This window comes from Elephantulus edwardii, unplaced genomic scaffold, assembly GCF_000299155.1.
Source record: "Elephantulus edwardii isolate Elephantulus edwardi_28Jun2011 unplaced genomic scaffold, EleEdw1.0 scaffold00133, whole genome shotgun sequence".
Classification (NCBI taxonomy): Eukaryota; Metazoa; Chordata; class Mammalia; order Macroscelidea; family Macroscelididae; genus Elephantulus; species Elephantulus edwardii.
Window position 1 is genome coordinate 2271990 of NW_006399883.1, and position 72089 is coordinate 2344078.

The 72089-nt window shown below is 35.9% G+C and overlaps 2 protein-coding genes and 1 pseudogene across 2 annotated transcripts; all 3 read left to right on the top strand.

Moving 5' to 3' along the window:
- The first annotated feature begins 31043 nt into the window (after positions 1-31043).
- LOC102853230 lies at positions 31044-32185 on the top strand (annotated as a pseudogene).
- Positions 32186-45038: 12853 nt separating this feature from the next.
- Positions 45039-51001, top strand: LOC102865707 (putative olfactory receptor 14L1-like). The gene is made up of 2 exons (XM_006894000.1): positions 45039-45066; positions 50043-51001. The coding sequence occupies exons 1-2, from the start codon at positions 45039-45041 to the stop codon at positions 50999-51001; spliced, it is 987 nt and encodes a 328-aa protein (XP_006894062.1).
- Positions 51002-70063: 19062 nt separating this feature from the next.
- Positions 70064-70987, top strand: LOC102866111 (olfactory receptor 1044-like). Its single transcript, XM_006894001.1, has one exon. It carries the CDS (start codon positions 70064-70066, stop codon positions 70985-70987), a length of 924 nt encoding a protein of 307 aa, XP_006894063.1.
- The last annotated feature ends 1102 nt before the right edge of the window (positions 70988-72089 follow it).

A 72089-nucleotide genomic window follows, 5' to 3' on the forward strand; every position in this document is an offset into this window, starting at 1 on the left:
CGGTTTCAGTCAATTAGCTAAGTACCTGTCTTAAAAAGTTATTAGTGTGCCCTGAACTGCTCTGCTGCCTGAAGCACTAGACTAAGGCCTGCCCGACTAAATGTCCCAGCCCCTCAGCCTGGAGGCCTCACCCAAACTGCCAGAAAGCTGCAACCAGCCACCAGTATGATCCAGCCCCACCACCTGGAGGACCTGGCCATGCAGCATCACAGTGAGGATGTTCATGCTTGCCACCTAGAAGCCCAGCCTCACCACCTGCAGGACCTGGCTCTGCTGCTTGGATTCTCCACCACCTAGAGGATGACCCCCTGCTGCCCTCTGAACTGTACCAGAGACAGCAATATCATGGGTGAACCCATTTCCTCTCGCCTCCCAGGGTTTGAGCTGCCTTTAGCCCTGGGAAACTTGAATCCACCTAGCTTAGCTGCAGCAACTGCCTGGCAGAGAAGGCTATTTCATAGGGTATATATCTTACCAACTGAAGAAAGTTTTTCCTTGAGTTAAAAGTTTAGAGAAAAACTCAGGCAGGGTAGCTGCCCTGACTTCCTCTGGAACAGCTACTTCCTGAGCCAAGGTTCTCAGATGAAAAGTCTGCTAATGCCTCAGGCATGAAAAACTCTACCACAGCAATTTCACAGAAGAAGCAGACTACATCAGACCCTACACAAACCCAAAACAAGACATCACCCCAAAATGGGACCAGTATCAATGGATTTTCTAAAGCCATAAAGTTTGATGTAACTTTCTGATATAGTCTTCAAAAGAACAATGATTGAATATTTTCAATGGGTAAAAGGCAAACTGAAAGAATTATCGGACTATGCAAGCAAAACTCAAGAGAAACTTAAAAAAATCCAAAATAATACAGATAAAACAAATGAGGCATTAGAGGCATTGGATAAATAAACAAACAAAAACCCTCTACACAATCCAGAATATGAGGACCAATGTTTCTGATGCTGTCAACATGTTGTAGGGACATATGAATAGAGTTGAATAGATGGAACACAGAACCAGTGAAATAGAAAATAGAATTGTTACCACTGATCTACTAGAACACAAAGGAGAATTAAAAAGAAGGAAAAAGAAGAAAGCCTAAGAATAATGTGAGACAATAGCAAGGGGAATAACATATGCATAATTGGAACCCCAGAACAGGATGAAGCAGGTAAAGGCACTGAGAAAGTTGTGATAGAGTTACTATAAGTTAACTTTGCAGGCATAAGAATAAGGGTCTATATGTTCAAGAAGCTGAGTGAACAACACATAGAATAGTACCAAAAGAAAAACACCAGGGCATACCATAGTCCAATTTTCCAGAACCAATGATGAGAGAATTCTGAAAGCAGCTAGGGAGAAAAAAAAGAGTAACCTACAAGGGAGAGGAAATAAGATTAACTGCCAATTTCTCAGCAGAAACCAGGCAAGCAAAATGACAGTGGAATGACATATATCAAATACTCAAAGAATACAAATGTCAACTAAAAATACTGTACCCAGAAAAATGGTTCAACAAATATGAATGAGAGATCAAGATATTCTCAGAAAAACAGACCCTAAGGGAGTTTTTAAAAACAAAACCAGCATTACAGGAAACATTGAGAGACATCCTCCTTATAGAGGTGCCACAGATAGTAAGATGGATCTAAGTAACCAGCAACAACACCCAAAAGAATTCAACAAAATGATAGCAATAAAACCTTGTCTCTTAATAATCACATTGAGTGTAAAATATTTAAATGTACCACTGAAGAGAAAAACAATAGCAGATTGGATAAAAACCAACAAACCAACACTCAAACCCCAAAGCCATCAATATGCTGTCTACAAGAGACACCCCTGAAAAGAGAAGATAAGAAAAGACTAAGAATAAAATAGTGGAAAAAAATATAAGAACCAAATGGCAACCAGAAAAAAAAGCAAGAGTGTTGATATTAATCTCTAATAAAATATATTTCAGTGCAAAAACCGTCACAAAGAACAAGGAAGGTCACTATATAATGCTTAAAGTGTCAATAGAACAAGAGAACATAACAATAATAAATATCTATGCACCAAATGATAAAACTGCAAAATATGCAAAGCAGACATTAGAAAAACTGAAAAAAGAAATTGACAACACCACTATAGTAGTAGGATACTTCAATATAGCACTCTCAAGAAAAGGTAGAACTATCAGAAAGAAACTGAGCAAAGATACTGAAGAATTAAACCACACAATAAATCAATTTGATCTCATAGATATATGTAGGCTAATGCACCCACAAAGAGTGCAGTAAACTTTCTCCTCCAATGTGCATGGAACATTCTCCAGAATAGATCACATTCTCGGTCACAAGACAATCATCAATAAATTAAAAAACAGAGAACTAAGACAAAGAATCTTCCAGACCACAATACTACAAAATTAGGAATTAATAACAAGAGGATAAAAGAGAGGGAGGAAAAAAACCCTCATACATTTGGAAGCTGAACAACATCTTGCTTGAACATAAATTGGTAATAGAAAATTGAAATGAAAAAGTTTCTTGAAACAAATGACAGTGAAAATATGACTTAACAAAACCTCTGGGAAACAGCCAAAATACTTATTAGAAGTTCATTTATAGCAATATGCAAACATATCAAAAGGCAAGAAAAAATGATAATTAATTCTCCAACACAATATCTCCAACAAATTTAAAAAGAACAAGAAAAACATGACACCCTCAAAAAAACCCTGAAATTATAAAATTTAGGGTAAAAATAAATGAAATAGAAAACAGAAAAAGAAACCACCAATAAAACCAGGAGTTGTTTCATCGAAAAGGTGAATAAAATCAACAAACCACTAGCAAAATAATTAAGGAAACAAAAGAAAGAAAAGACACATATAATCTGAATAAGAGATGAAAGGGGCAATGTCACAACAGAACCAACAAAAATAAAAAGGTTAACAATGGATTATTATAAAAAAACTATACTCAAACATGAAAATAAATTATATTAGTTATAGAACAGAGGTCAGGTCTTTCATGCAAAGCTTACTCTGAGCCATATTTGACTTGATGACACTTAACCACTGATAAATGATAATAGTGCTGTTATATCTGGAGGAACACTCTTCCACTTTGTACATCACTCTTTGTCAATGTGCGGTATGAAGTAACCTAAGTTTGCTGTGATGTTGAATATTATGCCATTGGGGTATCAAATATCATAATGATTTCCCAATATGGACAGTGTTTGGTGGAACTCCCAATTGTAAAACAGGTTTGGAAGTAGGAATGGTATCCATTTCCTAAATCACATGCCTCTGGAAACTCTATGAACTTGGAGAAATGTTGATAGTTATGAAAAGGTATCAGGTATTTTGTTCATAGAGTTCCTATGGATCGTACTGGACAATCAACAACAAAAAGCAATCAACAACAAAAACATACTAAAACAAATACAAAAACCTAGAAGAAATGGACAAATATTTAGAAACTCACAACCTACCTAAACTGACAAAGATTGAAACTGCACAAGTGAACAGAACAATTACAAAAGAAGAAATTGAACGGGTGATAAAACAACTTCCAACAACAACAACAAAAAAGCCCTGGAATAGATGGTTTCAGAAGTAAATTTTATCAAACATCTGGAGAAGAACTGTCACCAATTCTACATAAGTACTTCGGGAAATAGAAAAAGATGAAATTCTCCCGGAATCTTTCTTTGAAGTAAACATATCTTGGATGCAAAACTCAGGTAAAAACATCATCAAAATAGAAAAACATAGGCCAATATCTCTCATAAAAATAGAAACAAAAGTTCTGAATAAAATCCCAACTAATAGAATCCAACAGTATATTAAAAAAAAAATCACAATGACCAGCGGGAATCATAACAAGTATTCAAGGATGGTTCAACATAAGAAAAACAATCAATGTAATTAATCAAATTAGCAAAGCAAAGAACAAGAACCACATGAACCTATCAACTGATGCAGAAAAGGCCTTTGACAAAATGCAACACCCTTTCTTGATTAAAACACTAAGCAAAATAGGAAGAGAGGGGATTTCCCTCAGCATAGTAAAAAGTATATATGCAAAACCAAGAGCCAACATCATTCTCATTGGAGAGAGATTAAAGGCATTCCCTTTGAGAACAGGAACTAAAGACTCAGTGAGAAAACGACTGGACATAGTCAACCAATTCAGGATAATGGCAGCAACATACAAGAGCAACATACAAAAAAAAAAAAAAAGGAGAAATCAGTTGGATTTCTCTACAGTGACAAGGAGAATACTATAAAAGAAAACAATACTCATCACAATAGTTAATCACAAGATTAAATACTTGGGAGTAAATCTAACCAGAAACACAAAAGCTCTACAAAACATTATTACAAGAAAAAAAAAAAAGAAGCCTGTTATTGGGAGTATCTTTATCAGTCAAAGTCCACTCAAAGGTAGTGAGTTTGCTGAAATTTTATTGAAATTAAGTTGGTATTGATTTTCATCTTCGTTGTTGCTCATTGAAAATGTTAAATGTAATCTCCAATATCATAATGAAAATATATGCAATACTAAAAACAATAGCATCCAATAAATAAATAAATATGATTCCCAGTGGGGTGTTGTTGGGGAGAGAGAGAGAGAGAGGGCTGGAGAAATGGAAGAATATACTAGGCTCTTGGATAAGAAGACTCAATATTGTGAAAATGACAATTCTACCAAAGACAATCAATGCAATCCCCATAAAAAAACATAAATTCCATTCTTCAACAAGATGGAAAAGGTAATTTCCAATTCCATCTGGAATGGAAAGAGACCCAGAATAAGCAAACCACTCCTGAAAAACAGAAACAAGGTAGGAGACATCTTACTACTTGATCTCAGACCCTAGTGCACAGCCATTTTGATCAAGAAAGTGTGGTACTGGTACAGCAATAGATACATAGGTCAATGGAATAGAATTGAGAACCTGGGAATAAGCTCATCTACCTATTGTCAACTGAATTTTGACAAGGAGATAAAATCAGTTAAGTGGGGAAATGAAAGTCTCTTTAACAAATGGTTTTGTTAAAATCGGAAACTATCCATACAAAATTCAAGCAAGACCCACATCTCATACCATACGCAAAAATGGACTCAAAGTAGAGCAAGAAGCTAGGAGTCAAACCAAGGAGTATAAACTTCATCAAAGAAAACCTTGGAAGAACTCTAGAATCCCTTATCCAAAACATGAACAGTCTCTCAAACATCCTGAAAAACAACCAGAATAGAATAGAATAGATGAATGGGATCTTCTAAGAGTCAAATTCCTATGCACATCAAAAAAACTTATCCAACACACTTTAAAGGAAAGCCACAGATTGGGGGAAAATATTTGGTAATGATATGTCTGATAGGAACTTACATCTAAAATTTATAGAATACCGCAGCACCTCAACAAAATAAAGGTAAACCAGCCAAGTAAAAAATGGGCACAGAATGGAAACCCAAAATCTCTGTAAATGTTCATTAAAATTAATAAAATTTAGTAAAAAAACTTAAATTAAAAAAATGGGCACAGGACACTTTACCAAAGAAGACATTCAGATGGCAAACAAACTCGTGAAGAAATGTTCAAAATCCCTAGCATTAAGAGAGATGAAATTTTCAAAACAATTATGAGATGTCATTTTGCAACAGTAATAAAAGCAAAGTTCTCCAGAGCAGCAACAACAAATGTTGGCAAGATTATGGAGAAATCGGAGTTGGTGGGAGTGTAAAATGGTGCAACCACTCTGGAAGACAGTATAGTGCTGTCTCAAAAAGTTGGAGATAAAAATATCATTTGACCCAATAATTCCACTACTGGGAATACACCCTAAAGAAACCAGAACAGATATAAACCAAACAGATATACGCACACCGATATTTATTGCTGCATTGTTCATAATAGCAAAAAAAAAAAAAATGGAAGCAACCCAAGTGCCCATCAACAAATGAAGGGCTAGAGAAGATGTGGTATATTCACACAATGTAATAGTATGCAGCCCTGAAAAACAAGGAACTCAGAAAATATTTTACAATATGGGTTACCTTGGAAGACACTATGCTGAGTGAAATATAATGCCACTGTTATGAAACAGGACTGACACTGAGGTTCAGGGGAAACTAAGAAAAGAGGGCATAAATAATGAACATTGCTTTGAAACATATGAGGTAGAGAACTGTCTAAAAGTAATATATGATTAGGTATTATTTGCATGACACCTGTCCAGAATAAGAGGTGCATAACAAAGTGGACTGGAGAGTGGGCAGACTGGGGAAGGGGAAAATTGTGCCACAATAAAATAATTTTTTTAGAGAGAAAAGTGAGCTGAGTGGGGTAAGGGCAGTTAGGGAGGAAAATGCCCAACAATGACTCAATGGAAGTAAAAGTTTTCTGTAAACTTTCATTAAAATATCAATTTTAAAAAAACAATGACATAAAGAGGGCAGGGGAGAAGAGGCCATGGTATGAGGGATATCATTAATGATGTCAAATGTGTATTTGCTGAAAGCAGAGAATATCAGAAGACTGTCTACTTGTGTTTTATTGACTATGCAAATCATAACAAATTACGGCTATTATAAAGATGAATAGCAATATCAAAACACTTAATTTTGCTTATATGAAACCTATTCATAGACTAAGAAGCTATTGCCTGAACAGAGCAAAGGTATACCACATTTTTTGTTCTTTTTGCTTTTGTTTTTTAAAAAGATATGTGTTAGGGTTGAATCCTTTCTCCATACCAATTCAACATGTATGCTGAGCAAATAATTCAAGAAGCTAAGCTTTATAAAGGTGAATATGGCATCAGGATTGGAGGAAAAATTGTCAACAACCTTCATTATGCAGATGATCTAACCTTGCTTGTTAATAATGAGGAGTACTTGAATTTCTTGTTATAGAAGATCAAAGATTCCTGTCTTCATTATAGATTACATCTCAACATAGGAGACAAACATTCTCATCACTGGACCAATAGACAACATCATAAAAGATGAACATTAAATTTGTCAACTATCTCATCTTACTTGGTTTCACAATCAATATTCTTCATACCTCCAGTCCAGAGAGATCAATAGATGTATCACATTAGAATTTATTTTTTTTGAGTGCTGAATTTTTGCCCCAGTTTTTATCAGCGTGATTCACTGGACTGAGTGAAGCAGAACCCCAGGCCATACTCTACACACATATTTGCTAAATAAATTTGAAAAAACAACAACAAAAAACTAGAAAACATAAAAATTTAGTTTCCTTTTTTATTCACCGTTTATTCATTCCTTTTTTATAAGAAGATCTTGTAGTAGGCTTTCCTAATCTTGAAGGAATGCCTTTTGTATAATTCAATTTCAGCTTAACATCAATCAGAGTTATTCTAATCTGAAAAAAAGAAAATGAAACGTCATATGAAATAGAATATAAGAATTATGTTAATTATGTTTTCTAGATTTAAAAAGTAATAACTAATAAGTAAATGGAAACTTTTTGAAAATATTTGCTATGCTTCATTTTATTATGTAAAACTATTATAATTCAGATATACTGTAAAAGTCTTTTCAAGGACATCTTCTAAATCTCAAAAGTGTGCCTGTTCAACTAGTATTGAATTTTCTTTGTTAAATTGATAAATCCAAGATTAGAATTAGCATAAATTCAGATTTACTTAACTACTATAGATGATTTTATTTTTTCCCTTCCTAATTTAGAAATACAGTAAATGAAATACAGTGTGAAATGCTGCACACAATCTGCCACTCATCAGAAAAGAGCCATAAAATTTTAAGTCAACAAAACATTTCACTAGCTTAGGGTTGGCTTGCCTCATTTTGTGGAAATGTCCTTTGTGTAATAAAATATTTAGTTTAACATCATTGGGATTTATCCTAATTAGGGAAAAAAGAAACTTCCTTTTAAGAATTAGGCCCATTCTCTATTTTCTAACATCTAAGGCTCATTGTCAAAATTGGCTCAGGAGATCTATTTCATTGTTTACAAACTTCATAAACAAATTACAGGATATCTTGGGAATAGAGTTGTCTGGGAAGGGACAGATTCCCAAGAAACATGAGATTATTGAAAAGAGAAGCCACTTTTACTGAGAGTCAAACATCAACCTAAAATGTTGAATTTCTTAAAATTTGAAAATAGAACAGTTTGCCTTTGGGTCAGAGATTGGCTATGCCGATTCGAGAGCAAGCACGATTTAGAGTTCTCAGTATTGGGCTCTGCAAAGTTGTGGTCAGCTGTGCAAGGCCTTTTCAGTCCCCACAGCTGTGGGAAGACAGTGTCTTCCAGTTTTTTAGAAGACTACCCTACATGCTCACAAGGCTAAGACCCAGAAAACAGGTAAGGCTGCAGCAGACAAGCCTGTGTTATTCCAGCACAAAAATAAATGTTCAGTAAGTTATAAAGTCAAATGTCGTTAACTTTTCCTATTTTGAATTTGATGTTTGGTGACTACATGATTCCATAAATACAATCATTTCAAGAGATCAATCATTTGGAAAACAAGTTTAGACTTGTGAAAATACTATATCTGTATTGATGCAATATAAAAATATTTTACTTTGCAAATTGGCTTAATTATAGACTTATGGTCATTGAAAAATTATCAAGGAGAAGTTAAAAAGGCCATTTGATTTCCTCCAGGTAATAAAGATTAAAATCATATTCATTTATCTATTTATTTTCGCATAGTGATTATATTTATTTTCATATAATTTCAACCAAAACTGTGGACTTGCACTTGGATTTGTGTTTTGCTTGCTTGTCCTTCCACTGATAAATGGGACCAATCTAACCTTTGACCTGGAGCTCTGGTGGTGTAGTGGTTAAGGAGCCTCAATGCCAACCTAAACGTACACTGTTTGAATCTCCCAGTTACTCTACAAATGAAAGATGGACGACCTCCTTTTTTGTTATTAACTGCCTCTAAAAGCCTGATAGAGTGTCAGCTGTAAGTCAGTTGTACATAACATCAACAACAGTTTGGGGGCATTTTTTTTTTAGTATTAGCTTTCAGTTTTTCAGTAATATTTCAAGAGCTGAATAAACAATGAAGAGCAATTTCCTTCCCTCTGCATTGGAGTGTGTGTTGTACAGAAGAATTTAGGGCTTAAGGCAGCTACCAAACTAATAAGAACATCCTGTGAATTTACTGAATAATGATGTCACATTGTTTTACTTTCATTGTTATCTATCAAATTAAATCTTAAATTTCTTTGTTTTATTTCCTTTATTTTTCCATTGTAAATGTATTCTTGTGCTAATATTATTAAACAATGTGAGATAAAACTTTTGAATATTCTATGATTAATGAAATCCACAATCATGTCTGAATAAATTTCTGTGGAATACATAGGAATCTATGTCTTTTAATTGTTTATTCATTGGTTTCAAGTTTGTGCATTGGACTAAACCAATATACATAGAACTGTTTCATTTGAACTAATGGCATAAACTCTAGAAATGGTAGTGAAGTAGTTAGTGAAAACCTTGTGTCAGTAAAGGCATAGCCAAAAAATTTTGAGCAAAATCTGGAAATGAGAAATAAATTTGTGGAAATATTTGTAGATAACATACCTTGATATGAAGATGTTACATATCAAGGTGGATTAGTTCTGGGCTGCTTTAAAAAAAAATCAGGGAAACCAGAGTTTGGGAAGCAAAACAGACAAGGAAGAAAGGAGAGAAAGGTTAGAAAAGCATTTGAAAGAAAGATCAAGTTGGGTGATTTAAATCTTCAGAATTTGGGTGATTCATTTGTAAAATGGAGACTGCTTTTCACTTTAAACATAAGAGTGACATAGCATGTCTTAAATTTTCATCCTGGATTCTTTATTGCTTACCAACAAAGAGAAGACAGGCCTTTCATAATAGAAGTAAGAACACTTTTGCAGGGAGTTAACACTGTTTTGGTAATGAATACTGAGTAGATTCAGAATATATTTGTTTTGTTTTGTTTTTGTTGAGTATCATTGAATAGGATCCAACTGGCACAAGAGGAGATTGTCTCCTTTCCTAAGGAACATCTGGTGGATTTGAACCACGCTTTAGGGATTGCAGTGCAGCTTCTTGCTACTAGGCCACCAGAGCTCCTGAATATATTTTTCAGGAAGGTTCAGCTAGGTTAACTAAAAGATCAATGTGGAGTTGAGTTAAGTTCAAAGTTTGTGGCCAGAGCATGGATTAGAATGAGTGATTCCATATGATATGATATGATATGATATGATATGATATGATATGATAAAGATAACTCAAGAATGTTATCTTGTGAGGAAAATTGAATTGTAGAAACTTTTAGGGGGAATGTTAACTTGCAGATTCTTACTAAATATATGAGCATGTTGCATAGTGTGGTCTGTAATTTTCTATGCTGATGGCTTATAATCAAGTTTGATCAAAGCAGTTGGGGAAATTGACAGCCAAGTAATGATATATAAGGTTAAGCAAATGGATGGAAATAAAAAGAATGTGAAGATAGATGAATGCTAAATTCTGCATTCAAGTTAGAGCATGTGGATATGAAAGTAAAAGCAATTAATAAAATGCAAAAGACCAGAGATGAGGGAGAATTCAGAGAGTACATAGCCATGAATAACAAGTAATGGAAGTCTGTCCAAAAAGAGGGAGCAATCACTTGTAGAGTGTTGCTGAAAGACAGAGACAATCAGAACTAGAGAGTGAATTATTGATTTAATAATATGGAAACCATGATGACAGGGCAGAAGTAAGGGAATCTCTTCATTTCAATAGATTCAAACAAATGGGGAAAATAAGGGCACCTGGGATTAAAAAGAAAATAACTTCATGTAGTAGCAGAAGTTTGTAAAGATGACTCCTTCCTTCTAGTGCAAGAAATTTTTGGAAACCAAGAGAGCATGAAGGTATTTTCTTACTTGTTTGGTAATTTTAAAGAGAAGAAAAAACCAGCATGTGCACATGCTGGGGAAATGATTCAGCAGAAAGGGATGTCTTATCAGAAGCATAAGAACGCAGAACAGGAACACCTACAATATTCCCCAGCACTTAAGAAGAGTATGGCAACCAGTACGCACTGGAGGCACTTACTTCTGTTTATTCAGAAACAAAATATTTTTGCAAATTGCTGTTAAGTGGGCTTTGTTTTATGAGGACCTTAAAAATAAAAGGAAGAACTCTGGAGAGGGATGGCCAGTCTTCTCCCATGCAATTAACTGCCTTTGAAAACCTCCTGGAGGGTCAGCTATGGGTTAGTCCAGCCTCTATAGTACACAACAACAACAACAACAACAAATAAAAAAGATAGTGGAGTTTTGGTGGCTTCATGGTAAAAAATTCTGCTGCTTATGCAAAAGCTTGTAGTTTTAATCTATCAGCTGGTCCATTACGAGAAAGATGGGCAATCTCCACCCCAGCAATTTACTGCCTCTGAAAACTGCTGGAGGGCCAGTGATGGGTCAGTTCTGACTCAATGGTACACAAAAGAACAACCAAAAGACAGCTTGTTCTGGACAATTTGAATCCACCAGCCACTCCAAGGGAGAATGATGAGCAATCTCCTCCAGTTGAGATTTACACTTTTAGAAACATGATGGAAGATCTCATCAAATAAATATTGAATCATTGGAAGTGAGTTTACTGGGTTTGATATATTGTAGAATAAAGTATCACTCAATACTACACCATGATCTTCAAGATCTTGGTATGTTTGAGTCCATGATGTAGCTATTATAGCCATCTCAAAGTGGTTTTTTGTTTAGTTTTTTTTTTTTTTTTTTAGTTTCATTTATAGTGTATTGCACCAAGGTTCACTCAACAAACCTTTACAAAACTAAAAAGATGTCATATCCCATGCATTTCCCATTACCTTGTTGATGTAAGAAAGCCATTTACTGCTGTTACAAGATGTGGAAGCAAAGAAGAAACACCTCCCTCTACCTAGGTCAAGGGCAGAAGTTACAAACTTAAAAACAAAAAAACAAACCAAAAACAAACAAACCTGGAATCTCAGGTTTCTGCCTTTATTTCTTTCCTGTTAATCTCAAACATATAAGTATTGCCACTCTTTGACTCTCATGATGAAATAATAACACAAGTGTGTTCAAACCCCTGGATTTATAACTTCACTTACACTGTTTATAATGTTTTGTTGTAACTGGAGGAAGGAAGAAAAATCCTTGTATTTACCTGAGTTACATTTTTTGCAAATCCTCCACTTTACAAAGTAACCTGCATAGAAATAGTGGTTCTAGAATAAGGGATTTGATGACCTGAGGTTTAATGAACCTCTCATTGGAGGAATGAGCGTTTTCAGCAAAATAGATCATTTGAGCATACAAAAAGACAAAGACGTGCTAGAAGTTAGAAAAATAGAGCATTGTATGTGAAATAGTGATTAAAAAGAAAGAAAAATTGAATAAAAGTGAGAATTGGAGAATGATTACATTAAAGGACAATCTTGAATTTATTAAGCCTGAGTCTTTAAGTCTTAGATAGCTTTTCAACTGGATGTATCTACACATACATGACAGGTAGAATGTAGACCTTTTCCAAAACTATATTCAAATGTTGTGTTAAATGAAAGCAAAAGAGGGATAATATGTTGAATTTATATATAATCGAGAGATTAAAGATGTGGGTCATGGTCTCTATCTGGCTAATGAATAACTTCAATAATTTCTTTAGAGGGACGGGTTAATGAAAGATGTTTTTCTCTTTTTTCTCTTTCACATATACTGCCCACCCCCGCACACACACACCCCATACACATTCTCTGTCTCTTACACAAACATACTAATACAGATTGATGAATGAATGAATGAATGAATGAATGCACTATACATGTTTAAGATGCTAATAAGACGTATGTTTTTGTTCTTTTTCAGAAAATGCATATTTGTAAGAAAAGTGCAGTCAATATTTATTATTTTCCAAATTTCTATTCCTAGTCCACCTGTTGTTGTTAGGTGCCATCAAGTTGACTATGACTCATAGTAACTCTGTGAACAACAGATTCAAACCTTCCCCTACCCTGCTTTAAGTTTACAATTTCCAGTATGATTGTTACAGTCACTGTGTCAATCCATATTTAACTTTAAAAAAATTTTATACTTATTTGCATAAATATTTATATACATTGTGTATTGTTCATTCACATTGCGTTTCACACATTCCTTCTTTGACATTGTGTTTCAAATGATCACTCATATACTTTATGCTTTATAAAAATAATCACTATTTATCTATACTTCCTATCATCTTATCTTTTGAGGTCCTATGGATCTTTCCTAATTCCTTCACCTTCCTCTCCCAGCCACCAAACTTACTTATTCCAGTTATTTCCTCCCTTCCACATGCTATACCCCCTCCATTCTCCTCTTCTCCTTTTGAAACATCTTACTAGCTATTGAGTCAATTACTCATACTGAGGTCTGCCTTTCTTTCTTTGACACCCACCCAACTTTCCCAGCATGGTGTCATTTTCCGAAGACTGGTCTCTCTTCACAGCATGGCCAAATTATGTGAGATGAAATGTCAACACCCTTGCCTCTAGGTAGGTTGGTTATAATTTTGACAGTCTCTGGGACGTTCGGTATTGTTTTCCAACATAATTAAAAGGTATCAATTCTTCTTCATTCTTATTAAATGTCCAATTCTTGATGCAATGGAAGATACAATTACTTAGGTAAGGGGCATCATAGTCTCTAAAGTGACATTCTTGCCTTTTGGAATGACAACATTTGCACTTTAGGGAGATCCTTAACAGCAGATTTGTCAATACAAAATGTCTTTTGTCTTCTTGACTGCTACTATCATGGGTGTTGATTGTGGATTCAAGTAAAATAAAATCATTGGCAACTTCTGACTTTTCTACATCTATCTTGATATGCTCTGTTGGTTCAGTGAAGAAGATTTTTTTTTCTATGTTGACATGTAATACATATTTAAAGGCTGTAGTCTTTGATCTTCTGCAGAGCTTCAAGTTTTCTCAATTTATGTGAACTAGGTGTGTTACCTGCATAATGCAGTTGTTGATTTGTCAGCCTCTAAATTTGATACCACATTCATCTTTGTAAGTCTATCTTCTCAAATTATTTTCTAGCTTACTTTTTCTGATTTTAAACCATACAATCTTCCTTTGTTTCATTTGGACAAATGCTTCTTAATTTGGTATAGGTTTTGCTTGAGCACAATCAGGTACTCTGGGATTCCCACTTGTCTCAATGTTCATAATTCGTTATGATCCACATAGTCAAATATCTTTGCATAGTAAATAAAGCACAAGTAAACATTTTTCTGGCATTCTCTGCTTTCAACTAAGATCTGACATTGCTAATGATATTCCTACTTTTACAACTTCTTTTGAGTCCAGAATGAGTTTCTAGAGGTTTCTCTTTTATGTAATGTTCCAGCCATTTAAAAGTAATATTCAACATTATTTTAATTGCATGTGATATTAATGATATTATTAGGTAATTTCCACACTCTTCTGGGTCACCTTTATTTTGGAATAAGACCAAATATGTATGTGTCTCTTCCATTCATTTGGTCAGGTAGCTGACTTCAAGTTCTTGTCATAGGCTAGTTAGCACACTGGGGCTGCATTTATTTAGAGAAACATGTCAGTTAGTATTCCAAAAATTCTTGGAACTTTATTTTTGCTATTGTCTTAAGTACAGCTTGAAACATTTCCCATTGGTTTTCAATCATACATAACTTCCAAGTTAATTCTTTTTGAGACAATGACTTTAATCTTCTTCTCATGTTTCCTATGTCATTAATGGCATCGTACATAGAATCGTTCAGTAATGCAATTCAAGAATTTAATTTATCTCCAATTCTTTTAGCTTGAGAAATTTTGAGCAGATTTTTCTCCTTTACTTTTGGTTTTCTAATTCTTGCTCTTTACAGATTTCATTCTAATACTTAGCTTTGTGTTCTCAACCTGCCATTTGAATCCTGACAACTCTCTAGCCTCTGATTTTCTTTTTTATTTTATCCTCTTGACATTCTTGTGGAAGATTCTGAGTCTTTTTTGACATCCATTTTGGTCTTTTCTTTTTCCCCTCACTCTATAATAACCTTTTGCTTTCTTCATAGATGAGATCTTTTATATCATTCCTCACCTCAACACCTCCTCATTCATTAGTATTCAATTCAGTGGTAAGAAGCCTTGCTGCCAAATCAAAGGCACAGCGTTGAAATCCACTGTTTTGTGGGAGAGTATGTGCAATCTCCTCCAATAGGGTTTATCACCTCTGAAAACCCACTGAAGGATCGTCTATGAGTTTGTTTTGACTTGATGGTACAAAACATAGCAGCAACATTCTTGATACAGTTTTAACTTTAGATGCTATAAACTTAAGGCCACACTTTAATTCTTCTGAACTTGTTATCATTTTCTTTCACATCTCTTTGACTTTGCATACGAGTAATTTTTGATCTGTTCTACAATCAATCACTGCCCTAGTTTTAAGTGCTGATAACAAGCCTCTCCTTCATCTCATTCCACAGATGCAGTCAATCGGCTTCTTGAATAGTATATTAGATGATAATCATATGTATAATTTACCACTTATGGTGTTTGTTGTTTTTTTAAAACATATATTGGCCTGCATACAATTAATTGTTATACATTGTGTTTCATTCATGTACATTGTGTTTTGTACACTCATTAATATATACTGTGTCTTATATAATTAATTACTATTGTTCTATGCCTTTTATGACCCTGTCTTTTGAAGTTCCTGTTGCATCTTTCCTTATTTATACCACCCACAAGCAAGATGATGGTGAAGATTATCCAGAAACTACTGGAACATTATGTCATCAGAGAATTGCCAGATGTGCAGGCTAGGTTTAGAAGAGGATGGGGCACTTGATATATCACAGTCAATGTTAGATGGATTTTGGCTTAAAGCAGATATCAGAGGAATGTCTATCTGTGTTTCAATGACTATGCAAAGGCATTTGAGTGTATGGATAATAGGGAATCTTAATGGCAGAGTGCCTAATGTATCTAACTGTATGGATCACAACAAACTGTGGCTAACCTTGCGAAGAATGGGAATCCCATTCTCCTGCTCATGCAAAACCTATACTTAGACAAGGAAGTAGTTAGTAGTCAAAACAGAGCTGGGAGACACTGTATGGTTCCAGATCGGAAAAGGTATTTGTTAGTGATGCAGCCTATCTCCACGCCTTTTCAATCTATATGCAGATTAGATCATTTGAGAGCTGGACTTTATGAGGAGGAATGTGGCATCAGAATTGAAGGAAGATTCATTAGCAACCTGTGTTATGCAGATGATACAGCCTTGTTCACTGAAACTGAAGAGGACATGGGGCATTTGCTGCAGAAGGTCAAGGCCTGTAGTCTTCAATATGGATTGAAACTCGACATCTAAAAAACAAAGATTTTTATCACTGGAACCATTGGCAATTTCAGAATGGACAGAGAAGAAATTGAATTATTTAATAACTTTAGCTTGCTTAGTTCCACAAAAGACTAATTTTTTTGAAAAGTCTGCCATCAGGGACCTCTCTAGAGTACTGAAGAACAATGATGCCAGTCTGAAAACTAAGGTGCCATGGTCTTCACAATTACTTGTTATGCATCAGAGAGCTGGAGGAAGAAGGACTGATGTCTTTGAGTTGTGGTGCTGGAATGGAGTGTTGAACATACCGTGGACTGCCCGCAAAACAAATAGGTCTGTCCTGGAGAGGGTGAAAACAGGCTGCTCCCTAGAGGTAAAGATTTTGAAGCTCTGTCTCATATACTTTGGGCACATAACCAGGAGAGACAAGTCCCTGGAAAGAGACAGGAATACCCTGGATGAGACGGACTGAGTTAGTGACAGGAGCAGTGAGATTAGGTCTTTTGGAGATAATGAGATTGGCTCAGGATAGAGCAGGTTTCAAAGTTAATGTACACAGGATTGCTGTGAGTCTCAACTGGATAGAATGTAAAAACAACAAAAATACCTACTTATTAACCTCTGTTATCCTAGTGCATTTAAAAAACTTAATTTTTTAAAAAAAGTGTTTGCAATTAATAAATCATTGGTAATACTAAAGTCTATCATGTAATCTTCAACTTCATTTCTGTCACCGAGGTCATATTTTCCAATTACCAGCCCTTCTTTGTTTTTCAACTTTTTAATTCTAATCACCAGTTATTAACACTTGATTGCATCTTCAATAAATTTCAGATTGCAAAATTGGTAGAAGCCTTCAGTTTCTTCATCTGTGCATTTAGTGGTTGGTGTGTATATTTGAAGAATAGTTAGTTACAATGACAGGTCCTCCTTGTATGTATTTGGATAGTAGCCTATCACTCACAGCATTGCAGTTCAGGATAGACTTGGAAATGTTTTCTGACTATGAATGAAACACTATATACTTCAATTTGTCATTCCTGGTAAAATGGATGGCGTGATTATTGTTACTGGTGTTAGGTGCCATTGAGTCAGATACAACTCGTAGCATTCCTATGAACAAAAGATATGAATCCTGTCTGTTCTTGGGCCATCCTCATACTTCCTGACACACAAAAGCCCATTGCAGAAATTATTGTGTCAATCCAGCTGGTTGAGAATCTTCTCCTTTGTGACTGACCATCCATTCTTCCATGCATCCTGTTCCTCTCCAAGGAATAGCTAACTCCTCCTAGCAACATGCTTAAAGTATGTGAGACAAAGTCTCATCATTCTTGCCTCCAAAGAGCACCCCAGCTGAACCCTCTACAAGATACATCTGTTTGTTCTCTTGACTACCCCATAGGATGTTAATTGCTCTTCTCCAATACCACAGCTCAAAGGCATCAATTCTTCTTCGGTCATCCATATTCATTTTTCAGCTATCATATGCATAGCAAGTGATCAGAAAGATTATGACCTGAATCAGACACGCCTTAGTCCTCAAACTGACATCATTACTTTTCAATAAATTGGAGAGGTATATATCTGCAGATTTACCCAGTGCAATGTGTCTCCTTATTTCCTAACTGCTGATAACAAAGGTATTAATTGTGGATCCAAGTAAGATGAAGCAGTTGGCAGTTGCAATCTCCTCTCCATTCATTATGATGCTGCCTATGGATCCAATGGTAAGAATTTGTGTGTGTGTGTGTTGTTTTTTTTTTTTTTACATTGAGATGTAATCCATACAGAAGGCTGCATTCCTTGATCTTCTGCAACAAGTATTTCAAGTCCTCCTCACTTTGAGCAAGCAAGGTTGTGTCTGTGCATAACACAGGTTATTAATAAGTTTCCCTCCATTCCTGATGCCACATTCCTCTCAGATAATTTGCTCAACATATGGACTGAATAGGGATGGAGCTAGAAAACAATCCTGATGCACAGGTCTTCTCAATTTTAAACCATACTCCTGTTCCCCTGCTCCATTTACAGAATAGTCTTCTGATCCACGAATAGGTTCCTTCTCATCAGCTCTATTTAGTGCTCTGGGATTCCCGTTCCTCTCAATGTCAGCCACAGCTTGTTATGAGCCAGAGTCAAATGCATTTGCATAGTCAATAAAGCACAAGTACACATTCTTCTGGTATTCCTTACTTTTAGCTAGGAACCATCTGGCATCAGCAATGATATCCCTTATGCCACGGCCTCTTCTAAATCCTGCTTGAACTTCTGGCATTTTCCTAGTGATTGTTTCTGGAGATTATATATATTATACAGACTCAGAGTAACCAATACATTTCTATTTCAGCTCACTAAGGCCTAAGATGTTGGTCTTTTATGTTTCTTTTAATTTTTGGCAATTTCCAATTTTCCTAGATTTATACTTTGTACATTCTTCTACGTTCCAATTATTAATAGATGCTTGCAACTGTTTCTCCTTATTTATGAGTGGCTAGCAGCAGAGGGGCTCTACTTCTAGTACTATATCTAACAATGTTCCTCTGTTATTCATTTGATTTTTGAAACCTCGCTACTTCAGAAATGGATATTCAGTCCTGTTTCTTAGTTTGGCTCACTCTGGAAACTCTGTTTTAGCTATTCACTGAAGATGCTAGTTTTTCTATTATTAAAGAGCATAGATATCTTTATTGCTAAAGTAAAATGTGGCTGTTTTGGTTGTTTATTCAATATTCATGGGAATATAGCAAAATTTACCCATCACAAATCATGACAACCCTTGGATGGAATACCTTATATTTCATTTTATATGTGTTTACTTTGGGTTTTGATCTTTTTTATAAGTTTTGCTATTGTAAGTTTGTGCCTTTAAAAAATTAGAATAGTCTTATTTATCTATGTTGTTATAATCTAGATTTTTCACCCCCTAGGCTTTATAGAACAGACTTTTCTATATTCACTCTATTTTCTTCTAGGATAGAGTATCTACATTCAGTTTTACAATATTTTTTATAAAAGAAAGATGAAATTAAGTTCTCAAATGTCTCTTTAAAAACCTTCATATAAACTTTAATTCCAGAAAAATAATCTCTGAAGTTCCAAATTATTTAAAATAAGAAGTTAAAGATTTATTACTTGTTACAATCTTTTAAACTGTACTTTTTATAAAATATTTTTCTCCCACAGGCAATGGAGCCCCAGAATTCATCTATAGTCACTGAATTTCAACTGCTAGGATTCCAGAATCTTCTAGAGTGGCAGACTCTACTCTTCGTTGTATTCTTGATTATTTACTTTCTTACGATTGTGGGGAATGTTGTCATCATCACAGTAGTAAGCCAAGACCAGCGATTGCACCTGCCTATGTATACATTCCTTAAGCACCTCTCTTTTTTGGAGATCTGGTATACCTCCACTATTGTGCCACTTCTTCTAGCCAATTTACTATCCTGGGGTCAAGTCATATCCTTTTCTGCTTGTATGACCCAGATGTATTTCTTTGTTTTCTTTGGGGCTACTGAATGCTTCCTTCTAGCTATGATGGCCTATGACCGCTATCTAGCCATCTGTAGCCCACTCCATTACTCTTTCTTGATGAGTACTGAGATTTGTGCCAAGTTGGTGGCCATATCCTGGTTTACAGGTGTTGGCACAGGCTTTTTGCCTTCTTTGATGATTTCCAAGTTACACTTCTGTGGACCCAATCAGATTAATCATTTCTTTTGTGATCTCCCTCCACTTATGCAACTGTCATGTTCCAGCACTTATATTACTGAACTGGTAATTTTCATCTTGTCAATTGCTGTGTTGTGCATTTGTTTTTTCCTTACTCTTGTATCCTATGTTTTTATTGTGTCTTCCATATTGAGAATTCCTTCAGCCTCTGGCCGAGTGAAGACTTTTTCCACATGTGGATCCCATCTGGCTGTTGTGACTATCTATTATGGGACCATGATTTCAATGTATGTCCGTCCAAATGCTCACTTGTCACCAGAAATCAACAAAATCATTTCTGTATTCTACACTGTTGTCACTCCACTACTTAACCCTGTTATCTACAGTTTGAGGAACAAAGACTTCAAAGAAGCTGTTAGAAAAGTAATGAGAAGAAAATGTGGCATATATGGAGTACGAGTGAAAGGAAGTATCTTTATTAGGTAAGGAACAATTGCACAGAAGTCATGGTCGATGAAGCACTGCAACAGTGAAAAGCAGATTGTGAACTTTCAAACTTGAATCCAATACTACCTTAATTTCCAAAAGTCACTAGGAAAATGCTTTCTCATGATTCCTTGCCAATAACCAGTCAGAAATAGACATTTTCTTTATAAAATCATTTTGTGGCCAATTAAATGTTTAAAGAAATTTTGATTGTGCAGTGTCAGTGTTTAAAACTTACTTACATATAATTTACAGGTTCTACCACAGAATTCTCTTTGTTTTTGCACAAGGCAGAATAGAAGTATATACATGTAAGTACACACCTTTAAGCAGCTTTAGAAAACCCAAGTCCTGGTGCCATTGGTGCTCATTATATGCCTGTAGAATTAATGAATGGATTAAGAAAATAAAAAGAAAAGCAATTATTTAAAGTGTGTGTTACCAAATTTGACCCAGTGCTGAGAAATAATAAAGATTTTTGAAGTTCCAAGCGTTTACTTTAATAAGTTATTGTTTTTTAATGTTTTGTTATTTGATTAGGAAGGAAGAAGTAATTAAGATGAAAAGAAAAGCTAATGAATTATTTATTATTCAATTGGGAAATAATTTCTTTCATATAAAATGTTCTATATGAATCCTGGGAGCCAAAGAATACAAATTAAAACACTGAAATAGCATTCTTTTAAGTCAGATTAATATTTATAAGATTTCTAATAATTCTGTTAAATATTTTACCGATTAATCTTATAAATGATTCTCATGTCCTGGTATGTGTTTAGCCCTGTGCTACAATCTACGTTACTCTAGTCTGCATAGATAATATATTTCAATGTAGCCATATGGTAATAGTTCTGTAAATCTAGAAAATGATGAAATAGGAAATGAAATATCAAGTAGATTTATTATTTCTACTGGTGATGACTTTTTTAAAAAAAAAGTAAAATAATAACTGAACCATAGAAACAAAATGGTGAAAGCTAATTCCATGTGAAAAATTAGAAAAATTCTCTTTGTTTAAATAACATTTCAAGTTATACACCAAGGATGAAGATGATTAGAATAGAATGAATTCTATTTATCCTAGGCCAAAATTTTTTTCATGGTTGTCAGGATAGAACCATAAGGATCAAGATGATTGGAAGAAGGAGGTAAAAGGCAAACAAATGGCAGGTCTACTACACATAGTTCTTTAAAAACAACTATGGATTGAGCTGTGTCACTCCCAAACCAGATATTGATGTTCTAAACCTGTGGATTTAGTCTTGTTTGCAAATAAGGTGATTTCTTATGGTAATTAGAACCTCTGGAGAAGAGAGTGTGACTTTTCAGATATGAAAAGATTTTATTGAGCACTCAGAAAAGTGAGCACAAACAGGTAGACACCTACAAAATGGGGGGAATTACAATGGCATACTAGACCAAGAACAAGCCTGAAAACATACAGAAAAGTCCACACCTGAACAACAGAAAAAGGTAAGAAGGTAAGTAATCCAACTTAAAAAAAACTATCAAAGGATATGAATAGACCCTTTAACAAAGAAGACATTCAGGTGACCAACAAACACCTAAATAAATACTTGTTATTATTAGTAATTAGATACAGATTAAAACAACAATCTCCTAGCAATAATATAAAAATTCAATAGGACAGAAAACTACAATCCTGATGACCCTATGGAGAGATTGGAAATCTCACATACTGATGATGGAACTGTACAATGATGCCACCACCATGGGAATTATAGAATGGTGCATTGTTAAAAAGTTGATGTAGAAACACCATTTGACCCAGTAATTGCATGACTAGATGTGTTGGGTGTGTGCACCATGTGCCATCAAGTGAAATCACCTCACAGTTGACCTCCACAGTGGGTTTTTAGAAGTTGTAAATCACACAAGAAGAGATCATGGGTCTTTCTCCAGTGAAGCAACTGAGGGATTCAAACCATGTGTCTTCAGGTTGGCCGTACAACTTCTTTCTCATTAGGACATCAGAACTTTAAAAAGAGATGAATAAGAAAAAGATAAATGCACATTTGTATTTATTACAGCATTATTCATAATAATAAGAGAAGAACAATCTGTTTATCAAATGATGAAAGGATAAACAAATTCTAGTACATACGGACAACAGAATATTAGACAGTGTTAAAGTATAATGAACCCTGAAAACAGTTTATAGCATAACTGAAACTGAATGAAGTTAAATTGAATTAAATAAGTTGGTAAGAAAAGGACAAATATTTTACAAACCCAGTATTAAAACATTTTAAGGGAATATTTCTCATAAAAGGAGCAAAGATAATGTGGGGATGATCAAGTCTGACTTCTACTAACTCTGCAAAGGTGAACTTCTCCCATCAGCAACATTCACAGTATAAAATTCTTCCCCTCAAGGTCAGACATGGCCCTCAACTCTGCTGCACCTACTTCTACTAATAACTGGATCCAGAATTAGCTATAAATAATTACATGACTTTACAAGACCTTGTTTAGCTCATGATTGTGATGATCCTTAAGGAAACAAGCTGAGGATAGGGAGGTAATAGGATATCACACATAACACTCTGGTGGCCTAGTGGTAAGAAGCTACACCACAATCCTAAGGCATATGGTAAAAATCCACCAGCTGCACTCTGGAGAAATATGGACAATCTCTTCCCATGATGTGATTAACTGCCTCTGAAAATTTGCTGGAAGGTCACCTATGGATCAGTTCTGACTTGACAGTACACAACAACAATAACAAGCTAGGTTAACAGCAAGACACAATTTCTCAATTAGTTCAGACAGCTTCTCCATCAACAGCAACCTCTGGAATAAGAATCTCTGTCCTTGAAGGAAACTCTACTAATCTTTAATAGTTGCAAGTAATGGACAAGGAGAAAGAGTACAAATCACTAACTAAATAATAAATAGTAATTTTCCTGAAGGGAAAAGTAATAGTATACTAAGAGAATGATCAGTATAATATGATTAAAGATAGAATTTGTGTATGTTTTTGTTGTTAGTTGCTATCAAGTCAATATACTCTTATAGAAAATTAAGAGAAGGCTTATACACAGAAATACTCTTTGATAGTTTTTTTAAGGATGAGAGGAGAGAAGAATACAAACCACTAACTAGATGATAATTAAAACCTACCCACCAACCTAGTACCCTCAAATCAGTTCTGACTCACGGTGATCATACATCAAATTAGAGAGGCTATAAATCTTTGCAGAAGGATCTTGGTCATCTCTTTCTCAAAAAAGTGACGATAAATTAAAACTTCTAGCCTTTTGGTTAGTAGGCTAATACTTTATTGGAAACACTAAACATATTAGTTTGGGTGAAAGGAAAGGTCATATGCAATAAGATTTGATAAACAAAACATAACTTAAAAAATAAAAGCCTGATGTACCACATGAATTAGTTACACCACATGAGTTACAAACAACAAAATGTAAATAATTGTATATGTAATATACAATGCTGTAGAATTCAAAATAGATGTTGTGTTAGTAGTTTACACATTATGATGTTTCTAACCATTGCCTTTGACTTTAACCGTGTGGGTGGGTGATGGTTGTTGTTACTGTGTGTACCACTGAGTGGAACTATACACATGGGAGGCATTTGTGGTCCTTTAATAAGATTGGATAGCTTGTAAATAAGAAAAGTAATACTTATGGGTGGAAACTATCTAGACAATTGACCATTACCGGGGCGGGGGGGGGGGGGGGGGGGGGCGAGTCGGGTCTGGGGTGAGCAATGCAGTACCTGAAGATGGGGGTCACAGGTTGGTCAATTTAGCCTCCAGCTAGGCTTAAACTGAGCATGCTCAGAAACAGACAATGGGAATCTCACTATCATCAAGAAGAAAGAAGCAGAAAGTGTGATATATACCTTTGTCCCCGTGTTTTCTGTGTGTAATGGAGATGACTGAGACTTGGAGCAAGACATTCAGCTTAGACAGCAGCAGCGTCAGCAGCAGTAGAGGTTGGGGAGAACCAGAGACTACTCTGGTGAGACAGAGCTGAGTTAGATTCACTCTATGATGAACTTTGGCCTTTGATTAATGATGACATTTAAGAGGAATACATTGACATATAATTGGCACGATTAACAGAGTCTTGTAACACTTATGCAGGGCAGAGAACTAAACTACAAAATCAGGGAGTGACTCTTGAAAAAATGCTGCGTTGATTGAAGAGTCATATTCTGAATGTTTCTGACTTTAACTTGTTAGTTCTCTCATAAACCCCGCAGTAGTGAGTATTATCTCTGAGTTGTGTGTAGTAATTAAAATTTATTATCAATCCTAGTAGCAGAGTAGTGAGGGTCATGAAAGGGATGGTTGGTGTTGAAATTGAAATTGATAGACGAATGTGTAGACATGTGTGGGAATATCTGAACACATCAGCTTTATGCATTGACATTGTCTATCACCATGTAAAGTTAATGTTAAAGTTAATGGAGGATATTTTCTGCTATCAGCATAGTCATACACTGTTGCCTTAATCATTAATTTTTGAGGATACACAAAGGTAGATCAGGTAAGAGAAATAGGTATAGATAGACGAATGAGACTAAACTCACAACCATATGTAAGTTTTGCAGACATCATTTCTACATAAATTTATTTGTTGTTCTTGTTACGTGCCATGGAGTTCCCAATGACTCATAGCGACCTTATGCACAATAGCTCTGAACCCTGTCCCATCTTAAGCCAATCTGACTGTCTCCAACACACCTGATTCTATTGTCCCAGTCACTGTCAGTCCATATCATACAGGGTCTTCTTCTCCTGCATTGTCCCTCAACTTTTCCATGCATTATATCCCTCTCCAAGACTAGTCCTTACTGACAACATGCCCAAAGTATGTTATATGAATCTTCAAAATCCTTGCCTCCAGAGAGTAACTTAGTTTCACTCTCTAGAATTCACTTGGCAGTCCATGGTATGTTCAACTCTCTTCTCCAGCACTACAACTCAAAGGCATTAATTCTTTTGTCATGCTTATACAGTATACATTCCCATTTCTTTGATGCATAACAAGAATTTGTGAAGACTATGGCTTGGATCAGGCACACCTTTGTCTCTGAACTTACATCTTTGTACGTTAGCATTCTAAATAGGTCCTTGACAGCAGACTTTCCTAATCCAATTTGTCTTTTGATTTCTTGGCTACTGGTTCCACGAGTGTTGATAGTGGACCTGAACAAGCTGAAATTGTTGACAATCTCAATATCGTCTCCATATATCACAGTGTTGCTAATTGACTCAGTGGTGAGAATCTTTGTTTTCTTTGTGTTGAGCTCTAATCTATATTGAAAACTGTAAACCTTGGCTTTCTAAATCTGCAGGTCCTCCTAAGCTTCAGTGAGCAAGGTTGTGTTATCTGTATAACACACAAATTGTTGATGAGTCTTCCTCCAATTCGGATACCACAGTCTACCTCTTAAATCCAGCCTTCTGAATGTTCTATTCCTCATATAGATTGAAGAGGTATGGAGATAGAATGCATCCCTGATTCACTGCTTTCCTAATTTTGACCCTTACAGTGTTTCTTTGTTCTGTTCTGATGATTGCTGCCTGGTCCAAGTACAGGTTTTGCATGATTACAATCAGGAATTTGGGGATTCCCTTTCTTCACAAGGTTAGCCTCAACTTGTAATCCACATGGTCAAATGCCTTTGTGTAGTCAATGAAGCACAGGTAGACATTCTTCTGGTACTCCCTGCTTTCCGTCAGAATTCACCCAACAGTGGTATATTCACATACATAGCTAAACAAATGGGACAAAATTACATAAACTTATTTATAATTATAAGCTATAAGAGAATGTATTACAAGGCCTGGAGTCTTATGATCATAGCCTTGGGGTATATACAGGTCAATTGGCACAATGTAGTCCACAAAGACAGTGTTCTCCATCTGATTGTGGTGGTGATGAGTAGTGACTAGGATTATCTATAGTGCAACTGTTTGTCTCTCTTGTTGATAGTACAGAAGAATAAAGAAAGGAAAAGTTTTTGGAAACAATTAGTCCAGAGGCTAATGATTCATGAAAATCTCGATTACCAGCATTGAATCTATGGCCTACACAATGTTCTCTACTCTTCATTGGAATTTCAAAGGTCTTTTGTTTCAGCCAATGTGTCTTCTTAGCCTATATTAATTTGGATATAAGGGCAAACACACAGACTGATTGTACCAAAGAAAACTGGTCGATATGGGATCATTTTAGAAACACTATGGATCCTATGAACCATATGATAAAGAACTAAGGATAATAAGGAAGTTCAAGCATCATTTAAGGCACTGACAAAAAATAAGCCCCAAGGAATTGATGGATTATCAACTGACATGTTTCAACAAACAGATACAGCACTAGACATAATCACCAGACAAAAATTTAGAAGACAGCTACTTGACAACTGATTGGAAGAGATCCATATTTGTTGTTCCTATCCCCCTAAAGAATGATACAACAGAACATGGAAAACAATATCACTATTATCACATGCAACCAAAATCTTGCTAAAGACTGCTTAAAAATATCTATAACAGTATATCAAAAGAGAACTTTTTAGAAATTAGAACTGGATTTAGAAGAGGCGGTGACACCAAGGATATCATTGCTGATGTCAGATGGATCTTGGTTGAAGTAGAGAATATGAGAAAGATGGATGTCTATCTGTGTCTTATTGACTATGTAAAGTCATTTGACTTTACACAACAAATGTAAATCATAATAAATTATGACTAATATTGAGAAGAGAGGATATCTCAGAAAACAAAATTTTGCTCATGCAAAGCATTTACCTAGACCAAGAAAGGAACACTGCTTAGCTTAAATTGGGGGGAAAGGATGTTCATTAGGATTATATTCATTCTTCATAACTTTACAATCTGTATGCTTAGCAAATCATTTGAGAAAAAGACTGTATGATCATGAAGAATGTAGAGTCAGTACTGAAGAAGAGTTATCAACAATCCACTTTATGCAAATGGCACAACCTTGCTTGCAGAAAGTGAAGACAACTTAAAATGTCTTCTGCAAAGATTTAACTATAGCCTTCAACATAAAAAATCTTTACTAATGGGCCAATAGAGTTGAAATTGTCAATGATTTAATATTACTTAAATCCACAGTCAACATCCTTGATACCAGCAGTGAAGAAATCAAAAGACATGTGGCAGCGGGGAAATCTACTGTCAAGGACCTCTCCAAAGTGCTAAGAAACAATGGTGTTGGTTTAAATACTAAGGTTCATCACATTCAAAGCATAGTATTTTCAATTCTGTGCTATGTATCAGAGATCTGGACAATGAATAAAGATGACAGGAGAAAAAAAATCAATGCATTTGAGTTATGTGTAGGAGAAGAGTACTGAATATCTCAATAGCTGCCAAAAGAAAAATCAATGTATCTTGGAGAAACTACAAAGTGCTCCTTTGAGGCCAGGATGGTGAAGCTTTGTCTCACACACTTTGGGTATTTTGTTAGGAGGGGTCATTCCTTGGAAAAGGACACCGTGCTTGAAAAAGCAGCCTAAGAGAAAAAGACCCTTAACAAAGCGAATTGACAGCAATTGTTACAGTGGGTTAAGTATTTTAGAGATGATAAGGACAACACAGGATAAGGCAAGGTTCAGATTTACTGCCTCTGAAAACACGCCGGAGGGTCAGCTATGGATTGGTTCCTACTCAACAGTACACAACAACAACATCAAACATTTAAGTGATTTGTGAACTAACAACGTATTCTTTTCTATTTATTATTCTTCTTAACCACCGAAAGTTGGAAGTAACCTATCTTCCTTTTAGAGCTTTAACATAATTTTATTATAAATTTTGTATTCCTGGATTTCTTGGTAGATATTAAAAAGTTTATGCTGAGTGAAATATCTCAGTCACAAAAAGAAAAATACTTCATGGTGCCACTGCTGTAAGAGGACTGATTGGGTTGGGGGGAGACTAAGAAAGATGGGATAAATAATGTGCACTGCATTGAAACAGATGAGGGAGAAAACTGTTTAAAAGGGGTATGTGATTAGGTATTTTTGTCATGACAGGAGTCCAGAACAAGGACTGCATAGTGGAGTGGACCTGGGGGGAGGGATTGTAAAACAATGAAAAAATTTTTCTTTTACTTTTCAAAGAAAAGAGTGCACTGGGGGGAGGGGTGAACAGGGAGAAAATTGTGACAATGAATGAATGAAAATCCAAAGTCACTGTAAATTTTCATTAAAATTAATAATAATAATAAATTAAAAAAATTCTACTTTCTGATCTTTTGCTTTGCTTTCTGTTGTTCTAATTGTCTCTATATTAAAATTATTCTTGTATATTTCCATAATAGCTTGCCTCCAGAAACCCTGTGAACCCTGAGAAAGGATGAAAGCCATGCAAGTGTTAAAGACTTTTGTTCATAGGGTTGCTATGAGTCGCCCACAACTTGAAGGCTCTTAACAACATAGAGAGAGATCAGTTGGCCTAGTGGACAGAAAACGATGCTACCAAGACAAAGGTGGGTGATGATAATCTGCAGGCCTCAGGCCTGTTTTTAATCGATTTTAGTCAAACATTCTTCTAGGTCGTATAGCTCCAGTGTGTCTATTTGCTGTACAGAGGTAACTTCTTGTTGCTGTGAAGCTAAACACTGTGACACTGATGTGTCAAATGCATTAATGGTTACCCATGGCAGACAGTGTTTGGTGGAGCTGCCTGATTAAAACAAGCTTGTAAGCAAGAGTGGCATCCACTTCCATAATAGTTTGCCTCCAGAAACCCTGTGAACCTGGAGAAAGGATGAAAGCGACACAAGTGTTGAAGACTTTCATTCATAGGGTTGCTATGAGTCGCCTATGACTCGACAGCACTTAATAACAATAACAACATTAAATCTTATATTAATTTATGTTTTTCTGGTATAAACCTAGATGAAAACCATGTGTCATAGGGGCTAGGAAATGCAGTTAAACATAAATTGGGGGAAAAATAATCATACAATTGAAGGCAGAAATCATGTATTATAATTTCTAAATGAGCATTCAAGTAATAAAAAAGTTAATGAAATAGTTTTATATTGACAAATAACTGATGGATTAGCAATACAGTAAGAAATGTTTAAAGACAAATATATAGTAAAGACAGTAAGAGAATATATTACTTCTTATAACTTTGAGAACAAATTTATTTGAAAAGCATACAGTGCATAATTCTATGCCACAAATTTGTAAATTTATATGACTTAAAAAGATATCTTAAATAATATAACTTGGTAAAAATATTTATAAACAATTTTAAAAAATCTGAATAGTAATATTGTCAGTGAGAGAAAATAAATTAGTTATTAAATTAATCTCATGAAGAAATATGAAGTATTTTAAGTTTTCTTAATGAATTTTACTAACTGATGAAGGAACACATAATTTCAATTTTATAAAATCATCTTTGTAAGATACTATATTTCATGGGAAGATCTAGAAAGCATTATGCTTACTGAACCAATTCAGTCTCATGGAAAAATATTGTATAAAACCCATTATTAAAAAGAAATAATAATTACTAAGAGGTGGGTAAAAGTTCAAAAGGGGAAGGTGGAAGGGACATGGGGATGGAGGGTAGGAAGGAGAGGCAATCACTAGGGTAACAGAGTTTTGTGAGTGGAGGTAGTGATGGTGAAGGAATTAGGAAAGGTACAATGAGGACCTGAAAAGACAGAGTAATAGTAGTCATAGATCAATGGTGATTAATTTTATAAAACACAAAATACATGAGTAATCATTTCAAATGCAGTATGAATGCAGGAAACGTATGAAAATACAATGTAAATGAATGATACACAATGTATACAAATTTTGTTTGTAAACCAATATAAAATAAAGTGGAGGGACCTCTCCAGGGTACTGAAGAGCAATGGTGTCTCTCTGGAGACTAAGGTGCTTCTGATACAGGCTATGGTCTTTGCAATCACTTGTTATGAATCAGAGAGATGGACAATGACTAGGGATGATAGAAGGAGAACTGATGCCTTTGAGCTGTGGTGCTGGAGAAGAGTATTGAGGGTACCATGGACTGCCAAGAAAACAAACAGATTTATCCTGGAGAGGGTTAAAGCAGGCTGCTCCTTGGAGGCAAGAATTCTGGAGCTTCATCTGGCATACTTTGGGCATGTTGTAAGGAGGGAGAGGTCCTTGGAGAAGGACATCATGCTTGGGAGGGTGGAGGGACAGCACAGGAGTGGAAGACCCTCTATGAGGTGGATTGATTCAGAGACTGGGGTAATCAGGATGGGTGTGTCAGGGGCAGTGCAATTGGCACAGGATAGAGCAGGGTTTAGGGCTGTTGTACATAGGGTCACTATGAGGCACAAGCGACTCCACTGCACATAACAACAACAACAACAACATAAAGTGGAGAGAAAAGAACAAAATAAATAATGAATTCCCCATTCTAGTATAACTTTCATATAAGAAGCAAGTAATGAGAACAACCAGTCAGGAAAGGCAAGAAGTGGCAAGATGGTGTTGGAAAGAACTATGGTTTATGTGGATAACAGTGAGTATACGTGGAAGGGGACTTCCTGCCCAATCGGCTACAGGCCCAACAGGATGCTGTTAACATAGTTTGCTACTCCAAGACGCACAGCAACCCTGAGAACAATGTGGGCCTCATCACATTGGCCAATGAATGTGAAGTGCTTACCACACTTACTCCCGACACTGGCCACATTCTTTCTAAGCTCCACACTGTCTAAGCCAAGGGCAAGATAACCTGCACTGGCATCCACGTGGCCCATTTGGCTCTGAAGCACCGGCAGGGCAAGAATCACAAGATACACATCATTGCCTTCATGGGAAGCCCTGAGGAAGACAACCAGAAGGATCTGGTGAAACTGACCATATGACCATACGCCTTAAGAAGGAGCAAGTAGATGTTGACATTATCAATTTTGGGGAAGAGGAAGTGAACACAGAAAAACTAACAACCTTTGTAAACACACTGAATGGTAAAGATGGAACTGGTTCTCACCTGGTGACAGTGCCTCCTGAGCCCAGCCTGGCTGATGCCCTCATCAGTTCTTCAATTCTGGCTGGGGAAGGTGGAGCCACGCTTGGTCTTGGTGCCAGTGACTTTGAGTTTGGAGTGGATCCCAGTGTCGATCCTGAGCTAGCCCTTACTCTTCGTGTTTCCATGGAAGAGCAGCGGCAGCTGCAGCCTCCTCTGCTGAAGCTGGGATTGCTGCAACTGGGACTGAAGGTGAAAGAGGTGGAATCTCGAGTCCTGGGACTGCAGATTCAGATGATGCCCTGATGAAGATGACCATCAGCCAGCAAGAGTTTGGTCGTGCTGGACTCCCTGACCTAAGCAGTATGAGTGAGGAAGAGCAGGCTGCGTATGCCATGCAGACGTCCCTACAGGGAGCAGAATTTGGCCAGGGAGAATCATGTGACATTGATGCCACCCCAGCCATACGTCTGAGCCAGCCAAGGAGGAGGATGATTATGATGTGATGCAAGACCCCGAGTTCCTTCAGAGTGTCTTGGAGAACCTTCCGAGTGTGGAACCCAACAATGAGGCCATTCGAAATGCCATGGTCTCCCTGGCCTCCCAGGGCACCAAGGAAGGAAAAAAGGACAAGAAGGAAAAGGACAAGAAATGAGACTGGAGGGAGACGGTAGCTGATCCAGAAGCTTATGGGATGTATAGGATGGAGTAGGGCAGGGCTGATACACTGTCTGTAACCATTACAGCCTAAATAAAATTTGCCAACTTTTATTTAAAAAAAAAGAAGCAAGTATTTACACAAGATTACAAAAGTATTAAATAAAAAATGTATACTTATGAATCCTTAATTCTATTTAAAAAAAAAGAAGCAAGTATTTACACAAGATTACAAAAGTATTAAATAAAAAATGTATACTTATGAATCCTTAATTCTATGTTATATAAAATTTTAACTGAATTAATAGCATAGAATAATAATTTAGAAGTAAATTATAATTATGAGCTCTTGTTGTTGTTGTTATGTGCCATCAAGTTACCTGTGACTCAAAAAAAAAATAAAAAAAATTAAAAAAAAAAAAGTTACCTGTGACTCATAGCGACCCTGTGTATAACAGCTCTAGACCCTGCTCTATCTATCCCTTACTAATCTTATAGTTTCTGACACGCCTATCCCCATTTCCCCAGTCACTGAATCAATCCATCTCATCAAGGATCTTCCTCTCCTGCACCGACTCTCCATCCTGCCAAGCATGATATCCCTCTCGAAAGATTGGTCCCTCCTTACAACATGTCCAAAGTATGTCAGATGAAGCTTCAGAATCCTTGACTCCAAGGAGCAGCCCGGTTTAACCCTCTGCAGGATGAACATGATCATTCTCTTAGCAGTCCAGAGGTAGATATAGCAAATGTATTGATCTAGGATAATCCTTGTCTTGACAACTCTCAATAATATAAGATTAGAAGAATACCACTTTAACTCAATAAAAAAATTAATATTTTAAGTTATTGCTTACAGAAAATGTCAAGGAGGCATAAAAGAAATAGAGGGAAGAGTAAGAGTAAAGCAAAGAAGGAAACAGTCATTATCTGGTGATGATGATATCTAGGTACAAAAAAATAGCTGTTATATAAATTAATGAAATGTTGTTGTTCTTGTTGTTATGTGCCGTTGAGTCACTGCGACTCATAGCAACCCTATGTACAACAGCCCTAAACCCTCTATCCTGTGCCAACCTCACCATCTCCGACACTCTTACTCCCACCACACCAGTCACAGAAACGATCTATCACATCGAGGGTCTTCCTCTCCTGCGCTGTTACTCCACCCTCCCAAACATGTTGTCCCTCTCCAAGGACTAGTCCTTCCTTGCAACAGGCCCAAAGTATGTCAGAAGAAGCTTCAGAATCCTTGACTCCAAGGAGCAGCCTGACTTCATTCTATTTAGGAAAAATCTGTTTGTTCTCCTAGCAGTCTATGGTATATTCAACACTCTTCTCCAGCACCAAAGCTCAAAGGTATAAATTCTCTTTCTAGCATCCCTACTCACTGTCCAACTCTCTGATGCATAGCACGCAATTGAGAAGATTATAGCCTGGATAGGGTGCACCTTAGTCTCCAGCCTCATATTATTGCTTTTTAGTACTGTGGAGAGGTCCTGACAGCTGACTTTCCCAATGCAATTCATCTCTTGCTTTCCTGGCTGCTGGTACCATGAGTGCTGGCTGTGGAGCCACGCAAACTGAAACTGTTAACTATCTCAATCTCTTTACCATCCATGCTGATGCTGCCAATAGGTCCAGTAGTGCAAATCTTTGTTTCCTTGGTGTTGAGCTTCAGTCCGTATTGAAGGCTGTAGTCCTTGACCCTCTGCAGCAAGCGCTTCAGATTATTTTCAGCAAGCAGGGTTGTGTCATCTGCAGGTTGCTGATGAATATTCAACCAATACTGATGCCATATTTCTCCTTGCACAGCCCAACATCCTGGATGATCTGTTCTGCATACATATTGAAAAGATTTGGAGACAGAATACATCCCTGGATGACCCCCTTCCTGATTTTGAACAGTGTACCTAATGTCTCCTTGCCCTGTTCTGAAGACTGCTTACTGGACCAAGTATAAGTTTCACATAAGCATAATCAAATGTTCTGAGATTTCATTGTTCTCAGAGTCAGCCATAGCTTGCTGTGATCCACATAGTCAAAAGCCTTTGCATAGTAAATGAAGCACAGATAGACATTCCTCTGGTACTCTCTGTTTTCTGCCAAGATACATATAACATTAGCTATAACATCCCTAGTAACACGACCTTTTCTATATCCAGCCTGCACATCTGACAGTTCTCTGTTGACATATTGCTCCAATCATTTTTGGATAATTTCAGCAGAATCTTGCTTGCATATGAAATTAATGATATTTTTTGATAATTTTCCAACTCTGTCGGGACACCTTTTTTTGAAATGGCAACAAATATGGATTTCTTCCAGTCTGTTGACCAGCTTCTGCCCTCCAGATTCTTGGCACAACTTAGCACATCTAGGGCAGTGCCTGTTTGTTGGTATATGCTGTTGTTGTTGTTGTTATGTGCCGTCGAGTCGCTTGCGACTCATAGCGACCCTATGTACAACAGCCCTAAACCTTTCTCTATCCTGTGCCAATCTCACTGCTTCTGACACATTCATCCCGATTACCCCAGTCACACAAACAAATTCAAGGCATGAGTGACAATAATTAAGGATGCTTTGGGTAGAATGTTAAATGATCCAAGAAGCGTTAAAAGAAGATGGAAAGAGTACACAGAGTCACTGTATCAGAAGGAATTGGCTGACATAGAAGAATTCCAGCAAGAGCCTGTGCTGTTGAAGGAGGAAGTTCTAGTTGCTCTGAAAGAATTGGCAAAAAAACAAGGCTCCAGGAGTTAATGGCATACCAACTGATATATTTCAACTGATATATACCAGTGTTGGTATATATCTGTTATTTCAACCAGTGTTGGTATATATCAGTTGAAATTTTCTGTTCAGCTCTTTGATTTCTTCCTTTAGCTTTGGCTTCTCGGCGCTCTAATGCAATATTCAGAGTCTCATCTGACATCCATCTTGGTCTTTTCTTCCTCCTCATCCTTTGTAATGATCTTTTTCATTCTTAATGGACAATATTCTCGCTCCTCACTTCCCCCCCCATACCCCCCTCCCGCTGTTGCAACTCAGTTTGTGTAATGACAGTGAGTGCCTGATGCTGGAAAAGCAGGAAAGGGCGGCCTGGTGGAAGCGGGTCAGCGCTGAACGCCCATGGACAATATTCTTGATATTCTCCCACAGCTCATTTGGTCTACGCTCATTCATGGCCAAGGCCTCAAACCTGTTCTGTTCCTGAGATGGTTTTGTAATTCGAGTGGGACTGATTTCAGGTCAAATTTTGATTCTCGTAGATTTGATTTCGTTTTCTTAAACTTTAGCTTGAAGTTAAATATGAGAAGTTGGTAGTCTGTCCCATGTTTTTCATAGCTGATATTGAGCTTCTCCAGTAAGTCTTTCCACAAATGTAATCGATTTGATTCCTATGCATACCACCAGGTTAAATCCATTGTGCATAGCCTGCATTTGTGTTTCTTCTAAAAGATATTTGCAGTGAATAAATCTTTGAACGTGAAGAATTCTATAATTCTATCTCCAGCCTCATTTCTGTCACCAAGTTCATGTTTTCCAGGTATTGATCTTTCTTCCTTGTTCCCGACTTTTGTATTTCAGTTGCCCATTATTATCAACCCTTGACCAAGTGACAACACTATTCCAATGGTCCACTAGACAATACACTGATAGATAGGGAAATGATTGAACTGTCAACAACTTCATCTTAAATAGATCCACAATCAATATACTTGAACCCAAGAGTCAAAAGATCAGAAGACATATTGCACTGAGGAAATCTGCTGTTAGGAACTTCTCCAAATTATTAGATAAGTTTGAGGATTAAAGTTTGCATGATTTAGGCCATTGTTCTTTCAATTACTTGCTATGCTTCTGAGAGCTGGACAATGAATAAGAACGACAGAAGAATAATTCATGCTTTTGAGTTGTCATTTTAGAGAATAGTACTGAATATCCCATGGATTGCCAAGAGAACAAACAGATCACCAAGAAAAGAGATTCAACAGAAAGGGGGAATTTTCAAATTATATCATTTAATATCATATACAAGCAAACTATTGCTGAAGATTATCCAAAAATGACTGGAGCAGTACATTGAAAGAGATTTGTCAGAAGTTTAAATTGGTTTAGAAGAGGCCATGGCACCACGTATGCCATTATTGATGTGAGATGGCTGAAAGCAGAAAATACCAGAACAATGTGTATCTGTGTCTTATTGACTATGCAAACATATTTTACTGTGTGGATCACAACATACTGTAAGTAACACTGTTTTGTTGATTGTTGTCTAGTCAAGCATGACTCATAGTGACTCTATAAACAAAAGACCTGAAGCTTTTCAATAACTATCATCCTTTGTCAAAGTTCATATGTTTTCCAGAGGCATGTTTTTTTTAGGAAATGGATGCCACTCAGAACATTTAATTGTGTTCATATGAAATCTATACTTATACCAAGAAGCTGCTGTCAGAACAGAACAAGGAAATAATACATGTTTTAAAATCAAGAATTATACGCATCAGGATTTTATACTTTCTCCATTGTTGTTGTTATGTGTCATTGAGCCTCCTGTAACTCACAGTGACCCTTTGCACAATAGCTCTGGATCCTGCCCTATCTTGAGTCAATCTCATGGTCTCTGACTCACTTATCACAATTACCCTAGTTACTGTGTTAATTCATCTCATCCAGGGTTGTCTTCTTTTTCACTGTCCTTCCAAACACTACTTCCTTCTCCAAGGACCATTCCCTTCTGGTAATATGTCCAAAGTATGTGATGCAGAGCTTTAAAATCAGCTTGTTAGGTGGACCTTGGTGTATTCAATTTTATTCTCCAGCACCACCCTCAAAGGATCCATCTGACATACTTTGGGCACGTCATGTTTGGAGAGTGGAGGGACAGTAGTGCAGGAGAAGAAGACTGAAGGAAATGGATTGACTCAGTGACTGTGGTAATGGGGATGGGTAATGTCAGAGATGATAAGGTTGGCTCAGGATAGATCAGGGTTCAGAGTTATTTGTACATAGTGCTGCTATGAGTCACAGTTGACTTGGCAACACCTAACAACAATAGTCATATTCCCAAAGTGTGTGAGATGAAGCTTTGCCATCTTTGTCTCCAAAGAACACTCTGGCCACACCTTCTTTAAGATACATATGTTTATTCTTTTGGCAGTCCATGAGGTTTTTAGTAATCTTCTCCAGCACCACAATTCAAAAACATAAGTTTTTCTTCTGTCAGCTTTATTCATTGTCCAGCTTTCTGTAGCACAACAGGTGACTGGAAAGATCATTTGTCTGAATTAAGTGGACTTTTATCCTCAAACTAACACTAGTGTTTCTCAGTAATTTGGAAACGTTCCTGACTCTAGACATTGTCAGTGCAATTCATTTCATGTGTATTGATTGTGAGTCCAATGAACATAAGGTCATTGACACTGTCAAATTTTTCTCCACTTATCGTGAGGTTTCCTATCATTACAGTGGTGAGAGTTTTTATTTACTTGACATTGAAATGCAGAATATATTGAAGGCTGCACTGTTAAGTTCTCACTTTTAGCAAGCAAACTTGTGAGATACGTTATTCATGAGTCTTCCTCCAATCCAGATGACACATTTTTCTTCCAAGAGTCCACATTCTAATAAAATTTGCTCAGCATATAAATTTAAATAGGTATGGAGAGAAGATATCAACTTTATGCACATCCTTCCTAATTTTAAACCATGTAGAAATCATTTTAAACCATTTAAAATCCTTGCTCTGTTTACACAACAGCTTTTTGGTTTAGGTATAATGAGTATAAGTTTTCTGGAATTCCCATCCTTCTCAGTGTTAGCCATAATTTGTCAAGATTCACATAGTCAAATCCATTTGCATAGTCAATAAAACATGACTAGATATTCTTCTGGTAGTTTTTTGCTTTCATCTAGGATCCATACAATAAACAAAAGATAAATTATAATTTGAGATAATTATCCCGCAGGCTGGTCTCTATGAGGAGAAACGTGGGGTCAAGACTGATGGAAGATCTATCAACAATCTGCGTTATGCAGATGACACAACCCTGCTTGCTGAAACTGAGGAGGACCTGAAGCATTTGCTACAGAGGGTCCTTCAGTATGGATTGAGACTCAATGTCAAGAAGACAAAAATTCTCACCATTACCAATTGGCAGCATCAGTATGGATGGTTAAAAGATTTAGATTGTTCACAGTTTAGTCTGCTTGGCTCCACAGTCAACACTCTTAGCACCAGTAGCCAAGAAATTAAAAGATGTATTGCCATGGGAAAGTCTGCTGTTAGGGACCTTTCCAAAGTCCTGAAGAGCAATGGTGTCTTTCTGGAGACTAAGGTGTGTCTGATACAGGCCATGGTCTTTGTAATCACTTGTTATGCGTCAGAGAGTTGGACAATGACTAGGAAGGATAGAAGGAGAATTGATGCCTTTGAGCTGTGGTACTGGAGAAGAGTGTTGAGGGTACCGTGGACTGCTAGGTAAACAGATTCATCCTGGAAAAGGTAAAACTGGGCGACTCTTTGCAGGCAAGGACTCTGAGGCTCCGTCTAACATACTTTGGACATGTTTTAAGGAAGGACCGGTCCTTGGAGAGGGAGATCATGCTTGGGAGGGTGGAGGGACAGCACAGGAGGGAAAGGCCCCCCATGAGGTGGATTGATTCAGTGACTGGGGTAATCAGGATGGGAGCGTCAGAGACAGTGCGATTGATACAGGACAGAGCAGAGTTTAGGGTTGTTGTACATAGGGTTGCTATGAGTTGCAAGTGACTTGACAGTACATAACAACAACAACATATTGACAACAAAAAACTAAGATTCTCACCACTAGGTCAATTGGCAGCATCAGTATGGATGGTGAAGAGATTGAGATAGTTAACATTTTAGTTTACTTGGTTCCACAGTCAACACTCTTGGTTACAGCAGCCAGGAAATCAAGAGATGAATTGCATTGGGAAAGTCAGCTGTGAGGGGCCTCTTAAGAGTACTGAAGAGCAATGACATCAGGCTAGAGACTGAGGTGCGCCTGATCTAAGCTATAGTCTTTACAATTATGTGCTATGCATGGGAGAGTTGGACAGTGGATAGGGATGATAGAAAGAAAATTGATGGTGCTGGAGAAGAGTTTTGAGTATACCATGGACTGCTAGAAGAACAAACGGGTCTGTCCTGGAGAAGGTGAAGCCGGAATGCTCCTTAGAGTCAAGGATCCTGAAGCTTCATCTGACTTACTCTGGGCATGTTGCAAGGAGGGACTGGTCCTTGGAGAGGGACATCATCTTTGGCAGAGTGGAGGGGTGGTGCAGGAGAGGAAGACCTTCGATGAGATGGATCGATTCTGTGACTGGAGGGGTGGGAATAAGTGTGTTTGAAACGGTGAGGTTGGCACAGGATAGAACGGCATTTAGGGCTCTTGTACATAGGGTTGCTATGAGTCACAAGCAGCTCAATGGCACATAAAAACAAAAACAACATATTGACCACCTGTATCAATGACAATGATTTGGCACTCATAACATATATATAACTCACTTATATTAGTTACAAAATTTAATGAAGAATATTTAGATAGCAGGACTCTACAATAATGAAAAGAATCAGAAAGGAGTTAATAGAAATGTTGCTGAGTGAGGTTTACAATATTTAAATACATAGGCCATGTTATCAACGTTTATATTTATTAGCAAAAAAATACAGTGAAAGGTCTTAAATACAAAACCAAAGTGCTAAATTATGCATTTTTTAAATTGTGCATTTTAAAAGTGTACCCTTCATATATTACATGGACTTAATACAAGAATTTAATCATGATGGGAGACTATTAGAAAAAGTTAGATTAGGAATCTATTCCCAAGATATATAGTTGGATTTATGGCTGTTTTCCAAATATTTTGATTAGAGGTTGCCTTTTTAATTTTTAACACTAGTATTTTGCCTAATTGAACCTCTAGGTGTGTGGAAAATTATACTAGCCAGTTAACTCCTTTTAAAATTTTTATCCTATATATAAAAATATTAATACTATTCTTATCCACTGGGATTAATAAAAGTCGTACATCACTTGTTATCTTCAGAGGAAATATTTCAAATAAAAAGACTCTTTCAGTTAGAGGTCTCAGAAATATGAAGTTTCTTTCACTGTATTTTCCTTTTTCGTCACTGTTTTATTACAAAATGCTTAATCATGACCAAGTTGACACCATATGGGATACCCAGAAAATTAATTTTCCCTTATCCAGAGGAAGATAAAGATATTTAAACTTCTAATTTAAGAATTTCATCTCTATTGTGAGGTCAAGGTAATACAAAATAGTGATATATTATTTTCAAGAAAATTGAAGGTTCTTCTCAGGGAAAAAAAAGAGGAATTTTGAAAGAGTCAAGTTGTTAATGGCCAAGTTCAGCAAAAATCAGCACATGCCATGCAGTAAGTTCTAATAAAGTAGTGTACTATCAATTTGAATAAAATAAAACTATAAGAATTTTATTTTCTTTTTCTGTTAAAAGATTACATTTATGAAATGCTATATTATAGTTGACAAAGTTTAAAGGCAAAGAATCAAAACTTTTAAATATTGCACTAACTTATTTCATTATATTAGTAATGGGCTTAGAATTAGGAAATGAGAAAATATATATTGGTATGGCACAAGAAAGAGAGGGCCGGTGTCCAAGAATAAAATTATAAGTATATAGTAGCATTGTTGTTGTTGTTGTTAAGTGCCATCGACTCGCAGGCGACTCATAACGACCCTATAAAGCAGAGTCCTCGACGCTTGGGTGCCTTTCATCCTCTCTCCAGGTTCATAGCGTTTCCAGAGGCAAGCTATTATGGAAGTGGATTAGATGTGGGTTTTTTCGTTTTTTTGTTTTGTATTGTTTTGTTTTGTTTTCAATGGTGAAAATGACAAGACGTGTGTGGGTATGCTTTGTGTGTAAAAGATATTCTGTATATTTTTTACATATGTATATATACTTATTTTTTAAAAAGTGATAGCCATGTAGGCAATTCCAGTGTCCTCCGATCTTACATGATAGTATTCATATTAAGATCCTTAATGTTGATTATCAGAAATTGAATAGATGTAGGATCCAGCTAAGAATTCTAACACATACACCCCTCCATATAGTTAGTGATACTTTGAGTAGTTCTTAAAAGGCTCCTATAAGTGAGTTAATTCTTCTACACAGTCAGAATTTTTTCCTTCTACTTTTTCTTATGCAGTTTTTCTAAATAACAAAGTAGTAAAAGTTATTCCTTAATTAATGTGTGTTTCTGGGAGTTGTTGTTGCTGTTGATATGTGCGATGGGAAAGTTTCTGGGAGTACTTTATTAAAATGAATTGACAATGCTGTGCATCAAAGCTCATCAGACATAAGCTATGGAATATTGCTTCATGTGAACATAATGTAAAAGGTCCTTTGGAAATAGAGTAAGATAGCCTTCATCTGCCAGATCTCAAGGACAAAAGTATGACCTGCAATAGCTCGCTTTACACTTCACCCTAGGCCAACAAGGTTGGATGAAATGCTATTTGAATTTCTATCTGAATGCTATTTAATGCAATGTGAATTCTAGATTCACACCAGTACCTTAAAATAGAGTTAAGCCACCTTTGTCAGTTTTTCCTTTTTACATACACATTGAGTGCTCCTGTTTAGACTTTCATGTAGAATAAAAAGACTATAGTGTAGAAATTCATTTCTATTCATTAAACACAAATACATAGTTATTAGACTTAAAAAAAAAAAAGACATTTTAAACATTATGTGTTGTTGCATTTCTTTGACCAGCAGAAAAGTGCCTGGGGACTGCACAAACTGCTTAAGACTTTAGTTGTGCTCTAAGGGGAGAGAGGACCTTATGGCTGAGTGTCCTCCGGAGCTATAGTCCTCTTAGCTTTTATTTTAGACTCTTACAAGTGTAACCACATGTTGACCATAGAGTAACAAGATAAACTTTGCTCACTGTTTCTTATTTGCTGACCTGTCCCATCTATCAGATCTCATCCATATCAGCATTTTGAGATAGCAAGAGAATGTTTTTTCCACCAAACACACAGATGATAAGTCAGCATGTTGCATTTAGTCATTAATGCATATCTTTGTTCTATTGAACAATTCTGTGTTTACTTAGGACTGTTTTCCTTGTATTACCACAATATGCACTTAACAGTCTTCTCTTTAAATGAGTTTTTTTTTTTTATTAAATTCTCCCGATCCAGATAACCTTAGATCCTGTTAGTTTATGCTCTACACCTCCCCTTTTAGTTGTTCTTGTATGGATTCTTCTAGACACATTAGATAAGATGAATGTTTTTCACACTTTTTATGTAGGTGTTTCAGGGAGGTTCTGGTTTCCCAAGCCATAGAATTAAAAGCAGACCATACAAATACATAATTCCAAACAAAGTCCATAAGTCCATACTTTATTTCCTATTCCAGCTATATAGGTAGCAGGATTTAAAAATGGAAAAGAATTTTGCAAACCTTCTGTTGACAAATTGTTTGCATTTAGACATGCAATTCTTTTGTTGATGAAGTAACTTGACCTTCTAGATATCCAATTATTTTGAGAACTATTATAAGTAAGAGGAGTTATAAAAATATGTTACCAATCACATTTCAAATAACCACCTATTATTAAAGCCTGTTGTTCTCCAAGCTACATTGTAGCAGTCTCTAAAGATTAAAAGCAGTTTAGAATTTTTTGATCAATATTAATTTCTTTAAACATGGTTTGTGTAATATTAGCCATAACATGCTCTGTTACTTGAGGAGTATGTATAAAGTTTGTTAAAGACACTCCTGTAACCATGGCAGTAGCTAAAATAACAATGGTAGATATAAGAAAAGCAATAAGAGTAAACAAAAATCTTTTAATCAGTAGTCTTTCTAAAGGCTTCTTTTAAATTATGTAACCCAGAAGGTTCCTGCCAGGGTCGAGCAAGGTTAAAAGGAACCCAGTCTTCTGACACTCTTCTTAGAAGCATAATAGTATTAACATTTTGTTGGATTATAGTTTGATAAGTAATGAAAGTAATTTATCAACTAATATACAGTAACTGTATAGCTGGTATTCTCCTTTTCAATAGTTAGAGATGCAGAAGATATTAATAAGACAAAGGGATGTGGAATGAACACCATGACTTCTTGAGAATTAATTTGTGTAAGACTTAAATTCTAAAATTATGATGACTACAATTACCATGAGATAAATTTCTCTGAAAGAAAGAAAATTCTAATCTTCATAAATCCATATGTCAGGGATTATATACGTTTTTATACTTTATTTCTAAAACAGTTCTGCACCACTCCAAATATGGACCTATGGGACGGAGACTTAAAAGGAATATTATGATTGATTATTGAGAACACAAAGTTCTGTTGGGTGGCCAGTTCACTAACTCAAAAGTTTGTAGTGTAATTTTCACATGTGGGCACTTTCATTTTATAAGGGATTCATTTAAAAGAATTTTGATAATCTTTCCAATTTTCTTTGATGTCACATTTAGGGATATTGAGAACTTGTGAGTTAAATTCAGATCCATTTACTCCAGGGCCACTAGTAAAAATAAGATTGTTCACATGGTAAACAGTTTATGGCTGATAATATAAATAGTCTTGAATTTTAAATTGTACACAGAGGAACTTTATTCTAGCATGATAATACACACATGGACAGTATTAGGACAAAAAAGTGTATGATTTTTAAATTGGATCCATACTGTGTGATTTTCTAGAGGTTCTCTTGGAGGGATCCAGACTCTTCCTGTCCATGCAGTGTTATTAGTGTTAAAGTGAGATCTGAATACCACCAGAAGACAGGCTTAAATAAAAGTGGGGAAATAATATTAGTCCAATCCAATATTCATCAGTTAGTGGTAGAAATAAGGATATAATCATAAAAACACCAACCTGCACTTTCAGAGAACCTGCACTTTTGACAGGCAAAAAATTATTCCCAGGATTAGGAGGGATTCTAGCTCTTTTTATGAATGGATTATTTGACATCTCAAGTTTTTAACTAGTCCTAAGGAGGAGATTCTGCCAAATTGGTATGCCTGATCCTTGGAATGGTATAGAGTTCATTCATGGAAACCACATCCGAGAAGCCAGATGAAGACAATGAAGCTTGTCCTTCATGAGATCTTTCTACCTCATGTGAATCTTGTTCCTTTTGGTTGACAGCTCCTGTGTGGGTGAGATCACAACCAAACCCTCAATCCAAAGTCACTAATTGAAAGCGATCATCCCATTAAGCACTATCAAGCAAATGGTTTTATCCAAACTCTTTTGCATCCCATGCCCATAGGTGGGTCACTATCATGACTCTGAGCATGTTTTCCCTTTTTTATTAAGATTTTTTTAAAAAAATGACATTAAAACGTGTTTTGTTTAACCTATCTTTAATATCCCATCTTCTCCCTTTTTTGTTTTATATTTTTATAATTTTTATGTTAGCATTCTATAAATGCTGGTTTTGTGGGATCAAAAGGAATTCCAGTAACATGCTATGTGTTCTCTGCACAGAATTGTTTAAAATGTAGTGAAAATAGAGCAAGGGCTCATTGACTGTTTTAATTTGTTGTGGACATTCCATGTCTGCAAATGCTTCTAGTAAGTGAGAAATAACATTTTGAGTAATAGTATGCTTCTTATCCTAAAGCAGTGGCATGCATAAAACCCGAAAATAACTTCACAGAAACAAGAATATATTTCAGTTTACCAAATTCAGATATATGAATAATATCCATTTGCCAAATTGGATTAGGTTCTAACCCTCAAGATTTACTCTAGAAAATAGAAAGATACCTTGAAATGATTGATAGGCGAAACAAGTATGGAAATATTGACGAGCTTGCTTCAAGGTAACAGAAAAGATAGAGCATATTTATGAAAGTATTGATGAGAGGCTAAAGCAGGTCAAATATCAACAGGAAAAGCTACTGTTTGATAAACATGTTCATTTCTTTCTGTAAGAGGACCTGGTAGTTGAGAGTAAGAGAGAATATGAGTAAAATAAATAGGGTGGCATAATTTATTTAATAATTGCTGAACCAAAATGAATTGATGTAATAACAATTGATTAGGAATATCTTTGATATACACAGTTTCAATATTTTGCAAGGAATAAATCACATAGTTTGAATCTGCTCTAAGATTAAGAAATGAATTAGGAAGTTTGTAAAGTTCAAAAAAGAGCGCCTAATTCAGCTTGTTCTGTGAAAGTAAAATTTGCTTTAGATCTGGAACATTATTTATTTATTTTTTTATGTAATGCCTTACCAGTACATACAGAATTGTCTAGAAATACAGTAAGGGCATATGTAAGTGGTCGATTTTTAAGCTAAAAAGGGGGGCTTTTGAACCAAGAATTGAAGAAGTTTGTCAGAAGGCAGGGAAAATCTTACTTCTCTCTCTCTCTGTATATACACACACACACACTAAATTTAGTTTCTAGGATACTTTTTGTTAGAAAATAAAATTAAAATCTTCATTTTTAAGAGTTAAACAAATATAATGAGGATCTCTGGTTGTTTGTTGTTGAAAACATATATGCCTATTTTCTAGGTAATTGTATTAATTTTATAGGGTGATTGAAAGTTTTCTTATATGTATATTCTAGAAACATCTATTCAATTATTTTTAGAATTAGATTTACTTTCCCTATGAGTCCTGTTGGGCTATGTGGTGTGTTAATGACAAAATAACCAGTAAGGACCTATACTACAATTAAAGAAAAATGTTTTCCTTGAAGGACAGTATTTATATATTCTATCTCTTTAAGAGCATCAGTTGTTAGATACTGAAGGAGAGTTAAATTAGGGATTCCCTTTTAGGAGATTAAATAGGCATGCTAATCTATATGTAGGAATTCCTATAACCAATTAATATTTCCCAAAAGATTTTGTAACTCATTTAAAGTCATAGATTCATGAAATCTCAAAGTTATTTTTTGAGGTCTGATAGCATGCTCAAAGACATGGAATCCTCAATACTTCCAAGGGAGATGTATTTGCACCTTTTCTTCTGCAATTAACAATTGCTTAGTACTGTTTAAACCATGAGAAGACAGAGACTAAACTTGGACATTATCAGGTGCAGCTAAAAGAATATAATTCATATGATGATACATTTTACATGGGAGAAAGCCTGACAACTTTAAACTTGATTATTAAATATTGACACATTTCAGGACTGTTAATCATACTGGAATACAATACTTTGCACTGATACTTTCTTACTGACTGGTTATTATTTAAAATCAGAATAGAAAAAAACAAATTTATCTGAGAAGCTAGTAGTAGCAAAATAGTCTTTAAAATCAATAATGATTATAGGCTACGATTCAGGCATCATAAGAGGGGAAAGAACACTTTCTTGTATGGGTCCCGTGGGTTGAATTATGGCATTAATTAAATCATGCACAAAGCTTCATTTTCCTGATTTTTTTAAGTAATGGTGAAAATAGGAAAGTTTCATGCACTGGTGGAAGGTTCAATGTGACCATGTCTAAATGATCTTTTACTAACCTTCAAAGCTGCTTTTAGCATCTCATCTTAAATAGGCCACACTTTACCCACACAGGTTTGCATGATAGAGTTAGAAGAATTATTTATGAGAGGACAACTGGTAAACTCAGATGATGGTGGAGGAGGACTGTCTTCCTTGGCCTCTTTTTCTTCTGCTGAAGGAGGTTGCACTGCTTGTCTCTTTGTTAACAGGTAGAGGACGTGAAGCAGTTTTGACAAGACTTCAAGTGGTTATGACACTAATAAGATCACTTCTTTCCTTTTAAAAATATCTTTTTTCCTGAAGTTCTACATTTCAGGTTCCTCTATCTGCAAACCAGGGTCAATGGTTGCAAACATTAACCAGTAGATCTTGAAGCACTTTAGGTTCTCCCTTGCAAGGGACAGCCTTTAAGACTTGTTGAAGGATCTTAAAATGTGTTCTCTGGTTTTAACTCACCTCTAGTCTTATCTTTAAAAATCCTTTCTGAATAATTACCTCCATGTAGCTGTGCTTGCTGACACTGTTTCTTACTGTGATGAAGTAGTCCAGATTGTTTCACTTTTTATTCCATATGGTTCTGATCACTCTTTCTCACGTATCAGATTTAGGTCACCAGTATGTAAAAATACTCTGCAAAGTCTCAATGAGATAATGCCTTCTTTATCAGCTTTCCTGAGAAACTTCATGAAAATTAACTTGGTTTGGCTTTCTATCACTGGTTGCTGACATTAGTCCATATGATTTTCCAATAAACCTAGTTGTGTTTGTTTTTCAGAAACAGCCAGGCAACACTAAACCATGTGTAAATGGTTGAGTGGCCAGATGGGGGTGAAATGGGTCATGTAGGTTATGGGGTGCAATAATAGTTGGAAATGAGACATCAAAGTGTTTCATCCATTATATCAAGTGGAAGCATGAACAAAAAATATGTTCCAATCCACCAAGGCATCTAGAAGGTAGTGAGAGCCAGCTTCAGAAACTGTTCCTTGTGGTGCCCCTCAAGTATTATTTGGGAGCTCTGGCAGTCTGGTGGTAAGGGTGTTGAGCTGCCAAGCCAAGGAACAAGGTTCAAATCCACTAGCTGCTTTGAGGAAAAAAGATTAACAATCTCTGCCACAACAGCTGAAAACCTTCTGATGGATGAGCGATGTGTTAGTTCCAACTTGATGGCAAATAACAACTAACATTACTCTGGGAGGAGAATCTGTGCTAGAAGATTTAAGCCCAAATAAATAAGCCAGCCTGTCTTCTAGGGGTCATCAGAAAGTAGCCCAGTTTTAAAGTAATGTCACAGAGTCTGCTTGAAATTGCTGTGGAAGCCTGCAAAAGAGATTTATTTATTGAAGCATAGCATTGATTGAGACTGGGAAAACATTCATATAAACGAAGTGAGGCTTTACACTCCAGGTAGTGAAGAAGAAAATGTTTTTATTCAATTAGCACTGGAATTCAGATTACACAATCCATAATTGGCTGAAAGACAATCAGGCAGGACAAAGTTAGGATATATCACAGTGATCATTGGATAGGTGGATAAAACAGTAAGATGAACAGACAGAGAATATTCTTTATTTTTACCAAGAGAGGTTTCCTAAGCAGCGTAGATGTTTAAAAATACTTCTCCATTTTTCTGGTATGCTATCATTTGGTACAGAATAAACGCTATTTTCCATTTACAAGTATGTGGAGAGCATCATCTTTGGTACCAGCAGTCAAGAGGTCAAAAGGTGTATTTCATTGGGGAAGTTTGCTATCCAGGAACTCACAAAAATACTAAATAACAAAGATTTCTGTTTAAAGACCAAAGTTTGCCTGATTGAGGCCATGGTCTTTTCAATAATCCATTTCCTAAACAACATGCCTTCAGAAACTCTATAAACTTTCATGTCCATGGTTGTAGAGGAGCTTCAGGCCTTTTGTTCACAGGGTCCCTGAGTCGTGTTTGACTTCAAGGCAATCAACAACAAAAACTCTGCATCTGAGAACAATGAATAAGGATGAGAGAAGGAGAATAGATGTCTTTGAGTTACAATGTTGGAGAAGAATACAGAATATCTCATTGTTGTTGTTATGTGCCATTGAGTTGCTTGTGACTCATAGCGATGCTAAGGACAACAGTGCTGAAACCTGTTCTATCCTGTGCCAACTTTACTGTCTCTGACACACCTTACCCTCATTACCCCAGTCACTGTATCAATCCATCTCATCAATGCTCTTCCTCTCTTTCTCCATCCCTTCATCATTTTTACATAGACTGCCAAAACATAAAAAAGATATTTTGGACAAAGTTTAACCAGAATACTTCTTAGAGACAATAACAATTACTATTCGTCTCATGTAATTTGGTCACGTTGTTAAGAGTGACTAATCTTTGGAAAGGAACATTATGCTTAAAAAGGTGGAGGGTCAATGAAATAAAGGAAGATCCTCAACAAGATGGGTTGACACAGTAAATTGACGCATCTATTGCCTACAGCAATAGACTCTAGAATGTGAGATATGAAGAGGATGTCACAGGTCAGGACAAAGGTCAAATCTGTTGTTCCTAAGATAACTAGTAGTTGTGTTTGACCAAACAACAATATGTTATTTTTTAAGTTGTGTAAGTTTTGAATTCTGGAATTGTTTCTTAATTACCATTATATTTAAGAACCTTGCATTATTCTTATTACAAATAGTAATATTTCTATTCTAGAAAGTACTTTGAGTTTGTAAATGTTACCTCATTGAAATATTGTAAGATTTCTTTTACAAATTGCTTACATTTCATTACAAAATTCCAGAGAATGAGGAAAGACTATTTAAATGGATATACTTAAAGATAAAAGAAGTAAATAACATGCTTCCAAGTAATAGGTTTATCAAATGAATGGAGACAATACTCTCTATATATGTAGTCCTGTTTAATTTTATCACCGCTGTATTTATTTTTTGATTATTGTATTTTTATGATTTTATTTTCTTTTATGTTTTTATTTTAATTATATGTATTCTTTTCTTTTTTTTTTTTTTTCTTCTGACCGGTCAAGCGCAGTAGTGAGAAGGGTAGACAAGTAGGTCGACCTGTAATTGACTGTGAGCAATAGTTGAGAGAAATTATATGTATTCTTTTCAGTATCAGCCCACATTTACTGAAAATATACATCCAGTACAAAGGACTACAATATGCCATTGAGATTCAGGTTTAGAAAATTCACACTTATGTTTACATCCAAGTGATATTTTAATCTAATTACTACAGATTTATTTGCTTCAGAAACAAAATTTTGAGTTGCTAAGTTTAACTGGCCCATATCTAATTGTTGCTTTCACTATTTTCTCTTTATAGAAATAAATGAAGCAACTACAAATGATCTAAACAGAACTGAAGTTACAGAATTTCTACTGATGGGATTTTCAGACTCGTTGGATATTCAGACCTTACATGCTGGCTTATTTTTATTGGTTTATTTAGCAGCTCTTTTGGGGAATTTGTTAATCATCATGCTTACTAGTGTGGATGACCAGCTTCAAATTCCAATGTATTTCTTTTTGAGAAACTTATCTTTCTTAGATTTTTGCTACATATCTGTCACAGTTCCCAAATTCATTGTCAATTCCTTAACTCACGATAATTCTATTTCTTTTTCTGGTTGTGCCCTGCAAGCCTTCTTTTTCATGGACTTGGCATGTACTGAGGTAGCAATCCTTACAGTGATGTCCTATGACCGCTATGTGGCCATCTTCCAACCCTTGCATTATGAAGTCATCATGAACCATGGTACTTGTGTGAAGATGATGGTCATGTCCTGGCTAAGTGGAGTGATTGGGGGGGTCATGCACGTGACAGCAACATTCTCATTACCTTTCTGTGGGTCAAATGTAGTACATCAATTTTTCTGTGATATCCCACAACTCTTAAGCCTCTTAGATGCTAAAGCAATCTTTATAGAAATTGGAATCACAATTTTTATTACTAGTCTTGTAATAATCTGTTTTGTATCCATTACTTTATCTTATGTGTCTATTTTTTCTACCATCCTGAAAATTCCATCCAAGGAGGGCAGATCAAAAATGTTTTCTACCTGCATTCCACATCTTATAGTTGTAGCCCTCTTTATGATATCTGGTAGCATTGCCTATGTCAAGCCAATTTCAAATTCCCCCTCAGTGTTAGATCTTCTCCTGTCTGTGCTCTACACAGTTGTGCCCCCTACTTTGAATCCTATCATCTACAGTCTGAGGAATAAGGAAATGAAGGCAGCTCTGAGAAGGCAGTGTGACATGTGTCATAGAAATTACGACTAAAAAACCACGCAGAAACCCATGTTTTAACAAGATATTGTGTTAATAAACTTGGATTTTCAAAAATTTTTATGTTTTTTTTAATCCTTCAAGTGATGTTGTTGTTGTTGTTGTTAGGTGTCATCGAGTTGAGTATGGCTCATAGTTATCCTGTGAACAAAAGATCTGAACCCAGTCCTGTCCTGCACCATCCTCACACTTCCTGACACACAAGAGCCCATTGCAGCAGTCACTGTGTCAATCCACCTGTTTGAAGGTCTTCCTTTACGGACCCTCCACCTTTCTCAGCATCATGTCCTTCTTCAAGGAATAGTCCCTCCTAGCAACATGCCCAAAGTTTATAAAGTATTTGTTTTTCCAGTCACCATCTAATTCACTGTGGGTAATTACAGTTATATGCATAACAGAAAGAACCTTGCCTATGTCGTCCTTCAACGAGGTGGATTGATTCAGTGACTGGGGTAATCGGGATGGGTGTGTCAGAGGCAATGCGATTGGCACAGGATAGAGCAGGGTTTAGGGCTGTTGTACATAGGGTCGCTATGAGTCGCAAGTGACTCGACGGCACATAACAACAACAACAACGTCGTCCTTATGATCATTGTTATGCTTACACCTATTGTTTTGGTTATTGTATTAATTCATCCAAGTGAATTCATGTCTCATTTTTCCAAGAGTGATATTGTTTCCTAGTGATTGGTTTTTCTTTTTATTTGTCTTAAGTGATCTTTCATTCTTATTTGTAATAATATATCTGGTTTTATTTCTTCTATAATTAACTTATCTGTTGTCCTATCAGCTCATATTCTCCTTGCTGTTGTAAGAAACTGTCAAGCTGACCATCAGTCAGAATGACCCTAGAGGCAACAGATCAAAACCTGTTTTTTACTGCCATCCTCATGATCTCTGAAATGTTTCAGTCTATTTTTACAGTCACTGTATCAATCCATCTTAAGGATTTTTCACTTTATTTTACTCTCAGTGTTGCCCAGTTTGATGTGTTGTTTTTGTTTTGTTTTTCTAGGACAGGTCTGTCCTGACAACATGTAAAAAATATACAAGACTAAGTTTAACTTCTCAACATTGCCTTTATGGGACATCCTGGTTGCCATTTCTCCACAATAGATTTTTTTGTTGTTTTAGTAGTAATAGTATGTGATATGAAACATTCTTCACCAGTACCAGAGATCTAAGGTAGTGATTCTTCTTCAGTCACCTTTACCCATGGTCAGACTTTTATATGCATAGGGAGCAATTGAAAACATTATGGCTTGGATCAAGTGCACATAAGTCCTTGAACTAACATTGTTGCACTTTATCATGTTGGAGAGGTCATTTACAGGATGTTGGATTCAACTTGTCTTTTGATTTCTTAACTGCTGCTACATGAAGATTGATTTGTGAATTGTGATTGATTTGTGAATTAAGTAAAATAAAATACTTGACAATGTCAATCTTTTCGTCATTATAATATTGCTTATTGATCAGTACTGAGGAATTTTGTTTTCTTGATGTTGAGAAGCAAACCTTGTTGAAGGTAGTGGTTTTTGATGTTCTGTAAGTGCTGCAGGTCTTTTTCACTTTATGTCAAGAAATTTGGATGATAGCTACCTGGACAAATAATTGCAGAGATCCCTACTTGTTCCCATTGCAAACAATGTTGATAAACTCACAAACAACTAAAATACTACTGAAGATTATTTAAGGAGGCCTAGGACAGTACATCAGCAGGTTCTATGGAAAGTTCAAGCTGTATTCAGAAAAAGACATAGAAAGAGAAACATCTTTGCTGATGTTTAACAGATATAGAGTAAAAGAGGAGAATACTAAAAAGGTGTTTACTTGTGTTTTATTAATTACGCTAAAGCATTTGGTTGTGTATATCACAGCAAACTATGGCTAACATTAAGAAGAATGAGAATCCTCTGTGTATCCATACACATACCAAGAAGTTGTCTGAAAAGAACAAGCGAACACTGCATAGTTTAGAATCACAAAAAGTGTATATCAGATTTGTATCCTCTCTTCCTGTCAACCTATATGCTGAAAAAAATCCTCCTCCAAAATGATGAGTTATATGAAGAAAATGTGGTTTTAGGATTGGTGGAAGACTCATGAAAAACCTGTAATATTCAGATGATACAAACTTGCTTGAAAGATAATTCCCATAGTATTGTTGTTAGGAGCTGTCACGTCAGAATTGACCATCTAGCAGGTTTTCAGAGGCAGTAAACCACATAGGAGGAGACATGAAACAGCTCGTGCATTTTAATGGCATTGCATTGCATGCTTTTAGATTAGCAGTGCAACTACTTACCATTGGGCCACCAGAGATCTCTTTCTCCACAGTAAAGTGAATGTATTCTTAAAATAAAATAAAAATAAAGTTTAAATGTGAATTTTTAGAAATTGTGTTTCAATTAATTGTTACATTTTCTTTTGTACAATATACTGCATTTAACATATTAATCACAGCAGAACATCATCACATGTATTAACTAATAATTCAAAATACACAAACATTGCATCAGTTATTATTTTTTATCAGCAGGGTTTTGTGCTCACATATACTGCAGATCAGTAATCTCATGCGTCTTTCATTTATTTTTTTAATTTTTGCTTTATATTGGTTTGCTTACAAAGTCATAAACACTGTGTTTTACACTATTTTTCATTTACATTCTGTTTCATCCAATCATTCCCATGCATTGTGTTTTATAAAATTAATCACCATTGGACTATGTCCATCATTGCCCTGCTTTTCAGGTCCCCACCAGGTATTTCCCATTTCCTTTACCCCCCCCCCATACCTACCAAATTGTGTAACCCATTGGTTTCACACCTGCGCATTCTTACCCTTAGCCTTTTCTGTTATTGAGTGCCACTGAGTTGCTTTTGACTCAGTATGGCCTCATATGATAAAATATAATTTCCTGTAGAGTTTACTAGGGTGTTTGGTGGAGTACCCTGATTAAAACAAGGTTGGAAGCCGGAGTGCCATCCACTTCCAAAATAGCCTGCCTATGGAAACTCTATAAACTTGGAGCAACGATGAAAGTTATGTAATTGTTCAGGTCTTTCATTCTTAGGGTCTCTATGAGTCCTCTACAACTCCATGACACTTAAGGACAACAACATCAACATAGAGAGAGCTCTGTGGGCCTCGTGGATAGAAAGTTATGCTACCAAACCAAAAGTGGGTGATTTTAATCTGCTGCCCTTAGGCCTGGTTTTAATTGGTTTTGGTCAAACTTTCTTCTAAGTGGTATAGCACTGGTCTGTCGATTTGATGTACAGAGGTAACTTGTGGTTGCCGTGATGCTAAACATTGTGACACTGATGTATCAAATGTGATACATGGACATTTAATTGGTGGAGCTCCCCAGTTAAAACAAGCTTGGAAGCAAGAATGGCATCCACTTCTGAAATAGCTTGCCTCTGGAAACTCTATGAACTTGGAGAAAAGATGACAGTTATACAAGTATTCAGGTCTTTTGTTCATAGGGTGCTATGAGTCATCTATGATTTGACAGCCCTTAACAACAACCACCACCACCACCACAACAACAATCTTGACAAGGGCAGATCACCAGGTTTTTCTGTTACAATCATATCTGTATGAACTCTTGACCTTTTTGTTTATAGGAGAGTGCTTAATGTTTATGTCACTAGGACTTCTAAGAATTTAGTAATATATCCAAGTGAAATCAATTAGATATGTTAACTTGATCAATAATTAAGATGTATATGGATTTATGGTGCTAGTTGTAGCAACTAATATATAGAAATAGCCTTTTTAAAAGAGAAATAATTTAAACAGTACATGTTAAACTGAAAACTCTCATATTTCTAACACCTCTCTTCCCCAGAGAAAGACATTAGTTGGTAACTGTAATAAAATTTATGCCTTTTCTGTATATGTATTTATCAGCACAAATTATAGTTACATTTTAAGAACTAATCTAAAATATCATTATAGTTTTTGTGTTGCTACTGTTCTTGTGTAAACCAACTCAAAGTTGATCCACCAACAGGACTTCAGAAACTGAATTGCATGGACAGAAATTGCACATCTGTCTCCTGGAGAGCAGTTTATAGATTCTAAATTCTTGCCTTTGAGTAGGCAGAGCAACTCCTTAACACTAAACCAACAGAGCCCTAGAGTTGTCGTAATTATCTTTAATGTTTCATTAACTGCTGTCTTTCTATGATTTAGCAATGTCTACTTGCACAAGAATCCTCTACATAGTGCAAATCATGAACAAGATCAACTGTTAAAATGTTGGAGGTTTAAATTGACTTAGATCTGCTTCAGAAGAAAATTTTGGTATCTATTTTCTAAAAAAATTAAAAATAAAAGAAAGACATTGGTAGTCCTAAATAGTATGATTCTATTCTCAAAGAAATATAGTTGTTATGAGTCAAATTTTATTAAATGACAAATTTTGGATATGATACTGGAAATAACATGTGCATTTAGTAAGTGAACAAAGTTTATACTTTGAAACACTTTAAATGTAGAAGAAGAAATAAATACTAACCATACTAATGAAAGTAACTCTGCAAGAATGAGAAATTAGAAGTGATTTAGTAATGATTACAAATTTTCAAAATATGTTGTTAAGCCTTATTGATGAGATAGTGACTGGAAAAGATTATACAACATAGTCGTAACTTGTCTCCCATTTATTTTGTTTCTTTTTCTTCTAACACATGTCATGCCGCTGCACTCAACAAGAAGCTAACCCCACAGTCTTGCACTTTTTTTGTGCTCCTCTGTGACATATTCTCTGCCTTTCTTCTTTTCCTTTCCACAAACATCCACATTACACTATTCAGTGTTGTACTTTGGGTACAGTTCTTTGGGATTCCTTGGATTCAAAGCTGAGCTTGACCAGTTGTTATATGTGATTTGCCCAACTCAACATTACTTTTCTACATACAGTATCTCTGTTACAGCCTAAGATTTTTGTGTTAACCCTTGCTTAACCTCCCTGTTTTCAGGAATGCCAGCTAGAAGAACTAACTCGATTAAATTGCTAAGAAATGGAGTAATTCCAGACAAACACATCAATCTTTCAAATATAGAATTACTGTGAACTTAGTTTCAGTTTGTGCGAAAATTATTTTACTTTTTATTCAAAATTGGTCCTTTACACAACCTGTCCTCCATTTTTTGCCCATCTCCAAGATATATTAGTGTGTCTATTCATTATCTTAGCTGTTTTATTTCCTAGAATTGAAAGATTCATCCCAAAAAATGTTATAGTATGATACAGGAAGACTTTGATATAAATCATACAAATAAGATACTAAAATATGATTGGAGCAGTACATAGAGAACTGACAGGAATTCAAGATAGGTTCAGAAGAGGCTGTGGAACAAGGGATCTCACTGTTGATTTCCTATGACTACTGGATGAAAGTAGAGAATACCAGAATGATGGTAATGTGTGTTTTATGGACTATGCAAAGATATTTGGTTGTGTGGACCATAACACTCATGATAAATATTGGGAGGAATAAGAATTCCAGAACTCCTAATTGTGCTCATTTGTAACTTGTACATCGACTAAAAAAGTCATTTCAATGGACCAGGGGGATACTTTGTTTTAAAATCTGAAAAAATAAGTGTCAGGGTTCTATTCTTTTTCCATATCTATTAAATATGTGTATTGAGCAAATAATTAGAGAAGCTTAACTATATAAAGAAGAATGTAGCACCAGGATTGTAGGAAAACTCTTTAAAATCTACATGAAGAACATATTTGGCATGTTAGCATATGTTATGCAAATGACACAACCATCCTTACTTAGAGTGAAGAAGCTTGAACAATTTATTGAAGATCAGAGACTAATTATATATCACATCAAGGAAAGAAAATTTCTTCACAACTGTGCCAATTGATACTTTGTTAGATAAAAACTGTAATTGTTAATGCTTTTATTCTGCTTGGATCTACAATGGACACCCAGTTAAGAAATCAGAAGACCTGTAAGCCCTGAGAAAATCTAGTGTCAAAGGCCTCTTTAAAGTTCTAAAGATCAAAAATATCTGTTTAAAGACTAAAGTGTGCCTGACCCAAGTCATGATATTTTTGTTGTTTCATATACATATGAATGTTGGGCAATGCTAATGAAGATTAAAAAAGAACTGATGCCTTTGAACTATGACGCTAGAAAATAATGTTGAATATCCTATGGACCACCCAAAGAATAAACTTGTTCCTAATGTCAGAATGAACTCTATGACACCTAACAACAAATACAAAGTGCAAAACTGACTCACTCTGACCTAATTTTTTTTGTTTGTTTATTTGTTTTATTTTCTACTAGTTTATTGAAAAATTTGAATACAAATTTGAACAAATTCTTTTAATTTCCCATATCCCTTATCAAATTGTACCACCCAATGATTAATTCCCCTCACCCCAGCATATCTACACCTCTCTGCTTCCAGCCTCTCCCACTCCACTTGGATACTTATACTCATTCTACAATAAGGGTTTTATATAATATTTATCCTTGTGGCACTGAATTAGTTCACTCAGCATAATTCTCTCCAGTCCCTCACAAGTTAGGTAATAATTTACAAAATTATTGCTCCTGCATGCTGCCTAGTATTTCGTTGTGTGAAGATACTATAATTTCTCAATCCATTCATTTATGGTTGGACATTTGGGCTGTTTTCATGTTCTTGCTATGGTGAATAATGCTGCTATGAACATTGATGCACAAATCTCAGTTTGTGCCTCAGTTCTCATAGTCTCAGGTTATATTCCAAGTACTTAAGTAGCAATGGTGTCTCTCTGGAGACTAAGGTGCATCTGATACAGGCCATTGTCTTCGCAATCACTTGTTATGCATCAGAGACTTGCACAATGACCGGGGAGGATAGAAGGAGAATTGATGCCTTTGAGATGTGGTGCTGGAGAGGAGTATTGAGAATACCATGGACTGCTAGGAAAACAAATAGATTTGTCCTGGAAAGGGTTAAACCGGGTGGCTCCTTGGAGGCAAGGATTCTGAGGCTCCATCTAACATACTTTGGACATGTTGTGAGGAGAGACCGGTCCTTAGAGAGGAACATCATGCTTGGGAGGGTGGAGGGACAGCGCAGGAGAGGAAGGCCCTCTATGAGGTGGATTGATTCAGTGACTGGGATAATTGGGATGGGAGTGTTGGAGACAGTGCGATTGGCACAGGACAGAGCGGAGTTTAGGGCTGTTGTACATAGGGTCGCTATGAGTCACAGGCGACTCGACGACACATAACAACAACAACAACATATTCCAAGTAGTGAAATAGCTGGGTCATATGGAATTTCTATGTTCAGCTTTGAGGAAATTCCAAACTGCCTTCCAGAGTGGTTGCACCATTTTACAATCCCACCAACAATGTAGAAGAGTTCCTTTCTCGCCACATCCTCTCCAACAGTTATTACTTGCTGCCCTGTTAAACATTGCCACTCTTAGGGAATGAGATGGTATCTCATTGTGTTTTTGATTTGCATCTCTCTCTCTTACTGCCAGTGATTTAGAGCATTTCTTCATGTGTCCGTTTGCCATTAATATATCATACATAATTAAATCTTTAAATAAAGATGATATATTAATAAAAACCGTATGCCATAGATCATCAATTCAGAATTCATTGCCATTAATTTTGAACAAACTCTTAACTGAACCAATGGTGGGCATTTGGAAGCCAAATAAAGCAATGTAAGAGGTTGCCCATCCTTCTCCTGCAAAGTGGCTAGTGGATTCAAACTTTCTGAGACGCATGACATTTGGACCAGCAGTGTAATTTTCAACAGTATAATTTCCTATTGCGTCAGAGGTCATTGCTGTAAACTATGGTATGTTACTTGTATATTATATTATTTCATTTTTTTAAAAAATAGATGACATTTTCTATCATACTTAGGTATTTTCCTTTTCCAAAAATTTATTAAAAATTTAACATTTCCCTATCTTTGGAGATAAACTTCAAGTCTTCCTTACTTCAAGCAAGCAAGGTTGTGTCATTTACATAACACAGGATATTGATGAGTCTTTCTCCAATCTGGATGCTACATTCCTCTTTCTGGAATCCAGGTTCTTGAATAACTTACTCAGCATACAGCTTGAATAGGTATGGAGAGAGAGGACTTGAAGCACTTGGTGCACAAGATCAAGTAATCCGAGCTTCAATATGGATTGTTTTTCAAAGTCAAGAAAACAAAGATTCTTGCCACTGGACTCATGTGAAACATCATGATGGATGGAGAAAAGACTGAAAGTGTAAACAACTTCATTTTACTCGGATCTACAATAAACACCCTTGGTACTAGAAGTCAGAAAATTAGGAGACCTGTTGCATTGGGAAGGAGTAATGACATTAATTTGAGGACTAAGTTGTGTCTGACTCAGGCAATAGTCTTTCTGATCACTTGCTATGTATCTAAGAGCTGGACCATGAATATGGATGACAGAAGAATTCATGTGTTTGAGCTGTGATGTTGGAGGAGAGCACTGAGTATCACGTGAACTGTCAAAAGAACAAATAAACACACAGAGTGCAGCCAGAATGCTCTTTGGAGGCAAGGATGCTGAGGCTTTGCCTCACATACTTTGGGAATATTGCTAGGAAGGGCTATTCCTTGGAAAGGGACATGATGCTTGGAAGGGTGGAGGGTTGGCAAAGGAAAATATCAGGTAGACTGAGCAATGGGTTCTAATGTGTCAGGAAATGTGAGGATGGCACAGAATAGGACAGGGTTCAGATATTTTATTCATAGGGTAATTTTTAAGTTGCAGTCTTCTTTATGGCACCTAACAAAAACAAGAGAGATAAACACTTCTATTTTAGTGCATTTATCCATTTTTTTGACCTTAAAATAAGTAAATATAATATATTTCAATCTTAGGAGATGCTTCTGATTATTTCTGATTGAATTACATTTCAAAGTGAAATTCCATCAGTTGCTTTGCCTAAATTGAAAAATACATATATTTCATTTGATGATTTGCAATTATAGAACAATGACATGATGAAAAAGAACAAAGTCTTTTACTCTACCTTAAAAACATATACAGAGTACATACACAACAAGAACCCAATTTACATTCTTCTCAAATTCATAGCGAGCTCCTCCTATACAATTTAATGCCTCTGAAAACCCACTGGAGAGTCAGCTATGAATTGGTTTGGACTCAATGGTACATAACAACAAGTACACATGATATATTCTACAGAATAGACCAACTATTAGAGCACAAAATGAATTTCAATAAAATAAAAATCATAAGATAAAAGTATTTTCCCATACCATAATGCAATAAAACTAGAATTTAACACAAATTATGTGAGATGAAGCTTCACCATCCTTGCCTTTAAGGAGCATTCTGGCTGCACTCCTTACATTTCTTTTGGCAATCCCTGGGATACACAGTACTATTCTCCAATTAAACACATCAGTTCTTCCGTCATCCTTAGTTATTGTCTATTTCTCAGATATATAGCAGATTATTGGAAAGGCTATGGCTTGAATTGTGGTTGTTGTTAGGTGCCATCGAGCCAGGTACAATTCATAGCAACCCTGCTAACAAAAGATCTGCACCCTGATCTATCTTGTGCCATCCTCACACTTCCTGATACACGAGTCCACTGCAGCAGTCACCATGTCAATCCCCTTGGTTGAGGGCCTTCCTCTTCTTCCCCACCCCTCCCCCCTTCCAAGCATCATGTCCCTCTCTGAGAAATAGTCCCTTCTAACAACATGCTCAAAGTATGTGAGGCAAAGCCTAATCAATTATGGCCTTCAATGAGCACTCTGGCAAACAATAGGTCTCCAGATATATTGGTTTGTTCTCTTAGCCATCCAAATGATGTTCAATGCTCTTCTCCAACACCATGGCTCAAAGGCATGAATTCTTTTTCGGCTATCCTTATTCATTTTCCAGAGCTCAGATGTGTAGCTGGGGATCCCAAAGACCATGGTCTAAATTGGGTGCACTTTCCTCTTCAAATTGACATTATTACTCCCTAACCCTAACCCTGAACGGTCCCTAATTACACATTTTCCCAGTGCAATGCATCTCCTTATTTCCTGACTGCTGGTACCAAAGGTGTTAATTGTAGATCCAAGCAAGATGAAGCTGTTAACAGTTTCAATTTCCTCTTCATCCATCATGCTATTGCCTATTGGTCCAATGATAAGAATCTTTCTTCTTGACATTGAGATGTAATCCATACTGAGGGCTACATTCTTTGATCTTCTGCAACAAGGGCTTCAAGCCCTCCTTACTTTCAGCAAGCAAAGTTGTGTCAACTGCATAACACAGATCATTGGTGTGTTTCCCACTAATCCTGATGCCACACTCTTCTTCACAGAATCAACCTTCTTGGATAATTTTCTCATCATAAAGATTTAATAGACACAGAGAAAGAATACAACCGTGACACACTCCTTTCTCAATTTAAATCATGCAGTGTTCCCCTGCTCTGTTCACACAGCAGCCTCCTTGAATTAGATACATGTTAGATTTTAAACTGGCATCATTGTTCTTCAGGACTTAAAGAAATCACTGCCAGTAGACTTTCCCAGTGCAGTACATCTCCTGATCTCCTGACTGCTGGAACCAAGAATGTTGATGGTGAATCTCTCCTTGAGTGGAATTTTACTGCCTTTGAAAACCCACTTTAGTGTCAGCTATTAGCTGGTTCAGACTTCAGGACACACACTAGGAACATAGGTGGCATGAAGGAATAAGCAAAGTAAAAGGAAGATTTGATGAGATGTGGTGATAAAAGGCATTGATCATTTGCAAGTAAATTCTTGGATCGTAATGTATATAATTGAATAAAATCAAATGCAAATAATTAGTAGTAGAAAAAAGGAGTGTGTAAGGGGTGCATCTTTTCACAGTACCCTTTCAACCTATATGTGGAACAAATAATTTGAGAGGTTGGTCTTTATGAGGAAGAATGTGGTATCAGGAATGGAGGAAGACTTGTTAACAATCCACGACCTGTGAATGACACATTACTTGCTGAAATTGAGGAAGACCAGAAGTGATTGGGGCAGAAAGTTAAGGACTGTAGTCTTCAATATGGATTAAAGGTCAACATAAAAAAGACAATAACTCTCACCACTGGGCCAATTGGCAGCACTATGGTGAGTGGAGAAAAAATTGAGGTTGTATACAATGAAAACTTGCTTGGCCCCACAATTAACACTCTTGGCACCAGCAGTCAGGCAATCTAATAATTATTTACTTTAGAGAAGTCTGCTTCCGGGGACCTTTCCAGAATCCTAAAGAGAAATTATTTAAGTCTTGAAGTTCCTAAGGTTCTTCTGAGGCAGACCATGAACTTCGAATCAATGCCTTTGTGTTATGATGTTGGAGAAGAATATTGAACATACTATAGACAGCCAGGAAGACAAACAAGTCTGTCTTAGACTTAGAAGCCTTAGAGCCAGGGATTTTGCAGTTCTGTCTCACTTAACATTGGGTGTGTATCCTGGAGGGACCAGTCCTTGGAGAAGAACATCATGCTTGGAAGTGTGGAGGGACAACTCAGGAGAGGAAGACCTGGGATAAGATATGTTGATACAGTAACTGGGTCAATAAGATTGGTTGTGTTGCAGTCAGTGAAACTGATTCAGGATAGGAAAGGGTTCAGGGCTATTGTATGTAACAGCAGCATCAGCAACACACACATAAAGAAAAAAAGGTCTTTATGCTCTTTATTCATAAATAAAATTATGAATTAAGTTGACTTTTCCCTTAGGAAAGCATACAACGGGCGAATCATAGAAATTAAAAATTTGTACTCCTGAAGAATTGCTTTGCAAAATACACTCATTCTAATAGGTTTAAAGAGTTAAAATAATCATTGGTAACCTGATCTGATCATCTCTTTAACAGTTATCTCCTCATATAATATCCACATGAAGCTGGTTTACATGTTTAGACAGGCTGCGTGACTAAATTGTGGCTAGTCTGAGTTAACTAATTTATAAGTAATTGTAAATTTTGTAGGCAATTTATCCACAGGAAGGGTTCACCTACCCACTTTGGCTCATCTAAGATCAAGGGAATAATCTATTTTCTGCCTTCTGGGACTTATTTGTTTTGGTTGGCCACTGATTTTAAGAACAGGGTTTAAATAATATGAGGAAATAGTGGTAGTTTTATTGGTCCTGATGTTGTGAAAGAAAGCCTCAGAGTATTTACTAAGAAATTTAAGAAATGATAGGAAGAATCCTTTTTTTCTATCAGGTTTCGAGGAGTCTGAGTGAGTTTATCTTAATATCAATTTATTTTTTTTCTTCCATAAACATATCTTTTCTCCTATCTCTGGCTCATACTTCCAACTTTTTATCATTAACTCATAACTCTGAAAGTATATTTAATTGACTCATGTGGTCTAATTAACTTACCTTGTTCCATATTTCTGTTCATTTTGTTTCATTTCTAATTATTTTTACTCTTATTGTGTTTTTTCCCCTCCTGGCTATGCCTGCATGCAATTGGCAGCATCAGGATGGATGGTGAAGAGATTGAGATTGTCGGCAGCTTTAGTTTGCTTGACTCCATAGTCAACACTCTTAACACCAGCAGCCAGGAAATTAAAAGATGTATTGTGATGGGAAAGTCTGCTGTAAGGGACTGCTCTAGAGTACTGAAGAGAAATGATGTCACTCTGGAAACTAAGGTGCACCTGATAAAGGCCATGGTCTTTGCAATAATTTGTTATGTATCAGAGAGCTAGACAATGACTAGAGAAGATACAAGGAGAATTGATGCCTTTGAGCTATGGTGCTGGAAAAGAATATTGGATATACTATGGACTACTAAGAAAATGAACAAGTTCATCCAGGCAGGACAGGGTTAAACCAGGCTTCTCCTTGGAGGCAAGAATTCTGAAGCTTCGTCTGACAGACTTTGGACATTTTGCAAGGAGGTACCAGTCCTTGGAGCAGGATGTTATGATTGGAAAGGTAGAGGGACAGTGCAGGAGAGGAAGACCCTCTATGAGGTGGATTGATTCAGTGATTGGTATAATGGGGGTAGGTGTATCAGAGACTGTGGGATTGGCACAGGACAGAGCAGGGTTTAGGGCTGTTCTACATAGTGTAGCTATGAGTTGCAAGTGACTTGACAGCACATAACAACAACACAGCGATGCCTATGTGGGATAGCTGTCTCCTCATCTAATAGCCACATGAAAGAGAGGAAGAATCTTGACCAGCTGGATTGAGCCAGTGACTGCTACAATGTCTTATAGTGTGTTAGGAAGTGTGAATAAGGTACAGGGCAGAAACTGGTTCAGATTTGTCATAGGGTCATTATGAGTTGTCCTAGACTTGCTGGCACCTAACAACAATAACAACAGCAATTAACAACAACATGTGTACATGATAATCAGTGTAATTGTTAGAATAGTCTATGTAACACATCTTTTTAAAGTCTAGATTGTTTGTTAAAGTTGTTGTATACTGTAGAGTTGGAACTGATCCATAGCTGACCCTCTAGCACATTTTCAAAAGCAGCTAATCTCTTGGGAGGAGATTGCCCATCCTTCTCCCATAGAGAAACAGATTTAAAAGTTGATTCAAAGTTTCTGGAAAGGTTGTTGACATCTTGTGAATTAACTGCAATCAGTTTAGTCATCCATGAAATGAAATTAATAATACATACTTTCATTTACAGATTGTTGTAATGAATACACAAGCTAATATAAAGCAACTTGGATTTATTTATATATACTTCATATGACAATACTTATTAGTGTAACATCTATTAAACAAGTATCTAAATATTAATGCACTACTTAAGTTATTTTAGCTAAACTTGAGAGTGAGTGTGATTATGAGAGAGAAAGAAATAGCTAAGTAGATAGGTAAGTTTAGGACTTTCTAAAAAGAGGTAAAGTTCAAACAGTATGTTTTATTTACTTTTTTAGAAGGGAAACTAATATTTTTAATTATATATATATTTTAAAATTATACATATTTTTAAATTATATACACACACATTCACACATACACACACATGAATTAAAAACAACTCTATATATGAGATGTTATTATGTGCCACCGAACATCGAATCAGAACTGACCCGTATAACTCTCCATTGGATTTTCAGGGGCAGTAAATCTTATTTTGTAATGTAAACTTGACTTTTTGTGAACATCAGTTATATTACAATAACTTTATGATTTTTTAATCTTTCTATAAAATATTACTTACAATTATTCCCTGGTGTGATATTATCTTACTTTTCTATAAAAATTTAGAAAATCTGTGCTCCTATTTTCTTATCACCTCAAAGTAGCTAAGTAGAATATGTTTGAACACTCAGAGTGTATTTGTTAAATTATTTCTTCCTCATTGCATTCCTTACACAATTACAACAGTGTTTTTTGCAACACCTACAGCCAAGAATGTAAACTAACATGTATTGCTTCAACAGGTTTTTAATATATATTTGATTTCAGGAATGAATCTGAACTGATGGTTTAAACTAATGAAATAGTGTTTTTGGATAAAACAGAGGAGTCAATTGTCAACACATCCATTCAGAAATAACTGGTTAAAAGCTAGTCTTCCTTTCTTTTAAAACAGTACAATTAAATTGCAAATCATTATCAAATATGTTGTGCTTAAATAAAATTTTTTCCTCTTATATGAGTTTTATTCTGTAGCTCTAAAGCAAATTTGTAAGATGATATCTATCTTGAATATAATTTATTTCCGTTGAAATACCAAGGAACTCTCAATAATTGCATGTATATTAGAATATTTCAAATTATGTAACTAGTATGGTATTTATAAAGTAGATGAATAATGCAAATGTTTACTTATCTGTTAACAAAAAAGTTTGGAAATTTGAATTCACCAAGAAATGTCATAGATAGTGAATAATGCTGCTATGAACATTAGTGTACAAATCTCAGTTTGTGCCTCAGTTTTCTTTGTCTCAGGGTATATTCTAAGTAGTGGAATATCTGGGTGATATGGAATTTTTATGTTCAGCTTTTTGCGGAAGTTCCACACAAGGATAAATATTGTATAAAATTATAAAATGAGTATAAGGATCTAAGAGGGGTGGGAGAGGGTAGCAGCAGAGGGATGAGGATGTGCAGGTGGAGAGAGTGATTAATCATGGAGTTATACAATTTGATGGTGGCAGTGTTAGGGAAATGGAAAGAATTTGTTCTTAAAGACAATGTATTCAAATTTTGTAAATAAATTAGTAAAATTTTTTTTTTAAAAAAAGAAATGCCTTAGGAAAAAAGTCTGATTGTCTACCTCTAGCTCTATCAAGCTGCAATTTAATTTATACTGAGGTATGAATAGTTAACATCAAGTTCTGCCTCTGCTGAATGAATATTAAAGGAATGATGAGCCTGGTAGTTAACCTGTTTGCCTTCAGTAATTGAGTACAAGAAGCCAACTAAGTGTTGGATTATCCAATAAGTAAAGCCATCACAGATTTATAGTATTTATTTATCTATTGATCCATAGTGAATGTTTCACCCCATCAGAAATTTTATTTCTAGATATGGCTGGCATCTCCTCTCTCTACCAGCCTCACAGCACCTTCCTCTGGTATCAAAGGGTCCTTTCAACTTTACAGTCTCGACAAGGATGGATTACGCAGTAAGAAAGGTAAATTTGGGATTCCTTTTTTTACCTACTAATCTGCAGAAACAATTTCACTTAGAGTTTATGAGCAAAAATTAATGATCAAGTGCTTACCTTATGGAGTAATTAATACTTCAGTTAGCCCCAACAGAGAACAAGTATTCAAGGGAAACAATCCGGATAGCAGGAAGCTTCAAAGACAAGTTGTTTTCCTGTATGTTCTTTATTCAAACTTATCATCTGAAGCTTTTACATGATGCTGTGTCTCCAATGACAATGAGTTAAAACATTTTCCTTGGAAATGATGAGATTAATATATAATTTTAAACTAGGGGAACTTTTTTAAAATCAAGGTTCCTCTAAAGATGAGAAACGAATTAATAGTTAATGTATAAAAGTACCAAGTAAACTTTTGTCCACAATGTCCATATAGTCATAGACTCACTCTAAAAAAAATAGTATTTTAATTACTTCCTTTGTTGGCATACTATGTTACATTGTGTTGATTGTTGTGAAATTATTCCTTAACTCATGGACACGATAGAATTGAACTCTCATTATCTTCAACTTTTCCCCCATTTAGTTATAACTTTTTTCTTTTTTATTTTTATTTATTAATTTTAATGAAAGTTTACAGAGATTTTGGATTTCCATTTACTCGTTGTTGCACTTTTCTCCCTGCCCACTCTCACCCCCAATTCGTTCTTCTCTTTGAAAAGTAAAAGAAAAATTATTTATTGTTATATAATTTTTCTTTCCAAGTCCATTCCACTATGCAGTCTTCATTCTGGATTCTTATCATGACAATAATACCTAGTCATATATCCTTTTCAAACAGTTCTTTCACTCATCTGTTTCAATGCAGTATACATTATTTATTCTCTTTTTCAGTCTCTCCTCAACCCCGATGTAAGTCCAGTTTTACAACAGTGGCACTATGCAATATTTGTCCTTTTGTGACTGAGATATTTCACTCAGCATAATGTCCTCAGGGTCACCCTTTTCATGTAATATTTTATGAGTTCCTTGTTTTTCAATGCAGCATGATATTCCATTGTGTGAATATACTAAAGCTTCTCCATTCATTTGTTGATGGGCACTTGGGTTGTTTCCAACTCTTTCTTATTGTGAGCAAAGCCACATTAAACATGGATGTGCATATATCTGCTTGAGTGATGGTTATGGTGTCTTTAGGGTATATTCCCAGTAGTGGAATTGCTGGGTCAAATGGTAGTTCTATTTGCAGCTTTTTGAGAAAGCACCGTGATCTTTAACTTTTTCACTGACTTACTTTTGCAAGTAGATCACCAGGACTTTATTCCTAGTTTGTCTTGGTCTAGAAGCTGCCCTGAATCATCTCTGTTATTTATCAACATGTAAGCCTTCACTGACTGGTTGATGATGACTGTACGTAGTATTCCTTGGACAGGAATGGACTATGGCTAATTGACTAGACGGAGAGAATTTGATTACTTAGCTGTTACTGCCAGAAAGCAAATTAGAGAAAGGTTGAATCTTTCCATTATTACAGCACTGCTCACCTGGTGCTTAAGGACAGGAAATAGTAAAATAAAATTAAATCACTCTTTTTATCTCTCTCGTACTAGCAATAATTTCAATGTAGTTCATCAAATAGGCAGATCTTGCCCCTCAGGCTGGTTTTCCTTGAACATCCTTTTACTTTCTCCAAAAAAAGTTATTAAAACAATGACTTATTGTGTTTCCTATTTATAGTCTTTAAAGTGTATTCTTTTTATACACCATATACAATATTCCTAAAGAGATTATAAAAATAGAGAAAGTCTTCAATTAGTTTTGAGATGTTCTCAATGTATGATTTTAAAATATGTGATTATAAAGACAGTTCATATTAGTTCTAATATTTAAAAAATACCATTGTTGTCTTACTAACAGCTATTAGTTTATATTTAATGATTAATAGTGAAATCAAGACTAGTCAAAACCTTCTGTTATGAATGATAAATTAAATTACTTTTGAAAGCTATTTTCCCATAAAAATAGAAAAAACACAATACGAACAGTAAAATTGTAGAAGTGACTTACTTAAAAGGAAATTTAGAAGCATACTTTAAATAAGATTGGAACACACTCTAGTTGCTAATGTAAGATTTGGAGATTCCACTTTACCAAGAGACATATCGGGATAAACGTCTGGTTATCTACCTGTAAAATATGCTTGAGAAAACTTAATGGAGCACAGTTCTGTTGTGAGACACATGGAGTCTCTGTGAGTCAGAATTGACTTAGCAGTGACTAATTTTAGGGTTGTTTTTATAGTGTTTCTCTCAGTTGCCTGCTTTTGCCAGGTCTTTGCTATTTAGATTTTTAAATAACTTTTCTTTTTTTCCTAATAACATAATTCACTTGCTTCTCTCTTCCTCAAGTCAGACCCTAATGTGTCACACTTATTTTCTCGTTCTTACATAAAATGGTAAGTTATGATAAGATCTTCAGTTTCCTGGTGGAATGGATGGTGAACCTCCAGTTACCAAAGTGCCATAAGTGAGTCAGTTTGCAGTACTTACAGATACTGACTCTAAGTCAGCGAAGTTAGTTTAGAGTTTCTGAGCTCTGTCCTGCATGCTTTCCCAGGAAAAGCTACAAAGTGTAACTTTCAAGATAAGAGCATACAAAAATTTGCACTATGAGAGAGAAGTTGTGAACTTAGGTTTCAGGCTGAAGAGACATGTAAGCCAGATTCAGCCCACATTTTTGTATTTTTTATTTGTTCTGTTTTGTTTGATAGTCTGGGTAAATTATGTTAAAATGAGAATTTATTTCTACTGAAAAATTTGAAGGCTTAATCTTATCACACTCCAAAGTCTCATATGAGTAGCTCCTATTCAGTACCACTCTACTGTTTCTGATGTGTTCACATTCTTTACTCAAATCTTGAGGATTTGAGCTTTAACCATTTTTATGCTTTTGTCTCAGACAACATTATGGTAGTGCCTATAACAGCTGCTTAGTGGTTAATTATTGAATGAGTAAAATAATTTTTTATTTTGAGGAAACTCTATGGAGAAAGGACCAAAGCTATACAAATGTTTAGGTCTTTCATTCACAGGGTCGTTAAAAGCCGTATACAACTTAACAGCACTTAACATAACAAACAACAATGTGTATTAGTTTGAAAACTTTTAATATGATATAAATGTGTCTAGGTAACCAGACACTTAAAGAATGTATGTCTATTTCTTATTCATTTTTTAAGAACTTATGCCCCTGAGTCAACTGAACAGCTGAGAGAATGAATGAAAAGCAACGCAAATGGAACTCACAAACTAAGGTTGGGAATTTCATTTTTTCATTACATTTTTTATGCATAGATAGCTGTATTTATGTGTCTTTTAAATACAACTATCTTGAATATTTGTTCATCTCCCCCACATGACTTCAAAAGGAAATGACAAATGAGACCACTGTGATGGAATTTATTCTCAAAGGCTTCTCAGACATCTTTGAACTCAGGCTACTAAGCACCATCTCTGTCCTCTTCATCTACCTTTTTTCCCTCCTGGGGAATATGTCTATCATCGCAGCTGTGAACAGAGACAACCGCCTCCATACCCCCATGTATTTCTTCTTGAAGAATTTGTCCTTTTTGGATATGTGCTATACCTCAGTCACCATACCCAAGGCACTGATCAACTCACTCATGGAATCAGGAGTCATTTCCTTTCGGGAATGTGTGGCTCAACTTTTCTTGTTTGTAATGCTGTGTGCCTCTGAGTGCTTTTTGCTCACATCTATGGCCTATGATCGCTGTCTGGCCATTCATAAGCCCCTTCTTTATGGGGTCATTATGAATAGAAAGCTGTGTACAGAGCTTGTCATTGTGGCCTGGTTGAGCGGAGCTCTTTATGCCATATTTCACACAGTCAACACCTTTTCCCTCCTGTTCTGTGGGCCCAACATTATCGATCATTTCTTCTGTGATAGCTCCCCTATCATGAGACTCTCCTGCAGTGACCCTCATACTAATGAGGAAGTCGGATTTGTAGTGGGTGGGTGCATCATCCTGGGAGCCTTTGCCCTCACCATAATCTCATACGTTATTATCATCTCCACTATTGCTCAAATCCATTCTGCCAATGGGCGTTGGAAGGCCTTCTCCACTTGCTCCTCTCACCTCGCTACTGTCATTCTGTTTTATGTCACTGGGAGCTTTGCTTATTTGAGGCCTGCTTCCCATTACTCACCTACTCAAGGACGGCTAGTGTCTGTATTTTATTCCATCCTCACACCTAGCTTGAACCCTGTTGTCTACTGTTTGAGAAACAGAGACATGCAGGTGGCTCTGATAAAGCTATATCGTTCATCCAAATAAGTATTTTTATCTTGTTGATCATATTTTCTGAATCTTGTTCTGCACTCTCTTTATATTTCTTACTTACTCTTTTACAGCCATGAAATATAGAATTTGTATCTTAGCCACCAGAGCTCCCTCATAAAATAGCTGCTAAAATTATTATTTTTTGCCATGGAGTTTATGAATTTTCATTAGTTATTGACATTACAAGGAAGAAACACCTTCCATACATTGCCATTAGTTTGTCATTAAAGAAATTACATTTTGAAATTCCAAAAGTGCAAAAGATGTAATCTTAGATCTAATAACAGCATAAACACTATTATCAGGAATGGAATGCTAATTACATAGGAAGTTTATAGAATATGTAATATATCCTGAACATAACTACTAAATGCACAAAAAATATTTGTTATACCTTGTGCTTATTTTTATTTAAAAATATCAGATTCTCTTCCACATGGCCGAGTTGGCTGATTACATAGTTTATATCTTCTGCATCTTTATTAAATTTCTTTTGAGTTTACCTGTCCTTTGGTGAGTGTGGTGTGTTAAAGTCTCCTACCACTATGGTGAGCTCTGGTGGTCTTGTGAAAAGAAGCTGCACTGCAATCCTGAAGACACATGGTTCAAATACACCAGCTGCTTCACAGGAGGATGGATGATCTCCTCTTGTACAATTAACTGTCTCTGAAAATCCACAAGAGGGTCAGTTATGGGTTTGTTCTGATTCAGCAGTATCAAACACAACCACCAACTATTGTGGTGATGTCTATTTCTTTCCTCAATTCTATTAACCATTGTTTTAGGTATTTTGCAAGTCTGTCATTTGGTGAGCAGATGCTCAATTAAGGTTATGTCTTCTATTGTTCCTTTAATCATTATATAGTGTTCTTCCTTATTTTCTATGGTGGTTTTTATCCTGAGGCCTATTCTATCAGATATTAGCATTGCTACCCTTGCTTTTTTAGTGAATGCTATTTGCTTGGTATATTGTTTCCCAGCCATTGTTTTTCAGTCTACCTCACACCTCGTTTCTTAGATATATTTCCTGTAGGCAGTATATACAAATGTTTATCCATTCTGCTATTATTTTCATTTTAAGTGGTGTAATTAGTCC

Excerpts from the sequence above, each read along its gene's own strand:
- LOC102865707 (XM_006894000.1), top strand. The coding sequence starts at position 45,039 with ATGGAAATATTGACGAGCTTGCTTCAAG. Across the intron at positions 45,067-50,042 it reads ATTGACGAGCTTGCTTCAAG|AAATAAATGAAGCAACTACA; the intron begins GTAACAGAAAAG and ends TTCTCTTTATAG.
- LOC102866111 (XM_006894001.1), top strand. The coding sequence starts at position 70,064 with ATGACAAATGAGACCACTGTGATGGAATTTATTCTCAAAGGCTTCTCA.